At 44.4% G+C, this 71,928-nt stretch overlaps 1 protein-coding gene and 1 pseudogene across 1 annotated transcript; one reads left to right on the top strand and one right to left on the bottom strand.

The window, feature by feature from the left end:
* Positions 1-34,674: 34,674 nt before the first annotated feature.
* Positions 34,675-35,242, bottom strand: LOC101558762 (60S ribosomal protein L29-like; annotated as a pseudogene).
* A 9,522-nt stretch (positions 35,243-44,764) lies between these two features.
* Positions 44,765-64,431, top strand: LOC101558495 (glutathione S-transferase A2). Its single transcript, XM_004605858.2, has 7 exons — positions 44,765-44,855; positions 51,256-51,368; positions 58,489-58,540; positions 59,453-59,585; positions 62,073-62,214; positions 63,285-63,416; positions 64,163-64,431. The coding sequence occupies exons 2-7, from the start codon at positions 51,282-51,284 to the stop codon at positions 64,286-64,288; spliced, it is 672 nt and encodes a 223-aa protein (XP_004605915.1). The 5' UTR covers positions 44,765-44,855; positions 51,256-51,281; the 3' UTR covers positions 64,289-64,431.
* Positions 64,432-71,928: the final 7,497 nt, after the last annotated feature.

Here is a 71,928-nt window from a genome sequence, read left to right as displayed (position 1 = left end):
TGCAGTTCTAAGGCTTCTGGTCTGAGCACCGCAAAGAGGAGCAACTTGGTCACCTCGTCAATATGCGTCACCACCTGAGCAGTGTAGATTGTAGAAGTAAAATGTCTGCAAAAAAAATAAATGCATCATCATAGGATCATCATAGCATCATCAACAGCAACCCCTAATTAAATACAATATAAAACCATCTGTTGAGAGCAATTGTTTTTGTGTTGATTTGGTTGGGGGACCACTCCTGGCAGTGTTCACTCCTGGCCTAGAGCTCTGGGGTCACTCCTGATGAGGCTCCGAGGACAGTATGTGGTGTTGGGAATTGAACCAGGGAGGCTGCATGCAAGACAAGGGCCTTACTCCTGTACTATCTCTCAGGCCCTGAGCAACTTCTTGGATTGCTGTAGCTCCGTGGAAGAGCATTTGCCTTATATATATGTGAGGCTACAGGTTTGATTACCAGCTCTACCCTAAAATACATGACAAGTTCTAAGATAGCAAGGTCATTTATTTTTTTCTAACTTTTGAAAGTTTACATGGACTCTGAGAATGGCCTGAATTTTTTCAAGGTCATCTTCTTAAAGCATTTGCTAAGCCCCATGTGACAGCTGTGGTGGCGGGGGTGGGGGGGGGGGGGAGTCCAGAGACACATGTTTCACCTCTTGTGCTCTCCTTCAGGCTCCTGAACAATTGTCTTAAGCATGCCAATTGTGGGTCCTGGTCACAGCTTCTATAAAAAAATCAATGTTCTGTGTAAACACATAGGGACTAAACCTCTTTTGGGTAGTGGCTGACATTGGGCACTGTTCTTGCTGCTTGTATGAAGATCACGACCAGTGGGGAAGAATGGACAGTAATTTGGGGCCAGGATCTCTCCACATTAATAAATCCTCAGGGGACAGAGACGCACCAGGAAATACCATTTCTGACTCTGAAATAGAACTTGGACAATTAAACAACCCTGCTCCACTTAACGCTGCCTTCAAGACTGGCTTTTGCTTTGCAAAACAACTCCAAGTTACACTGTGGTTAAGATATAACCAATGATGGTGGGAGGGATACTGGTGGGGGAGGACATTGGTGGTGGAAAATGTGCACTGGTGGAGGGATGGGTGTTCTTGGATGACTGAAACTCAATCATGAAGGCTTTGTAACTGTATCTCATGGTAATTCAATAAATTTTTTTTAAAAAAGATAAAATTCATGAAGAAACCAGAGAGATAGTATAGCAGATAAGGTAATTGCCTGGTATATAACTGACCCTGGTTCAATCCCTGACACCCCCTGTAGTCCCTGAGTCCACCAGGAATGATCCTTGAGTGCAGAGCCAGAAGGGTAAGTGCTGAGCACAGCAAGGTATGGCCCTAAGCCCAAACGAAAACAAAAAAAATATAGCCAACAAAGCAGGCCAGGAACATAGCACAGGTGATGAGGTGTAGTAAGTCAAGCAAGGTCCCATCCAATCCCTCCCGGGCACTGGTAAGAACCTAGCAGCAATGCATCCTTTGTCCCTGCACTGAATCACCAGCCCAGTTGGCCTGGTAGAGCTGGCTGTGGCTCTACTAGGTTTCCTGAGTAACACTTGGGAAGTGCCCCAATGTAATACTATATATATATATATATATATATATATATATATATATATATATATAATGAAAATTTATTCAAAGATTTCCTTAGTTTTTTTTTTTTTCAGTGTTGTATTTGGGCCACATCAGGAGGTTCTGTGCTCAGGGATCAATTCTGGGGGTGCTCAGGGGACCACACGCAGTGCCAGGTATCAAAATGTGGTTGGCTACATACAAGGCAGGTGCCTTATCCCCAATACTATCTCTTTAGCTCCCCCAATTTGGGGAGTTTGAGTTTGGGGCCAGGTGCTCTGGGTTCCATTTGGTGCTGGGGATTGAAGCATGTGCTCCAACACTTACAGTCATCTTCCAGGCTCTTCAACAAGCCCCTTTCTTAGGGCTGACTATGTAAGGATGACATGGCTTGAAGCCATTAGACATTCTGCCGACTCTGGACTCCCTAGGGAGAGGAAAGCAGCGTCTGAGCAGGAGGTCTGAGGCTCTGCTTTTGGAAAAAGAAGCCTCTTTCCCCTGCCAGCTACGGAGCCCGATCCATTTTAGCTGCCCCCATTCTACATTTTTAACATTCCTGCACATTCCTGGGCACCCTGACAGTGGGGAAAGTTTGTCAACTCTGCCCCGGGCCTTGGACTCCCAGGGTTTTAAGAGATAACGGGCAATATCTGAGCAGATGGTGAAATAAATAAACCCGACAGACAGCCAAAATATACAGGATGTTGATCTTATTTTACAGCACAAAAGGTTCCAAATTAGCCAGAAGGCTCTAGAAAACAACTAGGAATTCCCACTTTTTTTTTTTTTTTAACAATCTCACTTGTTAGGAAATGCAAAGAATCCAATTTTTACTTAAAAGGACCTACACAATGGGGCTGGACCGATAGCACAGCGGGTAGGGTGCTTGCCTTGAAATGTTATTTTCTTGTGTCATTTTTTTAAATCGAGATGCTGTGATTTTACAATTATTGCTAATGCTGGTTTCTCATGCACATACACCCACCACCAAAGTACCCACCTCCCTCCCTTAGCCGGTTTGCCTCCCTCCCAACTCAATTGTGTACTAAATTCAGTCCTCCCCCCACCACCACCCCAACCGTCTTACTCTGGCCCTTTAACACTTTGTGAGGCCAGACTTTAAGGTTTGGTCAAACCCAGCTAGAGAATTAGCAGTGAGTGAGTCACCCAGCTCCTGGCACCCCAAGGAAGTCAGTGGATGAATAAGGTGGAGAGAGAGGCTTCTTTCTCAGGGAAACTCAGGTGTGATTCCCACTGGAGCTGAGGTCTGGACTTACAGGAACTGACGGTTTCCTTCCTTCCATTCCCTTGTTGTCATCATTGTCACTCTGTCTGAGGGCGACACACCCCCACCTGTTACAGGACAAGAACCAGAGTCTCAGGGCCACCTGGGCAGTATGGGGAGGTGTGGCGAGAAGAGAGTGTGTGTCTAACTAGCAAGGTAGGCGCTCGCCCCCTGTCATACCCCTGGGGCCACCAGAGAAACTCTTTTGTTTTGGTTTGGTTTGGGGGCTCAGCGCTGATGCTTGGCTCTGTGTTCAAGGATCCCTTCTGTTGGTGCTCAGGGACTAGATGCATTTCCGGGGATTGACCCGGTTTTGACTGTGTGCAAAGCAGGCACATTTCTTTCTCCAGCCCAGAAACAATTTGTTTTAATGTTTCTAAAATGTAAACTGATATCTTTTTGTTCACAGAAATTAATTCAAGGAGGTGAGAAAAATACACAGTGAAATTCAATCTTCCCTTCCCCAGATTATTTTTTCCAAACCGCCACTTCCTGGGCCCTGGTGCCTTGCCCTCCTTTGCACGGCTGAGTTGCCAGAGCACTGAGTCAGCCTTAAATGGGATCTACTTCATTGGTTTTAAAAACAAACTCTAGGGCCTGATGGCCTGCTAGCAAATTCTTGGGGTATCCTCAAAAACACCTGCCCCCAGACAGAGCTAACAAAAACTGCTTCCCTGCTATTTCCTTAGCAGGCCTTGCTTTCTATCCATTGCCTTTTTTTTTTTTTCTTTTTGGGTCATACCCAGCAATGCACAGGGGTTGCTCCTGGCTCTGCACTCAGGAATTACCCCTGGCATTGCTCAGGGGACCATATGGGACGCTGGGAATCGAACCTGGGTTGGCCGTGTGCAAGGCAAACGCCCCACCTGCTGTGCTATTGCTCCAGCCCACTGTCTGTTGTCTTTGTACCATCTTTCTTCCCTGTTGGGCTGGCTGGCTGAACACCAACTAGTTACCTAAACACACAGAGGTGACTGGAGGCCTACAGTTAGCCACAGACAGAGAGACCCTAGCAACAGCCAAGCCCCTTGCTCACTGGCAATCTTACCAAGCTGGGCAAGTGAGGTCGACCAGTTCAACATCATCCCGTGGAAGCAGAGGTCTGGGGATTTCTGCAGAGTTTGGCACGGAGCCCTTGTATCAGCCCTTGGTGCTCCATTTTTGTGTTCGTCATTCCAGCAAGTCAGAATTTCTTTTCTTTGTAACACTTCTGTTTCAGCTAAAGCCTTTCTTTTTGGGGAGCAGGTCAGGTCAGGGGAGGGGGTCTACTTCATCTACAAAGAGTTTCACCAGTGACCCCCATGAAGTTATGTTAGTAAAACATGCTACAGTTTCTTGACTCTTGGGACTAGAGAGAAAAGTGAAGACGGAGCCAGAGTAGGCTCTACGCACAGATAACAACTCTGTTGTTGCTTAGGGTTTGTTTGGGGGCCATGTCTTCCCGCAGTGCTCAGAACTCACTCCTGGATCTCTGCTCAGAGATCACTTCTGGCAAGTCTCAGCAGTCTATATGTGGGGCCCGGGATCAAACTTGGGTCAGCTGCATGCAAGGCAGGCCCCTTTACCCTGTAACTATCTCACTAATAGTATCTCCTCAATATATCTCACTCATATGATCTCCTCAAATGTCAATTATATAACTGTCACTGTATCACTGTCATCCTGTTGCTCATCCATTTGCTGGTGTGGGCATCGGTAACGTCTCCATTGTGAGACTTGTTACTGTTTTTGGCATATCGAATACATCACGGGTAGCTTGCTAGGCTCTGCTGTGCGGGCGAAATACTCTTGGTAGCTCCCTGGGCTCTCCGAGAGGGACAGAGGAATCGAACCTACATCGGTGGTGTGCAAGGCAAACGCCCTACCCGCTGTGCTATTGCTCCAGCTAATTATATATAGCAGAGTGAAAAAACACCAAAAAAAAGTAAAACAACAACCACGAAAGAGGGCAAAGGCAGAAATTTGCAGATTGTTGAGCACTTGAGCATGACTATTCTTCTCCATGTCCAGCAGAGGTTCTCCAACATCCGCCCTGGGAGGAGGTCAGGGTACCAGTCAAGACACTAATGACCTGAGCTCTCAGGGGGAGATTTCCTTTTGGGGTAACCACTGGGGTCTACAAACAGCACCAGGTCTTCTCTCTCACCAGTGTGTAGAAGGTTGGGGAAGTTGGTCTGGGTGGGGCTGATCCTGAGGTTATCATCTCGTGAGTCGAGCCAGCCTTGGCCATCACTCTTGGCTTCTGTGCTCCTCCCAGCATTCCACGTCTATTTTTCCTTTAGGGTTTGAGTGTTATGTCGGCATGAGCTGTGAATGAAACAGAGAGAGAGAGAGAGAGAGAGAGAGAGAAAGAAGAGAGAGAGAGAGAGAGAGAGATTGGGATACGGCAGTGAGTTTATTAGAGGCTCAGTGCTCAGGATCCCAACTCAAAAGAGAAAGAGACTTGGAGCCCTGTCTGCTGAGAGGGTCAATTTTTTTTTCTTCTTTAAGAGTGAACTACAAAAAGAAAAACAAATGTAGCATCTTTCCCAGCCTTCGGGTGCCCATCTCCCCCCAAAAATAGAAGAAACGTCTGTGTCAGTGTCTTTTTATTTTTTTTATTTTTATGCTTTTTGGGTCACACCTGGTGATGCACAGGTAAGTTACTCCTGGCTCTGCATTCAGGAATTACTCCTGGCAGTGCTCAGGGGACCATATGGGATGGTGGGAATAGAAACCTGGGTCAGCTGCGTGCAAGGCAAACACCCTACCCGCTCTGTACTATCGCTCTAGCCCCCTGTGTCAGTATCTCTTGCCTATTTGGTGTGACCTTCATGTGTGCCTTCCATGCACGCCCCTAAATCTGTCAGGCCTTCTGCTCTCCTGTTTGTCTGGCAGCCCTTATTCCAAGCTGATTAGGCTCCTACAAAGGAAAAACTTTTCCTCCCTTCCCTGGCTGACCTTGGGGTTGGTTTCAGTGTCTCACCTATCACTACATTCTCTTAGTTCTCATAACAGTTTCTTATTTGCAATTTTTATTTGCCATTGACATGAGTGTTGGGCGCCAGCTATGAGGAGCTTGCAATACTTCTGGCAATCATTTTCTTCTTGTAAAATGGCAGCTATCTCTGCTTTACCTCTAGATCCTGCATGTATGCTTTATTATGGTCAGACATGTATGACATACCATCTACCTTTTAGTCACTCTTTGAGCGTAGTGCGTTCTTTCTGAGAAGGACATACTCATATGGATGGATGTTGTGCAACCATCACCTTTATTCATCTCCAAAACACTGTCATCATCCTAACTGAAGCTGTGTGTTCCTGAGAAACTTAACTCTCTGCTCTTCCCTTTATGTCCCCATTACTGGCACTAAGATTCCATCTGGTCTCAGTAAATTTGCCTATTCTGGGTATACAGGAATGATGTCCTGTAGGATACATTCTTTTCTTGGTTTTATGGGTCACACCTGGCAATGCACAGGGGTTTACTCCCGGCTCTGCACTCAGGAATTATCCCTGGAGGTGCTCGGGGGGACTATATGGCCTGCCGTGTCCAGCGCTTATGACATAGCAGACCCTCAATAAATAGTCTTTCTATCCTTTCCTTTCCTTTCCTTTCCTTTCCTTTCCTTTCCTTTCCTTTCTTTCCTTTCCTTTCCTTTCCTTTCCTTTCCTTTCCTTTCCTTTCCTTTCCTTTCCTTTCCTTTCCTTTCCTTTCCTTTCCTTTCCTTTCCTTTCCTTTCCTTTCCTTTCCTTTCCTTTCCTTATCCTTTCCATTTTCCTTTCCTTTCCCTTTCCCTTTCCTTCCTTTCCTTCTCTTTTCTTTCTTTTCCTTCTTTTCTCTTCTTTCCTCCTTCCTTCTTTTCTTTCTTTCTCTTTCTTTCTCTCTTTCTCCCTTCCATCCTTCCTTCCTTCCTTCCTTCCTTCCTTCCTTCCTTCCTTCCTTCCTTCTTCCTTCCTTCCTTCCTTTCTTTCTTTCTTTTCTTTCTTTCTTTCTTTCTTTCTTTCTTTCTTTCTTTCTTTCTTTCTTTCTTTCTTTCTTTCTTTTCTTTCTTTCCTTCCTTCCTTTCTTCCTTCCTTCCTTCCTTTCTTCTCTTCTTTTCTTTCTTTCTTTCTTCTTTTCTTTCTTTCTTTCTATCTTTCTTCTTTCTTTCTTTCTTTCTTTCTTTCCCTCTCTCTCTCTCTTTCTTCTCTTTTCTTTCTTTCTTTCTTTCTTTTTTTTCTTTCTCTTATCCTTCCTTCCTTTCTTTCTCTCTCTCTTTCTTTCTTTCTTTTCTTTCTTTCTTTCTTTCTTTCTTTCTTTCTTTCTTTCTTTCTTTCTTTCTTTCTTTCCTTTCTTTCTTTCTTTCTTTCTTTCTTTCTCTTTCCCCTTCATTCCTTTCTCTCTCTTCCTTCCTTCCTTCCTTCCTTCCTTCTTTCTTTCTTTTTCTCTTTCTTCTTCTTCCTTCCTTCCTCCTCCCTCCCTCCCTCCCTCCCTCCCCTCCCTCTCCCTTCCTTCTCCTTCCTTCCTTCCTTCCTTCCTTCCTTCCTTCCTTCCTTCCTTCCTTCCTTCCTTCCTTCCTTCCTTCTTCTTTCTTCTCTTTCTTCTTTCTTTCTTTCTTTCTTTCTTTCTTTCTTTCTTTCTTTCTTTCTTTCTCCCTTTCTCTCTCTCTTTCCTTCTTCTTTCTTTTTGGATTTGGGCCACACCTGTTTATGCTCAGAGTTTATTCCTGGCTTTTGGTTCAGGGGATCACTCCTATCAGGGTTCGGGGACCATAATATGGTGCTGGGGATCAAACCCAAGTCAGCTGTGTCCAAGTCAAGTGCTGTGACCTTCATTTTTGGCCTTTTGTTTGAGAAGCCACACCCAGGAGCACTCAGAGATTACTTCCCGATCTGTGCTCAGGGGAGAATATGGAGCCAGGGATTAAACCCATGACAAGCATGTGTTCATCCCATTAAACTAACTCTCCAGTCCAATAAATCTGTTTCTCTCTCTCCCAGCCTAAGTCGAAAAAAGGATGAGTTGAGACTTTGGCTAATGACCCTAAGGGTGATATTAGCCTTTGAAGTTAGTCAGGTCTGAACAGAAGGGCTTCCCCTCCCTCCCTTTTTTGTCATACCCAGCAGTGCTCAAGGCTTGCTCCTGGCTTTGCTTCCTGGGGGCCACTCCTGGCAGCACTCTGGGGACCCTATATGGCGCTGGAAATGGAACTTGGGTTGGCCACGTGCAAGGCAGACGCCCTGTCTGTTGTACTGTTCGTCCAGCCCAAAGCAGGAGGTTTTAAACCTTAGTGCTAAGGCGTGTCTCTGCTGGCTGCGGGCAGGGGCCCTCTGCACGGGTGCAGCCGGGGCTTATTCCTTACCCGCTCTCTGGCACCAGCCACACAGTGAGTTCAGTTCTTCTGCCTGTAATTCAAAACAAACTAAACTTAATTTGTCTTTGTTTTTGTTTGTTTGTTTGTTTGTTTGTTGACCTCACTCGGTGGTGCTCAGGACTGACTCCTGGCTCTGTGTTACTCCTAACATACGGCATGCCAGGGTTAGCCACATGCAATAAGGCAAGTGCCCTATCTGCTGTATTATCACTGCAACCTGCACAGATTAAAGTTTTAGAAGTGATATAAGTGAGGTAGCAGGTTCTATCTTACTCCACACATATCTTTCTTTGCTTTTTTTTTTAAAAAAAAATAGATATTTATTTGTTTATTTATTTGCTTTTGGGGTCACACCCAGCAATGCTCAGGGGTTACTCCTGGCTCTGCACTCAGGAATTACTCATGGCAGTTGCTCAGGGGACCATATGGGATGCTGGGGATCAAACCCAGGTTGGGCATGTGCAAGGCAAACACTCTGGCCCTTTCTTTGCTCTTTTGGCCACACCTCAGCTGTGGCTCAGGACTTAGTTCTGGCTGACTCTGTACTCAGGGGATCACTCCTGGTAGTGCTTGGGGGACTAGATGAGGTGCTAGGAATTGAACCTGGGTCAAACACACGCAAGTCAAGCACCCTAGTTCATTGTACTATTGCTCCAGTCCCTAAACCATTGAATTTTCAAGGGAAAACTTTATATTTTATCAAACATTCCAGCTCTGTCCACGCATGTCTTCTAGCCTCTCTCTTGGTCTTTTCTCTGTCCCTCATCCTAAGAGAAACCCTCATGCTCTGAGTGTGGACGTAGAAGCAGGCCAAATTCTGGACAGAGGAGATCAAAAACAAAAGGCCCTTTGAGAGCGTCCCAAGGACGCCTCTCCTTGAGAAGAGTCAGCACAGCCCGTCTGGAAGGACTCTGGGAGGTCGTCATGCAGACGCTGAGAAGGATGACTAGGTGATCCTGTCACGAGGGACAGACGTCATCCTCCAAGGACCCACTGATACCAGCCCAAAGAGCCTTGAGACAAGGCTCTAAGTCTCACCCTGTTGAACTCACTTTCCCAGCCAGCCCAATATAGCACCTTAACCCCAAGCTGAGAGTGAACTTATTTGGGAAATGAGTTTGCTGGCTTTACAAGTTGCTAGCCCTTGAATAAAGCCCCCAAACTCTTCTGTCTCACATCAACCCTACTTTTGGAATTGACTTTGGGGTATTGAGCGCTTGAAGTTGGGTTCAGTGGAGCTGAAGACATAGTACAGCGGGTAAGACCACTGGCCTTGCATGTGGTGGACCTGGCTTTGATTCCCCGGCGCTGCATCTGGTTCCCTGAGCATGACCAGGAGTGACCCTTGAGCACAGAGCCAGGAGCAGGCCCTGAGCTTAGCCAGGTGTGCCCCTCCTCCCCACACCCCCCAAAAAGAACTTGGTCTCAGTAACAGTGGGGCTGCATGCAAGTGTGTGTGTGTGTGTGTGTGTGTGTGTGTGTGGTGTGTGTGTGTGTGTGTGTGTGTTAAAGCAGTGCTCAGGGCACCTGGAAGCCACTCCTGGAGATACTCAGCTGACAGAGGCAGAGCTCCAGCCCCAAGAATGCTGCTGTTCGGCAGTGTGGGGTCCACTAAAGCCCCATCCAGCAGAATTGGGGTGCCTCCAGGGCTATATTTAACCCTGCTGGGGGAAGAGGAGTCACCAGGAAATCAACTGGGGCTTGATGGGTAGCTCTGATCTGAACCTCCCTCCTAGCTCAGGTTCTTACAGCTGACAGACAGAAGCACTGAGGTGTTTCCTTCCTTCCCACACAAATGCCTGCAGGAACCCCACTGGCTAGTCCCACCCTTAACTGCAGAAAATGAAAACATGCTTTGCTGCTAGAAAAGTGAAATGGTTTTGTATGCTTTTTCCCCAAAAGGGAGTGACTAAAGGGACAGGGAGATTTGGCAGCAGTTAGGGCTTTTGTGTAATAGGTGCCAGGCCTGGTTCAACACCCAGTGGCCTACAGTTCCCCCAGCAATGTCAGGTGTGGCCCTAGAGGCCCCCAGCACTGCCCTGGTAATCCCAGGCATCACACGGCCGAACCAGCACTGTGTCCTCAGACACCTCCGTCAGACTTTAGAGCCCCCTGGACAAGATGGCAACATTTGCTATGTGGGAAGTGCTGATTCTGATGAAACTTCAGTTATCATCTGTCTATTTCTCAACCTGCAAGCTTTGTCTGTCTGTCTTGCCAGACAATCTGCTTGCCAGAGAGTCTGTCCCCAGAAACCCTACACCCAGGAAACAGAGAGCTGGAAGCTAAATTAGCCATGCTGCTCATGTGGGGAGGGCTGGAGCAGTAGGACAGCGGGTAGGGCGTTTGCCTTGCATGCAGTTGACCCGGGTTAGATTCTTCCGTCCCTCTCGGAGAGCCCAGCAAGCTACTGACAGTATCCTGCCTGCACGGCAGAACCAGGCAAGCTACCCGTGGCATATTCAATATGGCAAAAACAGCAACAAGTTTCACAATGGAGATGTTCCCACTTGAGCAAATCAATAAACAATGGGACAACAGTGCTACAGTGCTCATGTGGGGGGCATCCCCAGCCTCAGGGTGGGCACCCCTGAGCATTTAGGAGATTCAGCCCTTTCTCTGGCTCTCCTGAATTAGAACCTGCATTTTAGCAAAGTCTTCCAGGGATCTTGTGTCTGCATGCCCGTTCAACTGTTTGCCAGATGGCATTCCTCGGCTTTCCAAACCAACAAACTTGGGTGCCTAAGTGGAACCCAACCTCCCCGGCTACAAGAATATTCTTTGCTTTCAAGACCTGCTTGCAGTACCATGGTAGTCAGCAAACATGAAGGCAGCAGGACAACTTCAAGCCCTTTCTACAACTAAAGAAACCAGATACAATACACGGGAAACTTATGCAATGTTATAAACCAAAGTTGACTTTGGTGTTGGTGTGGTGGTTGGGTGTGGGGTGGGGGTGGGGCATGGGATTGAACCACTCCTAGTATTGCTCAGGTTTTAATCCTGCCTCTGCACTCAGGGATCACTCCTGGCAGGCTCAGGGTCAAGTCTGATCAAGGATCAAATCAGGTTGACCACATGCAAGGCAGGCATCCTATTCTTAGTACTACGTCTCCAACCCTAAATTATTTGTTATTTTTGTAAGTGGCACTCAGGAATAGAGTTACTAACTATGGTGAATACAAAGAATAGGAACTCCCTTTCCACACCCACACCCACCTTTTCCAGTTAAAATGTTGAACGTTGCATTTCGGTTGTGTGTTTCAGTGTGTGCGCACCTTCTTTTTCTCAACAGTCAAAATCCTAGAACCCCTGGCAGGCCTTCCCGGCAGCCTGCATCCCCACTACCTTAGGTCTGAGTCATTGCTTCTCTTGTCGCATGCCTGGGGCACTCAGGTTCTCCTCCTTAAGCTGTCTGGATGGAAAGCAAGAGACGAGCAATGGAAGGGAGATCGAATGGCTGCATTCACAACAGATTTTAAGGGAGATGAAAAGAAAGGAAGAGAAAGCAGGGAAGCTCCCAGATTATGTGAGAAATCTCGGTAAGCAAGATTCCAAAGAAAGGCAAAACCTTTTCCCCTTTCATGCCCTTTTAACAAGAGTGGGGGTTTGGGAGCGTGGTAGGTGAGCATTTGTCATTGAGTTTAAAGTAGGTAGGCCCAAGTGGGATGGGGAGAGGGTAGGATAGAGAGGGTAGGATAGAGAAGGGACACTATGGTAGTAGCAAATGGTCACTCTGGATAATAACTGCATGCTGAAAGGAGATCAAGGGATATACATGATAACCTTTCAGAATCTGTATTGCAAACCATAATGCAGAGAGAGAGAGATGCCATAGAGGCAGATGGATGTGGGGATTGTGGAAGGAGGAAAATTGGGGACACTGTGGTGATAAATATACACTGGTGAAGGGACAAGTGTTGGAACATTGTATGACTGAAACTCAATCATGAACAACTTGATAACTGTGTATTTCATGGTGATTTAATTAAAAATAATAATAAATATTCACACTATCCAAAAAATAAAAATAAAGTACACAGGCTCATAAAACAGGGATAGGAGTTGGGAGGTTTATCATTATCTGGTACCATCCATGTGAACTCTCCCCTTTGACCCTACCTCTTTTGGGGGTGGGAGCTTTGGGGCCAGCTGCCTCACCCACATAAGGCTGGGCGGGAATAGCATTGAGTTCCCAGGCATCTGCCAGGGGAGTGACTCAGCATGTCTTTTTGACCCTTTCCCTCCTCTGTCGAAGCAAGGCTATTGAACTCTCGGTGCCAGAGAAAAACATCAGGAATGGAACGCATCTGTTCCCACCCTCCCGAGCTGCCCTGGGTTCTCTCTCGAGAATGATCCTCTGCAGCCCCAGCAGTGCGGATGTCTTTGAACACACCCTTTTCTCCAACGCTGTCTGTAGAGAACTGACTCCAACCAACCCTTCCGGTATGAAACCAAGGCCAGACTCACATAACCTCTTTTCCTCGTCTGCTGTGAGTCCAGCTCTGATAGAAGCGGTTTCTAGGCTGCCAGTTTAGGGTAAGGTCCTTGAACCGAGGTGCTCAAGCAAAACATGACAATTAGATCTGTGTTGCTTGTTTGTGATCTGGTTAACATTGTTAACTTTAATTGGAAGTCCCTCCACGGCCACTGAATTTTTCACTTGGAGCCAAAATTCCAATTAAATCATCTTAGGATGTTTCACAGTCACACAGTCCAAAAAAAATACCAAAATATAAAAACAAGAACAAGCACTTTTCTCCACTTGCATTTCCACCTGTTTTCTTCTTCATTAGTATTAACTTAATATTATTAACTCACATTGCTGACACCACTAGAGGTCAGGAGAGGCCAGAGCTTGAGTCTAGCTCACCTGCTGGCAACTGAGCAAGAGAGGAAGTGGAATTTTTCTGCGTGGTATTTAAAAACATTTTTTTGGGGGGTGGGTGTCACACCTAGCAATGCACAGGGGTTAGTCCTGGCTCTGCACTCAGGAATCACCCCTGGCAGTGTTCAGAGGACCATATGGGATGCTGGGAATCAAACCCAGGTCGGCCGAGTGCAAGGCAAATGCCCTACCAACTATACTATTGCTCCAGCCCCTGATATTTTTTAAAGGCTAAAATTGATGTATTTAATTAATCTTGGTTTCCATGATTATGTATGTATGTTTGATATTAGTCAAATAACAAACAAGTTCAAGAAGTGCCTGTTTTCTGAAGGAAGGGCACTGTTGATAAAGCTCAGGGAGATTTTGTAGTCACATTTTGGGCAAGTCCAAGCTCCAGCTGTTAATGTACCTCTAAGAGTTGGGGGAGGGTGGGGGGAGAGGAGATGGTGACAGGATTCCAAGTAGGAAAACATGATTTTAAAATAATGAAAGGGGTTTTGATTTAAACGTTGCATAGGAGGGTGCCAGAGAGATAGTACAGCAGGTAGGGCATTTGCCTTGCAGGTGGCTGACACGGGTTTGATCCCTGGCATCCTACATGGCTACCCACACCCCCACACCTGCATCCCCAGCACCGCCAGGAATAATTCCTGAGTGCAGGGCCAGGAGAAGCCTCTGAGCATTGCCAAGTGTTGCCCTCAAAGAAACAAACAAACAAGCAAAGTATAAATAAAAGTTGCTCTGGCTTGCTTTCCCTTCAACAAGATCTTGGCCTTTTTCTTTCTTTTACAATTCTCTGTTTATTCTATTTTTGTTACATTAGATAGATATTTGCACCCACCGCTTCACATACCCTACTCCTCGTCAACTCCTTCCTTGTAAACTGGAATATTTTTCCCTCCCTGTGCCCTTCTTTGTTCCAGCGAAGGACAAGAGTTCCATGATGCCCCAAGAAGGAGATAACAGACAGTTCTCTTGTTGTCAGACAAAAAATAGGGGAGTTGGGGAGGGGGTGTATTGGGAGAAACACTGGACCCTTAACCAGTCTAGAGATAAAGGCATTTTGACACAAAGCCCCATCTTAGGAGCCCTGAAAACCGCTGGACTACAGAGATTTAGGCCCAGAGCATGGCTGGACTCCCTCTCCCCACCGCCCCCCCTTTCAGGTGCCACTGTTGGAATCCTTCCGTGCTAAGAATATCAGAGAAATCCATCAGCTCACTCCCTTGGCAGCCACTCAGCCAAGGTCCTTGGGGGTGGGGATGCAGTTTGTAAATTCTCTATATAAATAAACTTGGTAAAAGAAAAGGCACAGAATGACCCACATTTTATAATGAAAATTTATTATATGTATCTTTGGTTTTATGATTGAGTTATAGAGGAGATTTGCTCGTGGGTGGGAAGTTTTTAAAGATGCCTACCCTGTCTGCCCTGGCAATGAACTTCCTTGTTCCAAGCTAAGAAAATGCTGGTTTTAGGAATCTCTCTGTAGCCATGCTGATAAGATGCCAACATGCGCATGCCTCTGCATTTATTGAGCATGAAGCACAGTAACAATGAGTTTGCGGTAATGCCCTTTTATAAAAACAGGCTCTTGGGTTCATGGCTACTTCAATCAGTTTAATCAACAGCTGAATTATAGCAGTACTCCTACATAAACAAACAAACAAACGAACGAACAAACAAAAACACCAAAAACCAAAAACCAGGCTCTTGAACCCCTAAGCTTGGTCTAAAGCCTCAGGTGTTTGCCAAGTCTTGACCCACCAGTCTGATCAGTTGGTGTAACAAAGACCTCCTTGTTTGTCACCATGGATGGGGCTTGGTTAAGTGAACGACCAGGTTACAACACACATCCCCCTGGCCCCAGACATATATTTCCTTTCTTTTAATTTACAGCGTTTTTACCTGCATCTCCCCCTGAGGTGTGTACTTTCATCTTGGGAATACACTATATATACACTATATATATATGTACATATATACATATATATACATATATATATATACTTGCTTTTTCTATACTGGAGAAGCCTGTTTTCTTCCTCCCCCCATAAATTTATTTTATTGACTACTCATCTACTCCTAGATTTTTTTTCTTAGTTTTTGGGTCACACCAGGTGATGCTCAGGGGTTCCTCCTGGCTCTGTACTCAGGGATCACTCCTGGTGGTGCTCAAGGGACCATATGGGATGCAGAGGATCAAACCCGGGCCTGCCATGTGCAAGGCAAACACCCTACACTCTGTTCTATCACTCCACCCCCTACTCCTAGATTTTTTTTCTGTGACGGAAGGTGATGGACTTGGAAAGCCCACATAGGATTTAGGATTGACTTTTTTTTTTCCTGCAAAGAGCAATCCCTTACTCGAGCCTGGATTCCACGGCTCTCTGAGAAATCGGGTAGCAGGGCAGGGTAACAGGACCTAGGTGTGGTTTGAAGACCGTCTCCCGGAGCTGGTGAGACACAAGGGCCAAATGGTGCAAGCTCAAATCAGCCCAAACTTCCCCTGGGTGCCTGCAATGAGTAGAGAGGGGAAAGGCTTTATTGAGGTCACCACCTGACAAAAGGCACCCAGGAAATACTACTACTTATGGTGGGAGACTTGTCTCCCACCCACAAGACCCTTAATCTAAAGCCGCCGGGACTTCAACTTCTCATTAGTGATGAGTTTTAAATGTCTTCTTTTCAAAGTTGAACCACATAGTGGAAAGGTGGAAAGTATGAAGCAAATGGTCTCATAGGTCAGTCTGTTAAAAAGTAGCTGCCACAGTTGGTTATTTGTAATATGTGAAAGCAAGTTTGATTTTTAAACTTAACAGGCAGGAGTGACCAAATCAGGTCAATTGCTTCCTTTTGACTTGACATCTATATGTATGTGTTTCTAAAAACGTGGCAACACACCACATTTGATGGGGTTCAAATAGCAGGCCAACAAATTATAGAGGGAAGTATATATATGCATATATACATATTTTCAGATATATATACCAAAGCTCACATCACCCAAACTTTAACATGTTAGTGATATCCTATAGAATTAAAATAAAACAATCTTCACACTGTTTCCTATATAAACACTTTTTTGTAAGCATGTTCAGCAGTTCTTCATAACAGACAATACAAAATATATTATTTTGGTTGTGTTTTGTGACAGGGCTTGGGGTTTGGGATGGAAACATCCTAAATTTGGTTGTGGGAAGGTGTAATGGTGGTGGGATTTGTGTTTTAATATTAAATGTAATCAAATATTGTGAATTAACTTATAAAATAAAAAATAAATGAAAAGTGTGGCAATGAAAAAAGATGAAGAAATGTTGGCAGGAAGTCTTCTTCATGATAATTTTCTGGATTTCTTTTTCTTTCAGACTCCCAATTTTTGGCAAACGATCAAACTTGGAAATCTGATATTCCAGCAACTACTTGTCATATTTCAGGCCTGTTGAATATTGATCGCAAATACTCATAACTTTCTGAATGAATCTAAAATTTCTTATAGAAAATACTGCGATTCCCCAATAAATTAGAAAGTCTTTGAATTAGGAAAATTGTCTGCCATAGAGACAGGGGGAGAGGTGAGGGCGGGGGAGTGGATACTGGGGACATTGGTGGTGGAAAATGTATACTGGTAGAGGAATGGGTGTTTGGTCATTGTATGACTGAAACTCAAACGTGAAAGTCTTTGTAACTGTATCTCATGGTGATTCAATTTGAAAAAAAAGGATGGGTGGGAAAGAAAGTCTGAACTGACCTAGAGCCACATGGATTGCATTGCTCAGTTATTTATTGTTGTATTTCAGCACATAGTAGTTATACCTGCGATTTTAGGTAAAAATTATGTTTTTAACCTTTCAATGCATAACTGTCACACAGTAGAATTCTTGTCATGCTAGATTAAACATAAATAGAAGGAAAGTATCGGAGGGGCACTGAATTGTAGCACTGTCGTAGCACTGTCGTTCTGCTGTTTATCGATTTGCTTGAGTGGGCACCAGTAACATCTCCACTGTGAGACTTGTGACTGTTTTTTGGCATATTGAATACACCACGGGGTAGCTTGCCAGGTTCTGCTGCGTGAACAGGATACTCTCTCTTGGTAACTTGCCGGGCTCTCTGAGAGGGATGGAGGAATCTAACCCAGGTCGGCTGCGTGCAAGGCAAACATCCTACCCTCTGTGCTATTGCTGCAGTTCAGAGGGGACTCCAGTATTGGAGGGGACACTGAGACAATGGTAGGGGGAAGCAGACACTCTGACAGAGTGTGTGGTGTTGGAATGTTGTATGCTGAAACCCTAGCATGAAAATATTGTCAACCATGCTACCACCAAAGCCAAAAAAGGTAAACAGAGCAGCAATGGGCTTCCCAGTGGCACATGAATGCTCAGTTGTTTTCTCTTACACTGCCAGCTGAGCTGGAGAGAGCCCAGCATTCTCGACACATGCCCATTGTCAGTATATTTCTAAAAGTTTGTTAGTACCAGTCAATGGTGCTGTTGTTCAACCCAATGAAGAGCTAGAGGCACAAGGAGAGGTGGTGGCAGGCAAGGATGTCAGATTAAGTCATGCGATACGGTAGGATCCACATATTTGTCATGAATTTCTATGATAGCAATTTGTGCAGTTCATGAGTTCATGAGCTGACAGTATACTGAGATATCCAGTGTTGCTCATTTTAGTTTATTTCTTTCTTTCTCTCTCTTCCTTTTTTCTTCCTTTCTTTCTTTTTTCTTCCTGTCCTACTTTCTTTCGCTCTTTCTTTCATTCACTTTTTCTTTCTTTCTGAGCCACATTCAAGGGTTTCAGGGTTGTCTCACAGCTCTTCATTCAAGGATCACTCCTAGTGGGTGCTGGGGATTCAGCCTGGGTCAACTCTGTGCAAAAGAAACACCCTACCCTCTGTATTATCTCTTCATTCCATTTTGGTTTCTGAAGTCACCTCATGAATGAAAGTCAAGTGACTTCCTCCTGAGAATAAGATACAACAGGTTGTAATTCCCTGTGTCCTAATACCTATCTTGCCGCCACTGGATGTATGGGTAAAAAAATCCTTTTAAAATCAATTGAGCTGTTTCTACAGTGATGATGAACAGTGATCATCAATTGATGCCCATGGAATATTAAGCCCCCATCTATAGAATTGTCATGCCTGTGCGTAACAATGAGTTGGGACCTTATAAATCATAAAGCAATTCTTAAAAGCTTCAAATGGTTGGGAATTTTGAGTGCCCTAGCTGCATCTGAAAATGAGGCGCTGTGGCAGAGACAAAGTAAACACATCTCAACCGAGTGGCACTGAGGACAGCATATCAGATCAAGAAAACCGAGCGGCACACCACAGAGACTGGCCCACACCCCAAAAAACCAAAGCAACCGGTGTTGGCGTGGATGCGGGGAGAAAGGGACTCTTCTTCACTGCTGGTGGGAATGCCGACTGGTTCAGCCCTTTTGGAAAACAATATGGACGATTCTCAAAAAGTTAGAAATTGAGCTTCCATTTGACCCAGCAATACCACTCCTGGGAATATATCCCGGAGAGGCAAAAAGGTATAGTAGAGATGGCATCTGTATTTCTATGTTCATTGCAGCACTGTTTACAATAGCCAGAATCTGGAAAAAACCAGAGTGCCCCAAAACAGATGACTGGTTAAAGAAACTCTGGTACATCTACACAATGGAATACTATGTAGCTGTCAGGAAACATGAAGTCATGAAATTTGCATATAAGTGGATCAACATGGAAAGTATCATGTTGAGTGAAATGAGTCAGAAAGAAAGAGACAGACATAGGAAGATTGCACTCATATGTGGAATGTAATGTAGCTGAGAAGTACAAGTTGGCAACGATGCAACTTCTGGCAGATATCTCTCTGGACTTAGTTACTAAAATACTAAAGTACAGAAACCCAAAACTGAGAGGCCGCTAAGTGTGGTCACTCGACCTCATACCTCTTCATCCTTAGCAATGGAAATCAAATTATCTAATGCTTCCTTTTCAGCAGGTCTGACTTTAGGGGAGAGACTCTCCAAACAATAATAGTGAGTTTTGTTGAAATATTGTATGCAATCAAAGTGAAAGTAAAGTGAAATTTATTAGTTACACAGGCGGGGGGCCTAAGGGTGGGGGGGCTAGGGGCGTGGGGGGGTTAGGGTATGGGGGTGCGGGGTGGAGCTATACTGGGATTCTTGGTGGTGGAATATGTGCACTGGTGAAGGGATGGGTATTCGAGCATTGTATAACTGAGATTTAAACCTGAAAACTTTGTAACTTTCCACATGGTGACTCAATAAAAAATTTAAAAAAAAACAATAAAATAAAATAAAATATAAAAAAAAAGAAAGAAAACCGAGAGAGCAGAGCAAAATTTTTGGACACAAAAGGCTAAATGTTGTAAATCTAATCTTTCTCAAAAGTAATATTTCGACTCTGAAGCAAAATCAGTATCAAATATGTTAAAAAGCTTTTAAATATTTGCTAAAGTGTGAGAAAGAAATGATTTGTGTCCATTTTGACTCTTCAGATTGAGGGATGAAGGTTGGGTTATGTTCAGTGGTGCTCAGGGGCTACTCCTAGCTCTGCATTCAGGGGACTATGTGGTGCCAAAAAACTGAATAACCGAAAAGTCTGCCAACTGCAAGGCAAGCAGCCAATACTACCTATGTGCTTATTCTCTTGTATTATATCTCCAGGCCTGGGGACTATTCAATCTTACTATATATTAATGAATATTTTGCATATTCTGATTTTGTACTAAAAATAGTTTAGTAATAAGTGACTTTCAAGTAAATCTTCCACAATTGTGTGATGGTGGCATTTAGGATCATGCCTGGCAGTCTTTATTATGGGCAGCTCCTGGCTCTGTGCTCAGTGGTCAACTCCTGGCAGATCTCAGAAAACCATATGTGATGCTGGAATCAAATCAGTTTCAGCCACAATGAAGACAAATGCCTTTAACCCTTATACTATCTCTCCAGTCCCACCAGCAAATTAAAACAAAACAAAACAAAAAATCCTTCACACAATGGTCACACTTCACTTGAAAAAAATCGCTTAAAATCTGCTCTGTTTTTTGTAGTGAAACACAGAATTCCAATTCAGATTCTGCTGAATCACTGTTAAATTTCAAATTATGAACTCATTTAACCCAATGCAGACTTAGGCATCAGCTGCTTTACACCGACATTTTACAGACATAAAAATGCTGACTCTGGAGGTGGTTAAGATAACAGCACAATTGAGAGCACTAAGTTACACAGTGATAAAGTCAAGAGCAAAAGCCAAGGTCTTTCAACTTCTGATACCATCTGGACACATGAACCAGTGTGACCCATTGGCCGGCTCCAAAATCAGGTGCCTCCGCTCTGCGGTTTATGGGTCCTCCTGCCTGAGGGAGCTTGTTGAGATGTAAATTATATTTTTCCAATATAGTTTAAACTTATTTTTAAAGCAGTTTTGTTGAAGCACTGGATTTACAATATTGCTAGTCATATTTTTCATGAATACATAGGATGTGAATTTTTTGTGAATTTTAATTATAGTAAAACATTCATACCAAATTTTACCATCTTAACCATTTTTTTGGTTGTTTTGGAGCCATATTCAAAAGAGATCTCAGGGGATCATACGGTATTGAGGACCAAACCCAGGGCTTCTGCATGCAACGCAAGAGCTCCAATCCATTGAGCCACCTCCCAGAACCATTTTAACTATTGGGGGCGGGGGGGCGCACATCTTGAAGTGCTCAGGGTAATCCTTGGATATCATTCCTGGAGCTAGCCATATTCAGTGTCGGGAACTGAAACAGGCTCAGCTGCATGCAAAACACATGTCCTACCTGCTACACTATCTCTCTAGCACCTCTCTTTAAAAAAATTTTTTTTTAAATTAGTGAATCACTGGGCTGGAGCGAAAGCACAGCGATTGGGCGTTCACATTTCACGCAGCCAACCCGTGTTCGATTCCTCCGCCATCCCCACCCCGTTACCGTTCCCCCTCCCCCACCCCACCTCTGTGGCAGGTCGTTCCCTTTTGCTCTTTCTCTCCTTTTGGGTGTTGTGGTTTGCAATAGAGGTATTGAGTGGCCATCATGTTCAGTCTATAGTCTGCCCTCAGGGTGCATCTACACCTTTTTTTTTAAGAGTGCAGTTCAGTTGCATTAGATAATTCACATCACCACCATTCATTTCCAGAACTCTTTGCATTGCAGAATAGGAAATTCTGAACCTGTTAAACACCACCCACCTTCCCACACCCTTCTCCCCTAAAATACGGGGATGACATGATTCTTCTTCCTGTCCATTTGAATCTGATTATTAGGTACTTTACCTCAATGGAGATGTTCAAGTTATCGTCTAGTGTCTGGCTTATGTCACACACATGGAACAGAATTTTCTTCCTTTTTGAGGCTAATCTTCTAGCCTCAAATATGTATCTACTACATATTTGTTTGCCCACATACTGCAATAATCCTTTGGGTGCTCCACCTTTCAATGAGTGCAAAGAATGTGGCTACTGAAGAAGAAAGGTGTATGTGGGAGGGCCCTGGGTGGTACATCTCAGGTGAGTTTCATAGAGCCAACTGGAGTCCATCAAGGACCCACTTAGGGATTATTCAGAAGCCCCTCCTTGGCAACCACCTAACCATGAACCCCTAGGGGGGGACAACCTGGAAAATCCCTATTAAGACTTGCTTTGGAGAAGCAAGGTTACACTCTCCATCTTGTCTCGGGGTTGCTCTCTACTCTGGGTGTACCTCCTTTTTTCTTTACCTTTATGGGGTGCATCTCATCCCTGGGACTGTATCCAAATTTGGGGTGTGCAATTCTTTTACTTCAAAACCTTCCTTCTCTTTCTTCTGAGAAGCCAATGTTCATTCTGGAAAGGGTTCTCCCCACCCCCTCTTTCTATCTCTCTCCTCCCTTTTTCTTGAATAAAATTCCTTTGCTTCACTCTTTCTTTTTGAGAGGACATAATCCAAGATGGAGTCACCTGGCCTGAGCTCATACTGTTGGTCCAGAAATCCTCTTACAAGAGTCGTCGTCATCATCATCATCATCATCATCATCATCATCATCATCATCATCATCATCCTGTTGATTGTCTAATTTCTCGAGCTGTCTCAGTAATGTCTCCCTTCATCCTAGCCCTGAGATTTTAGAAGCCTCTCTTTACACGTCCTTTCCAATGGTGCCTCATTGGAGGCTCTTTCAGGGTTAGAGGAATGAGACCCAGCATTGTTACTGGTTTTGGCATATGAATACGCTATGGGGAGTTTTCAAGGCTCTCTCATGTGGGCAGGAAACTCTCGGTAGCTTGCCAGGTTCTCCCAAAGGGAAAACTAGGCTAAAAGATGTCAAGACTACAAGAGTCAAAAGACATAAATCCAGAGTCTCTAACTACCCCTCTCCTGATGGCAGTACCTTTCCAAGATACCTTCGTGCACAATGGAACTTCATCTTGTTCCCAGGTATCTGACCATTAGAAGAAATGCCTGGTCATGGATCATTAAGTTCCATCATGATCCTTTCTTATTACTTGCCCACTTTTTTACATACATAAGACTTCAAACTCTTTAGTAGGGACAGAAAGAGTCTCTGATCTCTGCCCTCTTCTTCCCTTTGAAGAGTAAAACTTTCTGTTTCACAACTGACTCCATGCCTTTCGTTATTTACCTTCCCAACCTAAAAGTCCTCTTGAAATTCTTTTCTGCATAAATACACGGTGAGCCTGGGATGCCTGGGTGGAGGTTAGGACTTGAATGTTCACACGAAGTAGAAGCTCTTGTGGGCTCTCATACGCCCTGCTCTCTTCAGGTAGTACTGGGTGGGCGCAGGCAGAAAGTGGACTAATGCCCTCCTCCCTTATCCCGCATCTTCCTCTGCTCCCACTACCAACACCATGAAAATGAATTCACAGGAATGTCTTTAAGATCCTGTTGTGAGTCCTTTGGAATACATGCACAGAAGTGGAATGACTGGGTAGAAATTTCGGCAAATGCTTGGGCCCTACTTGAGACGAAGCCAGGCTCTCTCCTCAAGAGGGGCCAGGAATCTGGCCGCTCACAGTCCTTCAGATGTTTCTGGTTCTGCAAGACCAATGTTGGAGCAAACTCCTCTCTGGACAACTTGATTGGGGAAGTGAGGACGGTGGTGGGCCTCGGGCAGGAACCTAGCAGGTGGCCCCACTTTAGTTCCTTGGACGAACAGGCATGGCTGTTGACTCTGATAGGAGGAATGATTAAGTTGGTAGATTTCTGTTTAATTTGTTTGTTTTAGGGCCACATCCAGCAGTTCTCAGAGTTTACTCCTGACTTTGCGCTCTGGAATCACTCCTGGCAGGCCCCAGGGTCCAGTGGAATGCCAGGGGTCAAACTTGGACTGGTGATGTGCCAGGCAAATGCCCTAATCACTCAGGCCCGCAAGTTGAGGAGATTTCCTAGAGCCTATTTTTAAGTCAGTCTTCATTCTAGAGGAATCGAATTCACTTGAAAATAAAAGACTGATAGTGAACAGGTGGGATCTTAGAAACAAATGAGAGAGACCGATAATATACAAGAGGCCCTCTCCATCTCCCCTCCCCAAAGACTTCCTGATATTTCTATAGTATTGCAAACCAATACAATAGTGTTTAAGAAATGAGATTGTGTATTAGGAAAAGGGAGAGGGAAATTAAGTAAACATAAGCTAATAAAGCTGCAGAATTGCAAATGCAAAGATGCCTGTGTGCTAATGGATCAAAATGCTGAGCCCAAGTTGTGGATGTGAGCGACACTCAGATCCTGACCAGTCGACAGCTTCTCCCCAGCTCCAGCTCACTGCTGACACATCTGTCCGGGCCACTTCCCCTAATTTTCCTCAGCTTTTACGAAAGAAGCTTAATAGCTGCCTCTTTATAGGATCTCTCCAACCCCAGCCATACTTACCATTGGTTCAATGTTTTGTTTTTTTTTTTAAATGCTGGACAAAGGCCTGAGAGATAATTCAATAGTCTGAACACATGCTTTGCATGTGGGAGCCAAGATTCAACCCTGGTACTACACAGTCCCTTGAGTATAGCCAAGAGTGACTCCCAAGTACTGCGCCTGGAGTAGCCCCCACAGCACTGATGTGCCTGAAACAAACAGGATAGAGAGATAGTACATGGCTAAGGCACTTGTCTGCCTTGCACATAGATGACCCAGCTTCAGTCCCCTGCAACAGCTGTGGTTTTCTGAGCCTCACCAGAAGTGGTCCCAATCCCAGAGTGCCAGTGGGCATGACCCCCAACACTCCCTCCCACAAAAAAAAAAAAAGGTAGTGATACATGTCTTCATTTCACTAATGTTGCTGAGCGTCAGTGACCTGTAGTCCCCCTGGCTGAGTACAGAGTATTCTACAGTCCACGTGGGACATTCTCTGGAATAGACCACATGCTGGGACATAAAACAGGTGTCCAGAATCTTCTCGGACCTTGATGTTTTTCAGTTGGAAATAAGGCACACATAGAAAGATGGGGGAAAACTCAAACTGTTGGAAGTAAACAACAGACAACAGAACAAAAAGTGGGTCAGAAAAGAATTGAAAAAAGAAATCAACGGCGGGGGCGGGGGGAGGGGGAGAGGTACTGGGGACATTGGTGGTGGAGAATGTGCACTAGTGGAGGGATGGGGAGGGAGGTGGCTCAATTATTGTATGGCTGAAACACAAACATGATAGTTTTGTGACTGTAGCTCACCATAATTCAATAAAAAGAAAAGAAATCAAAAGATTCCGGGAAACAAATGAGAATGAAGAAATGAGGTACCAGAATATATGAGACACAGCAGATGCTTCTACGGGAGGGAAGCTCAGCAGTGCAGGCATTCATCGGGAAAGAAGAGGAAGTCCAATAAAGAAACTCACCTCCTATCTTAAGTTAGGAGACCTAGAGGCCGTGGTCGAGGGATGCTTCTACTCTGGTGGGTGTGGTATAGCAACATTGGGTTTCCAAAACATTAATATTCACACTATTGTAGATCATGGAGCCAAAATAGCAATTTTTTAAAAGAGAAAAGAAAAAAAACCCACTTTCTAGAAGTTGTCTTCTCTTCTACTTTCTCATCTACCCACATCCCAAAAAGACTTTGAAACTGGAGCAGTCATGCAAAGCCCGGTGGAGAAGGCAAGGGGCAAGTTGCTCAGGGTAACTTCTGAGAACCAGATACAAGAGCAGCGTCGAAGGAGAAACTTAATTTGTGTTTCTGTGTTATGCATGGTCTAAGAATAAAAGCTGCGGCATCTTCAGGCTAGAGCTGTACTGGTGCATTTGTAATACATCTTTTACAAATGGCAGGTTTCCGTGGGGTCAGTGGGGTCTCAACACTCACTGTGGAGTGAACCACCCCAGGAATCCAGCTGAGGAAGAGATGGGCAACAGTGCGGCGGAGGGGGCGGTTCACAACAATTTCTCAGAATGGCTCCCTGAGGTCAAAGCCTGCTCCAAATTCAGGTTATCAGTGTGTCAAAGTGCCAGCTGGACTGGGCTCTCAGTTTTCTCAGTGCCATTCCTGAGCCGCTATGATAAAATAAAGTCAGAAAGATTCCATTTTCTCCTGCCACCAATCTGCAGTGCATTCAAAGCCATGAGGTAGAAGATGGAAGGATAAAAACAAATAAAACATCATACAATACACCCCAAGGAAAGTTTTTTCAAATTTATATTTTGGGGGTGAGCACAACTGGAGGTGCTTAGGGTGTACTCCTGACTCTCCGCTTAGAGACCACTTCTTAAGTGTCTTAGGGGATCATATGTGGTGCTGGGGATCAAACCCACATCAGCTTCATGCAAGGCAAGTGCCCTACCTACTCCCCTATCTCTCCAGTCCCACACCCCCAATAATTTTAAGTGCATTACAAATGGAACTCTGAGAGGGACAGAGGAACCAAATGCAGGTCGGCCGTGTGCAAGGAAAATGCCCTACCCACTGTGCTATCGTTCCAGTATCCCACCTGCATGGCAGAATCTGGCAAGCTACCCGTGATGTATTAGATATGCCAAAAAACAGTAATAAGTCTCACAGTGGAGATGTTACTGGTGCCCGCCCAAGCAAATTGATGAACAACGGAATGACGGTGCATTCAGTACAAATGGAACACTTCCATTCAGTACAAATGGAACACTTCCAGACTCCTTATTAAGTAGATTTTATATGACTAGAACTAATTGTATCTTTCCCACTTTTCTTTCAGTGTTTTTGAGTTATTTTAATTTTGTTTGGGGGCCATGCACGACTGTGCTCAGGGATCACTACTGGAGATGCTTGGGGACCATACACGGTGCTGGGAATTGAACTCAGGTCAGCTGTGCGGAAGGCAAACAAGCACCTTACCTACGGTACTATCTCTCTAGCTCCTTGTTTGCTTTTCTTATCCGCTTGCACGTCTCTTCAACTAGCTCTTCCTACTGGAAAGCTGGTCACCCATGTGATTCCCATGGAGTTTGACATACATTGGCTTTTCATTAGCTTATTCAGATGCGCTACTTGTGATTGAGGACTGAAGTAGACTGACAGGTGTGTGTGGTGGGAAGGTGGAAGAGTTTGTTAATGAATTTCAAAAATTCATAAAGCCAAGCCAGAAAGATAGTGCAAAGGTTAAATGTGTTTGTCTTGACCAACCCCAGTTCTATACAGTCCCCTGTGCAATGTCAGGAATGATCCCTGAGTACTGAGCCAGGAGTAAGCACAGCATGTGGCCAAGAGAGAGAGACAGACAGACAGAGACAGAGACAAAGACAGAGACAGAATAACAAAATCATAAAACCAAGCTGTGATCAGAAAAGGAGTTTCTGTCACCATCTGCCCCCAGCTCCAGAGCCAGATCTTGAGCCCAATCCCCAAGGTTGTATCTCCTTTGGACTTAATTCCCCAGAAGCAAAGAGCTGATAAGACCGTGAGTGATGTTGGTCCAGCAAAGGCTGGACCCCCTTATGAGAGTTAATGCATCCATAGGAACAAAACACCCAGCCTTGGTACCTACTAAGACTAATTGGAGCCCATGGAACCCACAGTTCGTTCCCTTGGCAATCCCAGAGCGAGAGACCCTTATCTGCACAAGAAGTCAGTCCCCAGCAAGAGCAGCTTGGGAAAGGCCTCTACCAACTCAGCTTTGCAGAAACTAGCCCGGAGCATTCCATCCTGGGGTTGCTCACACCCCCTGCTCTGGTGTGCCACTTGTTCCCTTTATGACACACTTCACCTGCATCTAACTGGGGTTTTGTGTGTATGTGTTGGGGGGGGTACACAATTCTTTTTAGTTGTCTTGACAGGGTCCTCTTGATACAGAAATAATGAGGGATGAGGCAACAGGCAGGGAAAAATTAAGGGAAAAAGATTTGCCCTTGAGAATAAAGGAAAAGCAGAAATGTTCTAGGGCCAAACCTAAAAGCAACCAAAGCGATAACCATCTTGAATATCCTTATCGACTCACTTTAACAATCTCAGTACCTTTAAAATCCTCCAGGTCTTTTCACATCCTGCAGGCCTCAGACTTAAGAACAAGGTGAAATATTTTGCCCCTCACCTCCCTGGCTGCAGAAGTATAAAAAGAGGAAACAGCCCTTACTCCTCCTTGGCAGCCCTCTCTGACTTGCCTTCCTGTTTCCTCTTTCCCTCTTCTAAACACATCAGCTTGGGTCAACCAACTCCTCTCCTGCTTCCAATCTTCAGTCCCCAAAAGACTGGAAGGAGACAAAGAACCTGCCAGCGACAACGCTCTCTCCTTGCTCTTATTTCCTAAATAAAACAATTTGGCCTTGCGGTGTTCCCTTGACATTATTTCCTGAGCGCTCAAGGAGTCAGAGATTGCTCAAGGAGTCAGCACTCGTACCAGCGTAGGGCAGGACGTCAGTGTGTGCTCCTTGCAGAAGCCTGTGTTCTTTTTTTTTTTTTTTAATAAATTTTATTGAATCACCATGTGGAGGGTTACATAGTTCTCAGGATTATGTCAGTTATACAATACTCAAACACCCTTCCCTTCACCAGTGCCAATATTCCATCACCAACCACCCCAGTATACCTGCCGCCTCCTCCCACCTCCCCAGTCCCCACCCTTGTACTTGATAAGTTTCACTTCGTTTACGCTTTATCTCGATTACATTCCATGTTTCAACACATAACTCACTATTGTTGCTGGGGTTTCCCCCAAAAAAGAAAAAGACAGTCCTATTGCCAAGGAAGCATTTGATAGTTCTCCGTTGCTAAGAATATAGAGATATTAAGTCCCGCTGTTTGTTACATAACTTTTCTTTTTTCTCCCCTTGCCCCGCGCCACCGAGTTCACGCCTGTTTAGTAATCACCACGCTGCCTGACAAAGGGAAAAAAACCGAAAAAGATGGTTATTTCCCGTCATCAGCCAGCGTGGGGCTCTGGCTTAGTTGATAGTCTGGTAGAATGTCTGCCAGCAGTTTCTGGAACCAAAGGTATTGCGCTGGTATCGGCTCCGGCTCGAGATTCCACCAGCGTCCCGCTGTTCCATGTACATAATTTTTCCCCTTATATCCCATTCCCACGCCACCAGGTCTGTGTTTGCTTAATGGACATCACACTATGGTTGACGCCACGCCGCGTTTCTTCCCGAGAAAGAAGGATATTTCTTCTCAGCCGGCGTGGGGATATGGCTTAGTTCAGTCTAGAGAGATGGCTACCACTTTGATTGCCTTCAATATTTCAGCAAAAGACGATCTCCCACAATAGTCCGACCCGTTAAAAAGGAACCATTACATATTGCTGATGCTTAGATGACATTAGGTTGCGCGGCCCTGGCCGAGCGGATTTGGGTTTCTGTATAAAGTCCAGGGAAAGTACAACCAGAAATAACATCGCTACAAACTTTTACCCTTTTATGGTGCTCCTAAGATGGAGAAACCTAGAGAGAGCTGGCTCGGCATCTCCATTTTGCACTCAGAAAGCCGTGGACCCTGTGCTGTGCTCAGGAGGAAGGGGTTGAGAGAGAGAGGTTAAAAGAATTGGGGAATGCCCGGTTCCCACTGTCGCAGCCCGCCGTGGGGTCTCCGTTCCTGTGCCAGAATTAGTTCAGTGGGCTGCTTGGAGTCCAAGGGCGCTCTTTTGGCTCTTCCATCATGTTCGATCCGCAGCAGCGCCAAAAGGGACAGAAGCCTGTGTTCTTTTGGAAGTCATGATGGCCTCTTTAAGCACTGCACCAGCAGGCTGGTGGCGGGGGAGGGGGTGGGGGTGGGGTCAAATGCTAGGGTAGGTGGTTCCCCAGGTACTCACAAGCAGTTCATGTGGTTTGCTTTTTCCCACCTTCTCCTTTGGTTCCTTTTCTCCTTCTCCACCTCTTTCACTCTTTTTTGGTCTTCCTCCTCCTTTCCCTCTTTTACTTTCTTTCTTCTGTCCTTCTGCTTCACTTCTTCCTCTTTAACCTCTCTTCCTCTCCTTTCCTCTTCACTTCCTCCTCCCTCTTCATCTCTTTCCTTTCCTGTTCTTTCTCATTCACTTCTTTTCTTCTCCTGCCTCTTCTGCTCTTCCTTTTTCTTCTTTTTCCCTTCCTCCAGCTTCTTTCCCTTCATCTCTTACTTATCTCCTCCTCCTTTTTTCCCCTCTTGCAAACCTCTCATTCCTCTTCCTTTTTTTTTTTCCTTTTTGGGTGACACCCAGTGATGCAACAGGGTTACTCCTGGCTCTGCAATCTGAAATTACTCCTGGCGGTGCTCAGGGGACCATATAGGATGCTGGGAATCGAACTCGGCTGCGTGCAAGGCAAATGCCCTACCTGCTGTGCTATCACTCCAGCCCCTCCTCTTTCTTTTTGTTCATGGTGTTGGGGACCAAAGGGTGGGCAGATTAGCTAATAAAGAAAAAGCTTGAAATTACAGAATAATAGGCCAGTGCTTTTCTATTTACTCCTTAAGGAATCCGAAAGACAGCAATGTCTTTCTCGCAAGTTATCATGTACCTAATGTAACAGAATTTATAGTCCTTCTTCTACTAGTCGAGTTAAATATTTTCATGGGCTAACCCGTCAAAGCACTCTAGCATTTTTTTCCTTTCTGCTTAGTCATTATGTTTCTGCTTATAGGTCCCTCCTTCAGTTTTAATAACTCTGTCCAAGAACAATGTGGGATTTATAATCAGGCTTATTTACTTTAGTACTGTGATCCCAGCTTCACGATTTCATTATACCCCCTCCCCCGCTGTATTATAATGATGTGCTCTGAAAAGGAAATGTTCAAAACCAGGCATGACCTTGTACTTTTTCAGCTTGTTGTAGCAAAGGGAGTGTGGAGCGAATTGAACTTTAAGCAGGAGGTGTTAGGAGCCATGGTCTGGGTGCAAAGACGAACAAGTGCCCGGCTTTCTGGGAACCCACAGTTTAATGATGGTGAAACATGGAAACTGGAATCTCTGCAGACTCAAAATAATAATAATAATAATAATAATAATAATAAGTAACAAAACAGAAGAGGAGGAAATTAGGCTGAATATCAGGAAAGTTAGGGCCTAAAATAGACTTTATCACAAAACATCTGACGGGCTAGTCACATTCTCTGGAGTGCTGCAGATTTATTACATACTTGGAATACCTAAAGGGGATTACAGGCTCGTCAGATGCCTTCTATATTTCTGTCCTGCGTAGTGGAAGACAGGATTACTTTTTTAAAAAAAATTTTATTAGTGAATCACCATGCGGTACAGTTACAGATTTGCAAACTTTCGTGCTTGCATTTCAGTCATACAGTGGTCGAGTGCCCATCCCTCCACCGGTGCCCATTTTCTACCATCAATGGTCCCAGCATCCCTCCCACCACCCCCACCCTGTCCCCTCCACCCCACCCCGCCTCTGTGGCAGGGCATTCCCTTTTGCTCTCTCTCTCCTTTTGGGTGTTGTGGTTTGTAATAGAGGTATTGAGTGGCCATCATGTTCGGTCTATAGTCTACTCTCAGCCCACATCTCCCATCTTGAACGGGTCCTCCTAGCACCCTTTACTTGGTGGTCCCTTCTCTATCTGAGCTGCCTTTTCCCCCAGCATGTGAGGCCAGCTTTTAAGCTGTGGGGTAATCCTCCTGGCACTTATCTCTACAACACAGGATTACTTTTAAATTGGAAGGCATATAAGGTTACCAAGTAGGATACAATATAATCAGAGGCAGGAGTAGCTGGAATAATTGCCAAGATAAGAAAAATGAAGGGCCAGGGAGATAAGAAAAATGAAGGGCCAGGGAGTAGCTCAATGGGGCTGAGCACATGCTTTGAAGTCAGGGTCCAAGTTCAATCCCCAGCACTGCGTGGGCCCTCAAGCACACACAGCTGGGTGTGACCTTAAAAAAAAAAAAACCAACAAGACAGGTCTGATATGGAATTAGCCAGAGTCTTGTACAGGAAAGTCTCAGAATCACAGTGAGTCCCTAGAGAAAGTCACACTAGCTTGAACATGTGAGGGACAAACAAATCATAGGAAAACAGGGCAATAAGGGACGGAGAGTTAGTCTAGGAGGGAGGCGCTAGCCTTGCATGCAGCTGACCCAGATTTAAAGCCCTGCCCTGCAGATGGTCTTCTAAGCACAGAACTGGGAGTTGCCCCTGAGCACCATGAGGTGTGGCCCCCAAATCCACACAACCTTGTGGCTCCCCAGAAAAAAAGCAGAATAAACTCAGGGAAGGAGTGTTGAAAGAGTGACACAACACAGCCCTTCACAAGATGGGGCAGATCTGTAGGGAAACTTGAGGGCGGAGAAGTCATAGCCAATTGGGTGTGGGGTAGGGGTCACCCTGGGTGCCAGGTAGGGCCCACCCTCAGCTTTCTCAGCCCCACAGCCTTCTCAACAGGCTCGTGTTGCTGAGCTCAGAGGCTCATGACTGCTGGGGTGAGGCCAAGGAAAGGGAGCCAGGGCCCAGCCCTTTGGGCAGTTGCCATTTTCTTCTGGCTATTTTTGAGGCACTTGAGGGTGTTGCCACGGCAAATCCCTTTCAAGTTTTCCAGCAGCCACGGAGGTCTGATTGCTCCAAGCTGCTCAATGAGTTGGAGCGGAGGAAGGAAGGGTGCGTTACTTAGAGGAGCTTCAGCGGTCAGTAAGAGCCCTGAGTTTGATCCTTAGTAGCACGTGGCCCTCTGAGCACTGCTGGGTGTGGCTCCCATGGGAACAAAGTTATTTACCTTTGCTAAAGATAACTCACTTGGATATTTACTTTATATTGCTGCTGGAGAAGCTAGTCGGAACCTATCCTACTGATTTCACACGCCATCAATGAGTCACAAACCATTGCTTACAAAAGCATTGATAGAGTAAAAGCTCCAAAAATTTGATTTCAAATAAAAGTGTTTGTATTTTTGGTTCATCCTTCATTTTAGACTAGTGGTTGCTCTCTAAAGACATCAAAATCCCTCAGTTTGATTAATTTTTAATTATTTTTTGTAGCACTGTAGCACTGTCGTCCCTTTGTTCATTGATTTGCTCGAGCAGGCACCAGTAATGTCTCCATTATGAGACTTGTTGTTACTGTTTTTGGCATATTGAATATGCCACTGGTAGCTTGCCAGGCTCTGCCGTGTGAATGGGATACTCTCTCTCTGTAGCTTGACCGGCTCTCTTAGAGGGATGGAGGAATTGAACCCAGGTCAGCTGCATGCAAGGCAAACGCCCTACCCTCTGTGCTATTGCTCTAGTCCACTAGAACAGTAACATACTGAAAACTTCCCTTTTCCAGATTATAAAATACAATTACCCAGCAGTGGCCAAAAAAAAAAATAGAGAATCCCATGAGGGAAAAGAAGGAATGTGCATCTTCTATGGGAGAATTTTGCAGGGCTTGGGGGCCAGGCAAGATGGTCTGAGCCAGTTAGTACATCTGAACAGCTGTGTCCTGGTGGCCAGAGAGCAGAAGGCCCAGCATCTCCTCCCTGTGGGAAGGTCCTCAGTCTTCAAGGTCCCCTCTTATGTTCCCAGGGCCTTCATGGGTAGGATGCAGGCTGCTCTGTGCATAGCCTCGGAGTGAAGATGATCTAAGAGTGGGTTAGTAGTGCCACCTGTGAGCATGGAAAGGTGAGAGGTGAGAGAATGGGCCAGGCTTCCCCTGGGACCAGTCCTTCATGGGACTCCTTCAACCCTAGCAGGAAGAAGGCCAACACGTGACAGTCCTCTGTGAATGTGCATCCTGAGGTGCTCTTTATTCCTGTGGTCTCTCATCCAGGTCCAGCGATACTGAAAGGCTGCTGGCCTGGTCAGGAAACCCACAGTTTACTGCTTCAGTGGACAAGGCTGCATGGAGTCCATCTGCTGACTCCTGGCCACCGCTGGATAAAGATGCATGAAATCCACTCGCTGGGCTCCTGGCCACAGCTGGAGTGGAGGTGGGTTCTGAGTGAGGTTGTCTGAATTTGAATCTAAAATAATCTCTATCAGAACCCTTTCTCATCTGAGCAAGGATACTAAATGCTCTGTGAATGATTTGTCTAAAATAAAATTAATCTGTTTGGTTGAGGAGCTAGTTCAAAAGACTGAATTGGGCGTTTCCTATGTGGGAGCCCTGGGTATGATCCCAGGACCACTGGGTGTGGACCTAAAGACAAAGCAATAATAATCTGTAGGTGAAGAAAATGGGACTTTTTGAGCAAAAGAAAATATAAACAGTTCTACTTGGATTTGAAGTTTATCAAACTGTGAACATCATTTTCTGGCACAACAATGAAAAAGTTGGTTACTGTGGAATATTTTTTGGCTTTGTTTTGTGTTGTTTGAGGGAAACACCTGGCTGTGCTCAGGGATTACTCATGGCTCTGTGCTCAGAGATCACTCTTGGTGGTACTCAGGGGACCAAATGTGGTGCTAAGGATCCAACCAGTGTCAGCCATATGCAAGGCAAGTGCCTGAAGCCCAGACCATCTCTCTAACCCAAATATGGAATATTTGATGGTACAAAAATGTGATTGTTAGTACTCAATTTTGATTTGAGGAGAATTAATGTGGTAATTTTCAGAATAGATCTAAATTATATTAGTACTTAAAGTATTGAAGAATTAGGTATATATTAGGATATACCTTTTTTTTGGCTTTTTTTTTTTTTTTTTTGCTAACCCAGTGATACTCAGGGGTTGCTCCTGTCTCTGCACTCAGGAATCACTCCTGGCGGTGCTGGGAGACCATATGTGATGCCGGGGATTGAACCCGGATATTAGGGTAAACTCCAGTTTTTACAAGAGCACATGAGTTCGTGGGCATAGAGATAAATGAGATTGGCTTCTGTGAATTATACTGAAGCTGGGTGAAAGGTGGAGGGAGAATCATTCTACTTTTGGACATACTAGAAATATCCATAATAAAATGATAAGAAAATAGATGATATTAGATTGTCAGTGTAATTAAGGTTAAGCTGTAACTAGAACCATGGGGTGCAAGTTGAGCAAACTGCCTGTTCAGGGTATCATGGGTATTCAGGGTTCAGTTGAGTTCCTTGGCTTTTAATTATATATTTTTAATTTTTTGTAGATAAGTATATCCTATTTTATTTTTTTATTTTTAAAATTTTCTTTCCTGCTCTCAGATTTATTTGTACAAACAGCACAGGAGGACCCAGACTGGAGACAGCCCAGCGATCGCACCAGTCCTTCCACGCTCACACTGACAGCAGCCTCTTAGGGGGCCTTGGCAGGGGCCTGGGCACCTTTGGAAGCTTGAGCTGGTGCTGGAGCTGCAGCCGTCTGGGTCTTACTCTGGGGCTTGGCTTTAGCCTTCATTCGAGCCTTGGCTTTAGCCTTCATTTGAACCTTGGTTTTAGCCTTGATTGGATCCTTGGTTTCAACCTTGGTTTTTGGCCGGCAAAGCCTGAGACCCTTGGCAATGTGGGCATGAGCATTTTTCCCAAGCCTGGGGTGAGCAATATACACAAGTCGACTGAGCTTGCGACTGTTCTTCTTTGTGATCACGGGCCTAGCCTGCTTGGGCTTCACCAGGGCCTTGATGGCCTCGGCACGGGCGCTCATGGCCTTAGCATTATTGGCCTGCATCTTCTTCAGGCCCTTCTTGTTGTGCTTCTTGGCAAATCGCATGTTCCTTAGGAATTTGGGGTCTACCCCTTCAAGAGACTCATATCGCCGTGACCGAGATTTTGTAATGACATTTCTGTGCCATTTTCGAGACTGGTTTGGTTCTTGGACTTGGCCATGTCTGCACCACGACGGCGGCTCCCCAAGCGCTGGAACCAGAAGAGTATCCTATTTTATTTATTTATTTTTAGTTATATTACTTTTTTTAAAACATTTTAAATTGAATCACTGTGAGATAAAATAAACTCTTACAAAGCTGTTCATGATTTGGTTTCAGTCATACAGTATTTCAACACCCATCCATCCACCAGCGTACATTTCCCAGCACCAGTGTCCCCCGGTTCCCTCCCATCACCCCCTATTCCGCACCTCCTGCTTGCCTTTATGACCGGCGCTTTTCTTCTCTCTTCTCTGTCTGTCTGTCTGTCTGTCTGTCTCTCTCTCTCTCTCTCTCTCTCCCTATAGAGTCCCTTTAAGTGTCAGGTTTGTGGTCAGACCTAGGAACATGTGGCTAAAGGATATATTGAGCCCTTCCTCAGCAGAGGGGTGAGTTTGGGGTGGCATAGAGAGACCCTAGGTTTCCCCTCTTCAAATGGCTTTATGGAAGAAGGCAGTGAGGCTTCCATCTCCCAGAACTTCTGGCTGGGGCCTTTGTGTTCTCTGTGCCTAAGGCTGATCCCCGCACAGAAGCCATCCCCACCCTTTACCCCAGCCACTACAACCGCCACCGTTCCCAATGGAAGTCTTGTGGTGCCACTGTATAAATCATTCACGATCCTTGCTCTCTGGATAACCCAATCCTATAGGATCAGGCATCCACAATAAAGTCTTTCCTGAAGAGAGCTAGAAACGGACGTCTTCCCAGTATTGTACCACAAAGAATCACTTAAAATCTAGAATGGAGTGGAGTGATGTAAATCAGTCAGGTTCCCTGATGGCCGCATGTTAAACTCTCACTGGTCCAAGGGAACTGCCCAGGCTGCAGGACACATGATGTCCTGCACTGATTTGAAGGGGAGGGGCAAGCTCTCCAGACTTGCTAGAACTCCAAAAACCACCTAGTCCCTTTTCCCCATGGCATCCTCTCCCATTCACAGACCGGTAATAACAAAACTACAAACAGGCAGAGGGTTCCTGAGCCTGCAAAAGAGGGTACATGCTACTGTGGCTCTTCTGTTGTCAAGTTTTTTGTTTGTTTTGAAGCCATACCTGGCAATGCTAAGGAATTCTCCTGGCTTTGCACTCAGGGATCATTCCTGGTGGTGTTCAGACCATTGGGATGCCAAACACAAGTTAGCCTCATGCAAGGCAAATGCCCTACCTGCTGTACTGTCATTCTGCCCCCTATTTTTCCCTTTTCCTCTTCTTCTTTTTTTTTTTTGGATCATGCTTGGTGGTGCTCATAATTACTCTTGGTTCTGTAATCTGGGATCACTCCTGGCAAGGCTCAGGGTACCATATGGAGTGCTAGTGATTAAATCCAGGCTGACCACATGCAAGATGCTTGATACTACTCTCTGGCTTCCCTGTGCTCTTTTCTTGATGGGTATAATCTTATTTTTTAAATGGCCATAAGTACATCCTTCTGTCTGTTAAACATCCTGCCTAATTCAGAAACTTATATTTTCCATACCAGGGATCAAGCAGGAGCCATTCAAGATTAACTATTCTGGAGCTGGAGCAATGGTATTGCCGGTAGAATGTTTGCCTTGCATGTGGCAAACCCACTTTTGATTCCAAGCATCCCATATGGTCCCCTGAGGATCGCCATGAGTAATTACTGAGTGCAGAGCCTGGAGTAACACCTGAGCAACTCTTGGGTGTGACCCAAAAAGGCAAAAAAAAAGTTAAATATTCTTTTAGGGGGGTGTGGAGGCACTCTCCATAAAAAAGTAAATTTCTTTTGGGCACACCCACCAAAAGGACTAGTTAGCCTTGAATGGGAGACACCCGGCAGTTCTTAGGGCTACTCCCACATCTGTTCTCAGGTGCTCAGGGGACCATAGAGTGGGTGGGAACTAACCTGGGGTGATGACACGAAGAGCCTTAAGCCCTGTGCTATTTCTCTGGCCCTCAAGTTTAAATATTCTATGTTGCTGTGGCATGAAATAATAACACACTTAACTGTTTCTGCTTTCCAGTTTGAAGAGACATTTATAGACACTCCAAAGGCTTGGAAAAGCTAAAAGTGGTTAGAGCACATTCTGGAGAACAGCAAATTCCCCTCAAGTGAGTATCTAGTCAAATGAATCTATTTTGATTCTATAATGAGGATTTCACACTTGACTCTGCCTGCATTGTCTGTGGTGGAGGATGGGGGTGGGAGAGCGGGAGTGGGTCCATGGACAGGGTAGGGCCTTGGGAGCAGGTCACTGAAGGCCAGGAACAAAGAGAACTCTCTGAGTATTTGCTCAGGGACATCTTGGTGCACTGGCAAATTCCTTTCTGTGTTATCCTGCTTTTTTGTGTCAAGAGTGAGCTGTATCAGTTGAGAATACTACATAGCCTGTTTATCCAAGGACATTCAGCTCATTCACAGATAAAAGAGCAAAGTTATCTGCAAAGAAAAATGGACTAAAAATTACAAATAACCTACCATCTATACAATTGAGAAATAAAGCGAGAGATGAAATAATAGGTTGAAAATAAATGGAATATTGATAAGTAAAAGGAGTTCTATAGGAAAGAAAAAAACAAAAACATTAAAATGTTACCAGCAATTTGCATCTCCTATTTTAAGTCACTTTGGCATTTTTAAAATTCTAAACAAATATGATTCATGCAATTTCATTCTACTTTTTCTTTCTTTTTTCAAAAGATGGGAGTTTGGTGTTCCAACGAATGAGTTGAAATTTATGGAATGAAGTTGGTAGAAATCAGAGCCTTTCTCAACTACATTCCCAACAAATCCAACCTCTGTGGAAAAGACATAAAGGATAAAGCCCTGCACAGTATTTTTTTTATGTTGTTTCATCAACAATTTACAGGAACAATTTAGTTCTTCCCTTGAGTGAGTGGGTATGGGACAAAGTTATCAACAGTAGAACCCATTGTTGATACATACAACAACAGTGTATTACTTGAGGTCCAGGATGGCAGAGAGTCATACTGGATTATAATTCTGGATTATAATTCTCTTTATGGTGTTTCAAGAGAAGTCTAATCAGTGGGATTATAAAGAGGATGAAGTCTCAGACAGTAATAGAGGTTCCAAACAAGGTGAAAAGTGAGGCTAATGAAACAGTAAAATGTGGAAACGCAACTCCAAATGCTCAGGGCTTTAGCAGCTAAATACTCATCAACATGCAAAGACAACAGAGAAAGGATCTAAATGTCTAACACATGACACTGGTGCTGCATTTATGTTAATTAAGAAGTCACATCCAAGTTGAGCCACCAGTGGCATGTGTTGGTGTCAATGTGCTAGAAGATGGATAGGGAGCGAAGGATCCAGGAACTGATTCTCAAGTTCCAGACATTAAAAAAACAATCATTGTATTACTGTATCACTGTCACTATCATCCCATTATTCTTCAATTTGCTCAAGCGGACACCAGTAACAACCTCCATTTATCCCAGCCCTGAGATTTTAGCAGCCTCTCTTTACCCGTCCTTCCCAATGGTGCCGCACTGGAGACTCTTTCAGGGTCAGGGAGGGGAATGATAACAAAGCCTAACTCACCATCAGAGAACTGGATATGCACAGAGCTTCTCAGCATGATTTAGCAGAGGCCGAGACTCCCTTAAACATTTTCATAGAGGAATAAAGCATCCTTTTTTATTCAGCACAGCCATATATGAGAAAGGTTCCTTCCTAAATCAAAGAGGATCTGTGACTGAAACTTCATAAGGAAAGTTGGCAGTTACTCAAGTTAAACATACAGCTGCCTCACAGGACTCAGCAATGCACTACTACGTATCTACCTAAGAGATTAGAAAATGCATCCACATAAAAATTATACACATATATTCATGGAAGCATTATTCATTTTATTCAAGAAGCTGAAACAATAGACATGCCTCTTGGCTGATGAAAGGATGAATAAGGGGTTTATAGCCACACAATGAAATATTAGTTAGCAGTGAAGAAGGGATAAATTACTGATACATGTTGAAACATAAGAAACCCCAGAGCATTTTACTCAATGAAATAACCAGACACAAAAATTTGCCTATGATTTAGTTGGCGTTAAATACCCAGTCATTCAAATCTGTAGATATAGAACACTTCAGAACTTGTCTGAATCTTGAAAGGAAATAAATGTAAAGTGCTGTTCAAGGGAATAAGTTTTTTTTCTTTTAAGGTGAGAATGTTGTAGAAATAGAATATGGTTATAGTTTCATAATATAATAAAACCTACTGTGAATAGCACATATTAAAATGTGACAATTATGGTATGAGAATATGCCTCAATAAGGCTGGTCCTTTTATTGGTATTATAAAAAAATCATCTTGGAGTAAAAAGGGGGGAGGTCCTTTATGATAAGCACAAGTTAGAACTATATAAAGAATTGTCTGGGGCTGAGGGGAGAACTCAGCTGTGAGGTATGTGTGTGAAACAGTTCTGACCCCTGTACCACATGGGCCTCAGCACTGCTGGGGAAGACTCTGAAGGCTCCCCTAAACACAGGCCAAATTTGCTCCTTATTCTTGGACTGAGTATTGAACATTGTTGGTGTTACCCTGATCTTTAGCTTTCTGAACATTGCTTGGGAGATGATGCCCTCAAAAAAAAATCATTATATCATTTTAGGGTTTCTTTAAGATGGAGTCTTTTACTGAGTTGTTTTTTTTTTTTTTTTTACTTCTTTTGGGTCACACCCAACAATGCTCAGGAGTTATTCCTGGCTCTACACTCAAGAGTTACTCCTCGTGATTCTTGGAGGATCATATGGGATGCCGGGGATTAAACCCACGGCCACCCACACAGTAGGCAAGGCAAATGCCCTACCTACTGTACTATCACTCCTGCCCCTTTTACTGAGTTTTTAAATGATTTATTTGTTTGGGGTTTTTACTTTGGAGAGGGGTTTCACCTGATGGTGTTCAGGACTTACTTCTGGCTCTGTGCTCAGGCATCAATTTTGGCAGGGTTTTGGGCATTCTACAATGCTGGGGATTCAAGGTAGGGTTGGCCTCATGCAAGGAAGCATCCAACCCACTGTACTAGCATTTTGGTCCTGTAACAAAAATTGTAGCATTCGTCTATAGCAATACTCATTTTAGAATGAAGTATTAAGTAAAGCTCATAAGTGAAAATATGGCACCTGAAAATGCGTCCCGTGGAGGTAAGTCACTTGAAATTTATGACTTTTCATGTTTGCAAAATATAAAATTGAAGAGGAAATATCTGATGGTCTGAACCATCTTGTCGGTCAGTACAGAGCATCAGAAGCTGTGGTAGACTTTACAGAAATGATCATGAATTGTCCAGTCTTTCCACCTGATCAGTAGGACACCAAGATCACTTTCATCAAGAAGGAATTGACCATACATTCCTTCCTTGCCTATGGAAAGGTGAGTGGCTGGGCTCTGAGGTGGAGGCTGAGAAGGGAGCAGGGTAAAAGCTCGGATGCCTGGATTTTCTGAGGGCGTTAACCTTCACTTCCAGTAAAACTCCCTGAATCTTCCCCAGTGTGGTCCCTGAGTCCCAAGACATTTTATACCAATCACCCTTGAGGAAGAATTGTACTTGTTGTATTTGAAGTTAAATTTTTTGGTCAAGTTCCATTTACTTGGAGGCAATTGAGAATTCTTTAGTGGGCCCGGCAGAGAGTCTCTTGCCTGCATGCCTGTCTGTCTTCCCCGGGGCCCCTCGAAGGGGATGGGCTCCAGCTTCCCTCCCTGCCCCGAGCAGAACTCCCGGCGGCCGAAGACCATCGGAACCTAGCCACAGCCATGCTCAAGGCCCCTCTCCACGCGTTCAGACAGGCCTCACGCATGAAGGTACCGGCAGAGGAACCCAGGTTTGTGTAATCCCATCAACGGCCAACATCCAGAGACTTAAAAGCAAGCTCCCTTATAAGAAACCTTATAACCTACTTTTCTCTCTGGGAGAAACTCGCAAGCTACTGAGAGCTTCCTGCCCACATGGGATAGCCTCGAAAGCTTCCCATGGTGTATCTATATGTCAAAGCCAGTAACCAGCTGAATCTCATTCCCCTGACCCTGAAAGAGCCTCCAATGCGGCATCGTTGGGGAGGCTGAGAAGAGAGAGGCTTCTAAGATCTGAGGGATAGGACAAATGTAGAAGTTACTGAGACCGCTTGAGCCACTCGACGATCAATGGGATTTTGTGATTCGTGATTAGAGGGCCCTGGGCATAGTTAGCAGTGGGGCAGTGGATGGCTGAGTCACTAGATCATTCCAGAGTGTAGAGATGGGGACACATCACATAACACCCTGCAGCAGAGAACCTGCAGGATTCTCTACAGTGGGCTACGAGTTTGCTAGAATCAAGAATTTCCTGCAGCCAGGGAAAGGACTCAGACCAGCTTCCCACTAGCTGATCAGAGTCAGTGTTTGGGGGAGTGATGTATGTCCTAAAAGGGTATAAGGCTGTGAGATGGAGGGGTGAAAATCTGACAAAGAGAGGATAAGAAAGAAGAGTGTCTACAGAATTAGGACTGTCAGAATTTATGGAAAGTCATAAAAACTGAAGAAGTAAGGTGTCATGACTATGTATGTAGGGCACACTTTAATCTTTTTCCTTGAAGGTAGTACAAGTTTTCAAGACCAAAGTAAACTAAAAGCTAAATAAAAATCCCAAACCAAAACATGATTGCAAGCCATGAGGAATTTTACATATTATTCATGGTGAAAAAACACCATCATTCATATGCAGCATTTGATCAGTCTTTAGCAATTTTAGAAAAATATTAATGACTTGATGTGGGCTCTTATTGAATATAATGAGGACGTATAACTTTCTGATCCTTTGTGGCTCTGAGAGCTTGGACACATCCATGACAAGCTTTGGTCACGCTGTGTGGTCTTCTGAACTCAAAAAGCTGCCACACCACGAATGTGGGGAAAAAGGGACTCTCTTTCATTGTTGGTTTGAATGCTGACTGGTCCAGCCTTTTTGGAAAACAATAAAGGCATTCCTTAAAAAACTAGAGATTTAGCTTCCATAAGATTCTGCAATATCACTTCTGAAAATATATCCTGAGGGTGCATAAAAACAAGTAGAAATGACATCTGCACCTGTATGTTCATAGCAGTACTGTTCATAATAGGCAAAATCTGAAAACAACCTGAGTTCCTGAGAACAGACGACTGGTTAAAGAAACTTTGGTACATCTACACAATGGAATACTATGCAGCTGTTAGGAAAGGTGAAGTCATGAAATTTGCTTATAAGTGGATGGTCATGGAGAGTATCATGCTAAATGAAATGAGTCAGAATGAGAGGGACAGAAATAGGATGACTGCAAAAATCATTTGTGGAATATGAAATAACATATTAGATGGACACCCAAGGACAGTAGACACAAGAGCCAGGAATATTGCTCCATGGTTGGCAGCCTGCCTCATGAGCTGGGGGAGAAGGCAGCTGGAATAGAGAAGGGATCACTAAGTCAATGATGGTTAGAGGGATCGTTTGGGATGGGAGATGTGTGCTGAAAGTAGAAAAAGGACCAAATGTGATAGCCTCTCAGTGTCTATATTGCAAGTTATAATGCCCCCAAATAGAGAGAGTATGGTGGAAATTATCTGCCATAGAGCCAGGGGGGGGGGGTTGGGGTGTCGGCAGAGGGGAGGGATACTGGGGACATTGGTGGAGAAAAATGTTCACTGGTGGAGGGATGGGTGTTCGATCATTGTATAACTGAACCTCAACATGAAAGCTTTGTAATTGCACATGATAAAAAAAAAAAGCTGCCCCAGAATGTGAATAGACAGTTCTGACAAGGTAGGCGTCCTTTGTAGTTACTTCCTTTGCCGTATCATGATTTACACTCTCTACACCCACGGTCTGCAAAGGCACATGATTCATATCTTTCATTGTTGGTGCCATGTGCTTTCTCTATATGATTCATGATTTCCAAATTGCTGGATATTTGAATAAACATATTTTAGATAGAAATTTCATGCATTCAGAAAGGCTGAAAGAAATAGGCAATGAGAACTATGTGTGTTGACTACGAAAATAGCTAAATAAGCATTTTACTGATTTACTCATTTTAATATGTCACATGCCTCCCTCCCATAATCCTTTTCTCAACCAAAAATGTTATTTATTTTAGATCACTTACACAGTGGTAGAAATCTTTTGTACTTCCCCCTGCTCCCCTTCCCCTGACCGACATTTTATTTTATTTTACTTTTTGTTTTTGGACACACCCAGTGATGCTCAGAAATTACTCCTGACTCTGCACTCAGAAATGACTCGTGACAGTGCTCAGGGAATCACATAGGTTGTCTGGGATTGAACTCAGGTCGGCCACGTGCAAGACAAATGCCCGACCCACTGTATTATCTCTCAGGTCCTTCCATCAACATTTCAACCAGCAGATCATTACTTGGTGTAACTGAGGATTCAGTTAAAACTAGAAATAATTACTCCCCTCCCCACAGGACTTCTCAGCAGGTCAAGAGAGAGAGAGAAAGAGAGAGAGAGAGCAGCCTCAGGAGAAATGGAGATTCTGAATGATCCTCTCAGGACTGGAGAGACTGTAGGAAGGGAAGATGAGAGACAGCAGAGAGGAAAAACAGCAGAGAGGAGAGATTGCAGAGAGAAGGAGAGGCAGCAGAGAGGAGAGCTTGTCCCACCATATCTGGCTGCCAAGCCTCTGTTGTGGTCACCCAGTCCTGCAACATCCAGGCCATGAGCTTGGGGCCACGCCAGTGCCGGCTCCCCAGTCCTGTCCTGGTCAGGGTGCAGGCAGGGGGGCCTGGGCTTCCGGTGAGAGCAGAGCCTCCAGGACTGGGGCCTCAGGGGGCCCAAGGCTGAGGCCAAGCTGCCTAGGGAGGCAGCTGATCCAGGCTGCCCCAAGTGGTCCCTTGAGCCCCACCAGGAAAGATCTCTGTGTGCAGAGCCAGGACTAAGCCCTGAGCACAGCTGGATGTGGTCCAAAGACAAAGAAATGAACAAAAAACCCAAATGGTCAAAGGCAACAGACCTTGAGAACCATCTACAGAACTGAGCTTCCTGTGGTTGACTAGGGCTGGGGACTGGAGGATACATTTATTAACCTCATTATAAATCAGGATGCCTTATAAAAAAGAAGAAGAAGCCTCAAATTAATTTTCTTCCGAAAGCCATCCCTGGAGCTAGAGGTATGGAAAAGTGGGGAAGGTGCTTGCCCTGCATGTAGCTAACCCAGCCATGAGTAATCACTGAGCACAGAGCTAGGAATAAGCCCTGAGCACAGCCATGCATGACCCCACCCCCAATAAAAATATCAATCAATAACAAAATTAATTAAATTACAAAGGAGGTAAAAGTCATCCCTTACTGAATCACATGGTCCATTTATTCCCTGTAATCTTTTAATAGCAGTGTTGGATAAGGAATATATTACCATTCCCCAGTAGTTTAGAGATAAGAGGGCAGCTTGTTTTTGCTTCTAACATGAACCTCTTGGTGACATAACGCTGTGGGTGTGGCTTTCCCTGAATAGACACTGCCCCTTTTAGAGTGGAGTTGCTCAATGATAAAACAGCATATAAAAGAACAAGGCGTTGTGTTGAGTGACTGACCGAAGAAGAAGAAAGATCTTTGGTTGGTAAGTATTCAGTGTTTATATTTTATAAATTGACAAACTCAGTCCTAGGAAGGTTGCTTTGAAATGTCTTCAGTGCAAAAAGCAAAGGTCTCACACTGTCCTTCTGTATGTACTTAGATGACCTTTTAGAAATAATTTATTCAGTTGCAGTTGCAACTTTCTTTGCAGAAATGTAAAAAAATTTGGAAAAAGAAGACATGAAATTTTAGCACAAGAAAAATGAATCAGAAGAACAGAAAGAGATGATGTCATCTCAAACAATCTGAGGATATGACCTATTTGAGAGAGTATGTGTTTATGCTGAACTAGTTTTGTCTACAGAGGTAGTCAACATGCGTTTGCTCATTGTTGTGCTATAATGTACATAATATGAAAAATCGAAATTTATATTTATTACAATTGAAATAATAGGTCTAACTGTTAGAAGAAATAGATTCTAATTCAGTCTTTGGATAATTAGCTGAACTGCTAAGTCCTGTTCTTTCTTGTTCAACCAGTTGCTGGCAAACTTAGACACTGAATGCAATAGGATTTCTCAGCCTTGGCAGGGAACCACTTTCAGATTTAGCGATATATATATATATGTATATATTTTTGGCAAAGACCTACTCTAGAAATTCTCCCTTTTTTTCTCCCTCATAGTTTAAAAATATTTATACATAAGTGCATATTTAATGAGTGTCAAGGAATGTATTTGCCAGTAGAGTTAGCCTACCTTACCTTAAATTTGCAAACTCCATAACTATAATTTATCTACAGCAACTATTTACTGCTTTTATAAGAAATCATTACTTCAAAAGTTACAAAATTAAAAATGAATACTATCACTTTTTTTCTTTTTCATTTTGCTCTGTGTTTGTACAAAGAACATAGTGTATCAACTAGTTATCTAATAATACGTCTGTCATCTGTCGGGATAACATAGTTGTTACAAAGAATGGATCATGTAAGGAGTAGTTAGTAAACTTTCTGGCACTGAGGAAAGCCCAGCCTCAGGCATCTGAGGCACCATCTGATAGAGTAGCACCTACCTCCTAGGTTTAACAACCAAACATGCCTCTAGACCTCCAGGGGCAGAAAGAGCCCAATCACCCACAAAACTAAATCACCAGTGCACTGTATTAGCAGAAGCGTTTATCCTTCTCAAAAGCAAGAAACGCTTCAGACAGAATGAGCATGTCATTCCAATCAGACTCTGAGATTGAGAATGCACAGTTATTAGGGTGTGTATGGCAGAGTGAAGAGGAAGATTCCCTATGGGTGAGTCTGAGAGGCTCAGAGCTCCTCTGGGCATCATGGATCACGGGGGGGGGGGGGTTGCGGGGGAGGACCTCTGAGGGAAGAAAGAGAAAGGGTGATAAGGGAACGCATTTGGTAGGTGCTACAGAGAGCAATATGGGGGCCAGGAGGGGTGCTCCAGGTGTGGAGGGCACAGGTACCCTCTGACAGACAGGTCTGAGCTCAGAGACGGTCAAGCCACCTACAGGATGTGTCCCAGGGGAGAGCATCCCACATCTTCTTAGAGCCTGGCAGCCTTCTAACCTGGTTCAACAGCTCGCCTCGGGGTCATGCATGATGCTGGGGCTGGAAATAATGGATGGCCATGTCAGCTGTGCAAACCTGCCTCTCTGACGTCAGAAAGAAGCATTGGGTCTGCACTCTCAGGATGGACCTATGCAATGGGACCCATGTGGGAACAGTGGATCTGGAGGGCCTTCATCAGGGGATGAGTGGCAGTTGGGGCGAGACAGAGAACAGAGGAAAGAATTTGAAATGCCCCATCCAGAAGCCAGAGTTCGAGATTGACTGAGATCTTTGGGTTGCCGCAAGGCTGTGTGCAATGAAGTGCCAGATTCCTAAACCTTTGCCCAAAATGTATTTTAATACAGAATAACTAATATTTACTCACCATCTAAGTATACCTAATATTTTCTTACCATCTAAGTATCAAGTCATTATTTGACGCGTGTGTGTGTTTTAATAAATAGGTATAGAATTCCTACTGGAGTACAATGTCTTGATAGCTACTTGCTAGGGACAGAAAACAGATAAGTGAAGGATTGTGTGGTTACAGAGAGAAAGGGTTAAATAGAAAACAAAGACTCATGTGTTGTCTAATATCAGCATCTCAGTCATGCTCCAGAATCTGAGAACAGGAAGAAGCAGAAACTTGCTGATTCCCATGTATGACATTCATGTACATGATCTCATCTAACCTTTCTCAAGAGCCCTGAAAAGCAGATACAGCATGTGGAGCTTAGAAAAAAGAATTGATGTGCAGAAAGAATCACCCAAGTTTATGACTCTCCCAAAGGAAGAAGTTGGAATTTGTCTCCAGGTTTCTGTTTTCTCTCCCTAGTAATACTGCTAAGTTAGGGCCAGAGTCATAACTTTATGTTTACTCATTATATTATCAATTAATCTTATCAAGAAATATGATTTTACTTCCTTATTGAGAGAAATTCAGAAACACTAAGTCTTCAATCTATGCAAAGTTTTCTCTTGCTTATTTTTTGTTTGATTTGGGGGACACACCCAGCAGTGCTCAGGGCTTACTCCTGGCTCTATGCTCAGGGATCATTTCTCAAAAGCTCAGGGGACCATATGAGGTACCAGAAATTAAACTTAGGTAGGCTCCATGCAAAGCAAGTGTCCTGCCAGCTGTACATTTTTTCTGACCCCCAACACAAACATTTTTTAGGATGTCAGTTTTTCATTTGGTCAAATTACTGTAAACTAGCTTGTAGAAAAGAATTAGAGGTGAATTAGAGGTTTCTCTGTTTATTCCCTTTCAGGAGAATAAACACAAGTCTCAGAAAGAGTGTGTAAGTGTTACCGAGTGGAGTAAAATACTCCAGACCAGAAATCAGAAGTTTAAATTAATTCAGCACTCACCAAACCCCTGAACTTCAGGATGCTACATAACTATTTAAACTTCATTCCTTGGTCTTTAAAATAGGGTATCAGATGCTTTTCTCCTGGGATTGTGGAGGGTAGACCCACATGCTAGAAACTGAGAGTTAGGAATGCTCTGTGTGACCCAAGACCATCCAATTTCTCAAGTCCAATTTTCTGTTGGCTAGGCAAAGTTTTATGGTTACCTTTCCCCCAGTCTGGGTTGGGCCTCGGGAAGCATTCCATACAGAGATGAAGAAAGTTGTTTATCAGGTTTTGATAAAGTGTTGTGTAAGAGCAAAGTAAATTAATTTCTGTTGTAAGTTAACCCTCAGTCAATAGAAAGAAGAGCCTACGGTGAGTATTTGCCTCAGCTCAATGAATCAATAAAAAACGCACTTCACGGGTTAGCTTTAAGTCTCCTTTTCATTCTGCTGAGTCATGGTGCCTCTGTTTTCCATGCTCAGAAAATACATTATTGAATTTATTTTGGATACTTTGGAGGTAGAGGTGATGTGTCAATTTTCTTTTGAGAAGGTATGAGAAAGCATCCTCTCCCCCCCCAAAAAAACAATACAGTGATATAAGTCCATGTTGCTTCCTCCTCTCTCTATATTTGTGTGTCACTTTATATATATATACATATATATATGTATATGCATATACATGTCATGAAAGAATAAAAGAAAAAGAAAATACATTCAACAAAATCTCAATGACTAGAAAGGTGAGTTGATTAGATATCGTTCCAAAAGATTCTCAACTTTTTAAAGGCTAAACTGTGGAATCCTACATTGAAGTAGTAGATACTGGAAACAGTTGTTGCCTAAAATTTAAGTTGCACACACTTTGATTTGTTTGTTTGTTGTTTGTTCTGGTTTTGGGCCACACTTGGCTGTGCTCAGGGGATCATATGGGGTGCCAGAGATTGAACCCTGGTCTGACATGTGCAAGGCAAGTTCTGTCCTATTGCTCCAGCCCCAGAGTTACACCCACTTCTCCAGAGATATATCCACTGGGTAAAAAAAGAAGTATAGATGGTTTCTAGTTTAGGTTGCGGGTTTTGTTCCTCCCTTCCCCCTCCCCTCACACACAGTGGGCAGGAAGGAAGGAAGGAAGGAAGGAAGGAAGGAAGGAAGGAAGGAAGGAAGGAAGGAAGGAAGGAAGGAAGGAAGGAAGGAAGGAAGGAAGGAAGGAAGGAAGGAAGAGAAAAAAGAAAGAAACTAAAGTACCCACCTCCCGCCCAACCCATTCTTTGTGAACTTGTTGGGCTGCTGGTACATCTGTGTGGAGGGCAGAGTCTTGATGTGGGTACTTGGCATGCTTTACAAATACAACCCCGCCATAAGTAAACTTGAAAGTCAACATTAAAGATCCTTTTAATATAATAATAAGAAAAATAAGAGAGTTTCCTAAAGAGTTCAGGATTTGTGTAAAAGATGCAACTGCTGCTACTTCAACCCCAGCTTTAGACTCCTGCTTTCCTGAGTACTGTATGATTCCGTTCACACCCACACAAATTAGATCATAGTTGAAGCCATTGAGTTACAGCTGTGAGCACTTACCACACAGTCCAGGGAAAACAAATGGTTTTCAAACTTAGATAATCAACAGTATCTCATGCACAGACACGCACACCATACATTCAACAGCTTGAGAATTGAAACCAAATACAATTAGGTAAGAATGAATATCTTTGCTGAGACAGACCATAAACAAATCTTCATTATATTCCACAAAAAAGTTCATGCAGCAACATCTTCTTTTTTCTGGATCGTAAAATATATCCAGTAGGAATAATGTAGATTTTTTAAAAAGTTTATTGAATATCCATGACACAGACCATTACAAAGTTGTTCATGATTGGGTTTTGGTCATACAATGATCCAACACCCATCCTTCCTGTACCATAGCACTGTCCTCCCATTGTTCATCGATTTGCTCGAGCGGGCACCAGTAACATCTCCATTGTGAGACTTCTTGTTACTGTTTTTGGCATATCAAATACGCCACAGGTAGCTTGCCAGGCTCTGCCATGCAGGCAGGATACTCTTGGTAGCTTGCTGGGCTCTCTGAGAGGGGCAGAGAAATCGAACCCGAGTCAGCCGCATGCAAGGCAAACGCCCTACCCACCGTGCTATCACTCCAGTCCATAGTAGCAAATAATTTTTGTTACCCATCCTTCCACCAGTGTATATTTCCTACTACCAATGTCCCCCATTTCCCTCCCACCACCCCCAACACCACTCCCCCCAGCCTGCCTCTATGGCAGGCACTTTTCTTCTTTCTCTCTCTCTACTTTTGTGCATTATGGCTTGAAAAACAGGTAATAATGTAGGCTTTTTTTCCCGGTGAGAAGGCAAGGGAGATGGCTTAAAGGACTGGAACCCATACTTTACACACAAGAATCCCCTCCTTTAATCCCTGGTACCGCATGGTCACACTGTACCCATAGGCGAGACCTTATTGATGCTCTCTCTCCCATAACCTGAATAGCCCTCACTGTTGGTAAAGTATTGAACTGTCTGGCCAGGTTGGCAGAGAAATGCCGGGACTGGCTCCAGGACTCCCAAGAATCGCTTGTGAGAACCCACACTCACCTTATACCTGCCAACTGAAACTGATTAAACGTCCTTTGTCTGTGAACGAAGTTAGTATGGACTTGTTCTTTAAGCCCTTGAACACATGTGTTGCTTGGTTGCTTCTGTGTTTCTTCGCTTATTTCCACTCTGGACAAGCCTGTGTTCTCTCTTGAACATATGCTACTCCCCTTCTCTCCCACACATCAAAGTAAATTTTGGATTTTTAGAGCAAGAGTTCATTGCGTCTTGGCCCTAAATTCAGCTTTTGAACTAATATGCATAGTATCAAGGAACCCCAGACTGAGCCTGCTTCCTTCTCCTTCTCGTTGTCATTGAAGGGCTTGAGTTTCGAGCACCCCTCACAGTTTCGCAGGACTTGCCACCTGGGTGGGTTCTGGCTTGCCCATCTTCTGTTCTATACAGTCTGCATTTCCATGGCTGATGAACTGGAATGTTTCACAGGAATATCATTTTATCTTCAAGACTCAAATTCATTAACCAAAATAGGGCAATAGCAACTCATTCAACTCATAGCAACTGTCATGAGGTTTAAAGCTATAACCTAATCAAAAGATCATCTTTATTAAGTGTTTTTTCCATAAGTATTAGCTGCATAACCTTTCCTCTTCCCTTTTTCACTCACACATGCATCCTTACCTTCAACTCTCACTTATTAGCCTACCCAGATATATTTCACCCCACAAAGACAGCAGAATGATTTGGGGGGAATTTCCCAGAATTGATTTCTAACTAACATATGGAACAAGGAAAACATTTCAGCTACTCTCCCAACTCCATTATAAAGAAGGTATATCTACTTTTGTAATATTCAAGTTGCCGAATTTTTGTTGATGCCAAAAAGTGCAGTTTTACTTCTGTGACTTCATTCATCCACCCACCGATACATCCATCCTTTTATTCAGCCTCAGAGAAACCAGCAGACTCCATCATGGCAGGGAAGCCCAAGCTTCACTACTTCAATGGACGAGGCCGAATGGAGTGTATCCGGTGGCTCCTGGCTGCAGCTGGAGTGGAGGTAAGTTCTGAGTTAGGTCCTCTGAAGTTGCTCTAAAATGAACTACATTAAACAATTTTTTTCACCTAAGCTAAGAGATTTTTCTTGCTAAAGAGTCTTGTCAAGAGCTGTGCTTTTAACAATTCATCAGCTGTGGAGCTAGAGAGATAATATGGTGGTTAAGGTGGTTGTCTTCCAACCCAGGTCCAATCCGTGCCACCCATATATGGTCTCCCAGAGCCCACCCAGAGTGATCACTGAGCCTAGAGCCAGGATACACCTGAGCACAGCCAGATGCAGCCCCAAACCACACTTGATCTTAGCCAAAAGGCCAAGAAGTGATTGCAGCCCCACACCAAATAAATAAAAAGTCATCAGCTACAGCTAAGATTGGACATAATTAGCTCATTAATATTCCTCCTCTTTTAAGAGCAAAAATAATTAAACTAAATTTTATGAAACTAACCAAATATGGGTCACACTTCAATTTTAATGTAAGTAAAATGAAATCTCATGGTATTTATGCAACAATTTGGAAGAAAAATGATAGATGTTAAACAATTACTATTAATATTAAGGTGTGATAATATGTTGGGATTACTATTTTTTAACTTTTTAATTGAATCACTGTGAGATAGACCCTCACGAAGCTGTTCATGATTGGATTCCAGTCATCCAGTGTTCCAACACCCATCCCTCCACCAGTGTGCATTTCCCAGCACCAGTGTCCCCAGGTTCCCTCCCATCACTGCCATCTCCCCCACCCCTCGCCTGCCTCTAGGCAGGTACTTTTCTTCTCTCTCCCCATCCCCCCCTCTATCTCTCTCTCTCCTTTTGCGTATTGTGGCTTGCAATATTGATACTGAAAGGTTATCAAGAATATTCCTTACCTACTTTCATCCTCAGATCTTGTTCACTGTGATCATTCCCGGCTATTATTGTCATAGCGGTCTCTTTTCTATCTTACCTACCCTCAGTCCCCCCTACACTTGTGGTTAGTTCCAATGATTGGCCAGCCCTCCAAGCCCCTGTTTACCCTGGCCATGGATATTATTCTTCATATATATGCATATATATGTATATATATGTATACACACACATACATGTATGTATGTATTTTATATACCACGAATGAATACAGTCATTCTATATCTGTGTGGATATTATTTTTAAAATGGCCCTTGTTTTGAGAACACACTGAAATATTAATGATCATTAATGTACATTATATTTAGTTTTAGCTCAGTTATATTTTTTATTTAAATATATATAAAGTTAATTTTATATATAAACTTTATATTTTAAAAGTTTATTTTATTAAAACACCATTATTTACAAAGTTATTCATAGTTGGGCTTTATTTTTTCCACTTCATTTACACGCCATGGTTTACAAAGCTGTTCCTTTGTTAGAGGCATTCAATATTCCAACACCTATCCCGCCACTACAGTGACTGTCCCTCCACCATTGTCCCCATTTACCCAACCATCCCTCAAGCCTGCCTCCATAGCAGGCCCCAAATAATTTATTTTACATTGCTTGTTACCACAAAATGTCTAATGGAATTATTAAAAAAAATACTTCAGTAAAAGAAAATTTGTGAAAATTGTTGTATCTCACCACGGGGACATCAAGTCCTTGTCCGAGGGTTTACTAAGATGCTGTTGCTAGTTGAGGCTTCTATATTAATTTTTTTTTTTTTGCTTTTTGGGTCACACCCAGCAATGCACAGGGGTCACTCCTGGCTCATGCACTCAGGAATCACCCCTGGTGGTGCTCAGGGGACCATATGGGATGCTGGGATTTGAACCCGGGTCAGCCGTGTACAAGGCAAACGCCCTACCCGCTGTGCTATCACTCCAGCCCCCTATATTAATGTTTTTGTTAGTAAAGATTAAATTTCCATCCATTCTGGTGTGCGCTTACTGGGATGTTGGTTTTGCAGAATCTGGAGATGTTTCATGGCCTGAGCTCCAGAAAAATCCAGAATATTTACCTGGGCAGGGAGCTTATATGGTCGTGGTAGTGGAATGTGGGTGTGACCACTGGGGCTTCCGGAAGTATGAGGTAGAGGGGAGGTAGGGTGGAGGGGGACGGAGGTTGCCCATCACAATTCCAAGAAAGCTGGGAGTTTTCAGCCCCCAAATCCTGGTGTACCTGAAATTTTCGGTAGCCTGGTGTCTCTGTGGAGCTCAGTCATGAGGTGGTGGCGTCTGAGCTGTAGGCATGGTGGCAGTTGCTGGAATGTGAGTGCGGCCACCGAGGCTTCAGCAGGGCAGGAACTTGGCCTGTCCCTCTCCTGAGATCATAGTTGCATTTTAGACAATATTTAGACAATATTCCAGCACTGACTCCAGCACCAGTGCCAACTTCCTTTCACCAGTGTTCCCAGGTTCCCTCTCCTATTCACCCCCACATTCCAGCCTGCCACTTTGACCTTTTTAAGGCACCTTTTTAACTTTGGGCCTCAGTTTTAGTGTTGCTGACTCTGTCATTTGGATATTTAGTTCAATCATTCTTTAACACCTTTGATGTACCTGAATCCCCTTGACCTTTGCCCCATGTTGCTTCCCATCTGTGTTTTCTCCTCCTCTCCACTTGGTATTCATTCCAACTATCAGACGGGGGCAAGTGGGTGAGTATATAGATAGTATAAGATTGACTTATTAGAAATTACTATAAAATTTGGATAATTGGTAGGAGGATCGTGATGCATCCTAGATATTTCATAATGAAAAGGAAAAATAGAAATAAATATAAATATTTCCAAATGTTTTAAAATAAGTGCAATTAGGTGGGAGGAGGGCCCACTGAGGATGGGAGATGTGGGCTGGAAGTAGACTATAGACCAAACATGATGGCCACTCAATACCTCTATTGCAAACCACAACACCTAAAAGGAGAGAGAGAGAGAGAGAGAGAGAGACAGAGAGAGACAGAGAGAGCAAAAGGGAATGCCCTGCCACAGAGGTGGTGTGGGATGGAGGGGACAGGGTGGGGGTGGTGGGAGGGATGCTGGGATCATCGGTGGTGGAAAATGGGCACTGGTGGAGGGATGGGTACTCGACCATTGTATGACTGAAATGCAAGCACAAAAGTTTGTAAGTCTGTAACTATACCTTATGGTGATTCACTAATAAAAAATTAGAAAATAATAATAAATGAAATAAATGTAATTAGAATTGAAGCATAATAAGAGGCATGGGGAGAAATAGCTTATCACAAATTGCCTGTTGAGATTAGAGTGCATTCACTCTCTAATCCCTCTATGTGGCAGATTCTGTACTGAAATTTAGGAAGATATGGATGAAGAAGACAGGTAGTCATCCTCGGGCAATTTATATTTGAATGAGGATGTAGACAAGGAAGTAGGGATTAAAAAAGAGGAAATTAGGCAACTGAAAGATATAAGCAAAAGTTTTTGTGTGAAGATGCCACAGTCTCAATGGAAAAGCATGATTTTCTGTAGGTCTGTGTTGAGAGCTGTCCTCTCGTGGTGCAAAGAAAAACACTTTTCAGTCTAGACAGTGGGACCCAGAACCAGTTTGAGGGTTTTCCTAGGAAAGTCAAGTGAGTTTGTCCCTCAGAAGAGAGCAGCGGAAGAGGATTTCAGATGAGCTGGTGTCCTGTGAAGGAGGCACCCAGCATCCCCTCTTCATTGCCATAATCACAGGCTTATCATCTTGGGATTATAACTCTGGTTGCAACAGGAATCCACCAATATTAACCTGGTGCTTTCTCAACTTCATGATGCAACAACCAAAAGCATCCACATCGTACCACTTTGGTTACTCTCTCTCTAAAAACCAACAACCTGTTTATGCAACCAGATTTCAGTGTTGGCCCTAAACACATTGGGGTCTCTGGGCAACATGACCTCAGCACTAGAGGGAAGTTTGGCAGTGCGGCGAGCATCCTAGATTCTTCTGTACTGCAGTGTGTCTGAGAGGGGTCAGCAGTGACTGGCCAGAGGAACTAGGAGGAGACTCCTGGGTCCTCTCAGTGCTAAGGCTAAGAATCACAGTCCCATCCATTCCCATTCCTGTCTCACAAGCAACATCATCACATTCTCCAACTCCACCCCATCTCATCCACCCTCCAGGATGGCTATATGTTTCTGTTGAAGACACTTAACAAATTTGTACACCCGGGCATCACTATCTGGTTGTCTCATTCTGTGATATCGTGGATCCACAGTGCTATGTATGTCCCACTATTAGCACATTAAAAAAAAACCCAAATTCCCAAAATGTTCATTATCAAACACTCCTTTGAACCCTAAGTGCAAAATCCCTCTCTATGCGCTACTTGGTTTATTTGGAAAGACTGTGTAGTATGTACATTAAAACACAAAAATATTCTATTTAAAAACACCTTCTGCTTTCACTTTATAGATGAGCACATAAAGTCTTCAAGTTGATAATTGACTATGCCCAGATCACACAACTTTTATGAAGCTGAGCCAAACTGGAACCAAATGTGGTCAATACCAGAACCCGTTTCCTTGATAAGTGTCTCTGGTAGATTCTGCCTATTATGTAAACCACATCATTACATAATCACTGGTTTTCTGATTTATCTTAAACCACATAACCACTTACAACTTTGATTTAGAGAACCTCGCTACTGACAGTCACCTGATCAAAGGTTCTTACACCAGAGAAAGGCATAATATTCACCAAAGTTTTAAACAGCTAATATAGATACTGGATAGAAGACATTTCCACCTACATTTGATTGCTTTGAAGTAAGATAAAAGGTGGGTATAATGTGCATAACTGAAGCTGCTAATGGAGTCAGGGAAGAGGAGAATTACAGGGGTCCTGACTAGCTGTAGTAGAACAACGTTGTGACTTTTGTAGTGGGTATACTAGTATTTTTTTTAAGAGATGTTAAATTGTACACCTATAATATATACAATCCTCTAAACCATTAGATCGATAAACAAAGTGTTTTTTTCTTTTTGGGTCACACCCGGCAATGCTCAGGGGTTACTCCTGCCTCTGCACTCAGGAATTCCTCTTGGTGGTGCTTCCCGGGTTGGCAAATGCCCTACTTGCTGTGCTATTGCTCCAGCCCCTACACAAAGATTTTTTTAAGAGTGAAAAATTGCTCTAAAAAATTAAATGGTTGTATGATGATACAGAATTTTCAAAATATCCTAATAACACCTTTTACTTTCTAGTAGTTAATGTTAATATGGTACTATTCAAACGTTTTATATATCTGACTGATTTAATATTTACTCCAATTGTTATGTCCCGGGAAGGGAGTTTCGCTCACACATTGACCAGACCAGACGCGAGGCTGCAAATGCAAGGCCCCTTTATCTCTAGCTCGAGCTAGGGTCCAAGTCTCATCCAACACAGTGGAGTCTTGACAAGGACCCTGCCTCCGAATTCTAATAGGGTTTGGCTACATAATAGCATTTTTTTCTAGGAAATGGCAATATGTTTCCAGTTCTGGTCTCTGTCCAGTCCTGTGACTTCAGGGGCCAGCATTATGTTTCCAGTTCTTGGTCCCTGTCCGGTCCTGTGACTTCACTCCCTTGGCCCTCTCTACTCGGCTGGGCGACACTGCCCATGACCCATACTCCGATAGGCTGTTGCCATGGGTGGTTTATCTGCCCAGGATGATATTGTTTTCTGAGAAGTTGGGAATTTCTGATGGGGGAAACTGGAACTTAGGCCTGCTGAGTTTTGGTCTTAAAGTGGATCCAGTCATAGCTCCACTTCAGCCTCACACAATCTATAACTAGAGGCATCAATGTTACCCATTTTAAATTTCTTAAATTTATTTATTACTATTTCAGGGTATTTGGGCCACATCTGACTATACTCAGAGATTATTCATGTCATGCTCAGGGGATCATGCAGTGCTGGGGATTGAACCATGGTTGGTCACATGCAAGGCAAGGACCTTGTCCACTGTACTATCTCTTTAGTCCCTATATACATTTTTTACATGAGGATTCACAGTTGTGCCATTGAAGAGAGGACATATAGTAGTGTCTTCAGGGCAAGAATACATTGTATGGAAAAATGATGTCAAATTCCAGGCTAAATCATAATTATTTGTCTAAATAAAGGTGAAACATTAATTTTTTTCTTTTCTTTCCTGAAATTGAGAGTCTAACATAGGTTGCCCCTTGTTTTCAAAGAGAAAATTCTGGTTTTCTTATTTGTCTTTGGGATACACCCCCCAGTGATGCTCAGGAGTTGCTCCTGGTTCTGCACTCAGAAATTACTCCTATGATGGTGCTCAGATGGCCATATGGGATGCCACAGACTCAACCTGGGTGGGCTGTGTGCAAGGCAAGCTCCTTACTTGCCGTACTATCTCTCCAGTCCCAGGATAATTCTGATTTTAAAAAATGCAGTCTCTTAAACGATTAGCACCCTTTAGTGTCATGCTTAGTGGGGTCCCCATGGGATGGAATGCTATAAGTTACAATGGACCCCTCTCTGGGAGCAGTACCTTAGTAAGTCAGTGCCCCTGTGGTATTCCCCTGCTTCTGGATGCACGATGTCCTGGCATGACTTCATGTGGAAAGCTAGGCCTTCCTGAATATCAGAATTCCACACCTAGGAAACTTCTAGTTCCTTCCCTCTATATGCTCTACTTCTTTCTAAGAGGTAGAAATGATCAAAGGTGAAATGATAATCAACCTACAAAAAAAAGCAGGTTACTTGCTGCAGTCATTTTCTCTTAATGTGTTTAAGCTAATTTTCTAAATGTCCATGATGACTTTCTTCTGTGGGGCTGGAGCAATAGCACAGCGGTTGGGCGTTCACCTTCCACGCGGCCGACCCAAGTTCGATTCCTCTGCCCCTCTCGGAGAGCCCGGCAAGCTACCGAGAGTATCGAGCCCACGCGGCAGAGCCTGGCAAGCTACCCGTGCGTATTGGATATGCCAAAAACAGTAACAATAAGTCTCTCAGTGAGAGATGTTACTGGTGCCCGCTCGAACAAATCGATGAGCAACGGGATGACAGTGACAGTGACTTTCCTCTGTGTACCTACCAAACTCAGAAATAGTCTCTTCCACATCAGAGACCAAATAGCAGCCATTCGAGTTTCATTGTTCTATAACGCTATGACATAAAATAACCAGAACTCGTTTACTGTTTCTGCTTTTCAGTTTGACGAGAAGTTTATCGAAAGTCCAGGAGACTTGCAAAAGTTAAAAACTGGTAAGACCGAGTATCTAAATTCCCCGCAAAGAGAGTATCTAACAGAAGTCAGTTGATGATTTAATACCCAGCCTTGCCTGAATTGCCTTTGGCAGGAGATGGGGGTGGTGAAGAGGGAGAAAGTGGATCAATGTCTGGGGTGGGGCTCTGGGAGCAGGTCACCAAGGACCAGGAGAGCAGCAAGGTCTTGGAGTATTGCTTCAGGGCATCCTGATTCTTGGGGAATTCCTCTCTACTTTTTCCTGCTCTTCTGCCTTGAGAGTGAAGATCCCACAAGGTCCTCCCAGCTCGCAAAGAGCAGAGCAGAAAGAGAGACAGATCTTGCCCTGGTTTCTTTACTCTTATGGGGTTGACAAAGCAGGATTTTAAGAATATTGTAGGTGGGTATAGGAGATGGTGAATTTGGTGGAAAACTTGCGGAACCTGTGACCAGCAGCCATGGAATCAGGAAATCAGAGCTGGTCCTGCACACAGGAGCCAATGGTGGGATTTGAAAAGTCAAAAAAACACCCAGTTTGAAACTTCTCTTAGAATTGGGTTTAATGCCGTGAGTCTCATGAGACTGACATTAGGAACTTCCTAATAGAAGTGGTTGCTAGCTGGTAGCCCCTGGGCAGCTTCTTGCATCTTCTTTCTAAAATAGCCTTGAAGAGACGTCAAGCACAAAACAATGCAGGGACTTGAGAGGTATGGGAAATAAAGAGGAAAAACAAAATACCAGCTGAAAAAGTAAAAGTTGAATTGATAAGAAGAATTATAGCTAAAAACAAAGGACTATTTCCATGGTAACAGACTCTGGTACTATATCTTTGATTCCTTTTATAGGGTCACTCATTAAGAAAAAAAACACTTATGTTTTCAAGATAAAAGAGCCATAACACTTCATTCATTTTTCTTCTCCTCTTTCCAAAGATGGGAGTTTGATATTCGAGCAAGTGCCAATGGTTGAAATTGATGGAATGAAGTTGGTACAGACCAGAGCCATTCTCAACTACATTGCCAACAAATACAACCTCTATGGGAAAGACGCAAAGGAGAGAGCCCTGTACAGTACTTTTGTTTGTTTTTGGGGTGTGTGTGTGGGGGTGGTGGGGGTGCTCTGCCCTTGACCTACATGTCCAGTCTGATTGTATTAGCAACCAATAGGAATGACTTAAGTCCTTCCTAAACAGATCCACAGCAGGGCATCATGATCAACAGAAAAACCAAACAGCAGGTTTTGGTAGTGTAGACTGAGAGTAGATAGAGCAAGGAGCCATGATAATGAAAGGTTGGTCTGAAATAAGTACAGAGAGCTCACATAAGAGGACACAGAGCAAGGATAAGACCATGGCAGGGCTTTTAATAATGGATAAACTCCAAAGCCAGGAGAATGGTGGGTCAGGACTCGGAAGCAATGTTGTGTGTCCAAATGAAAAAGCTGGAGAAAAGAAAGGACAAAGGAGGTAATTTTCAAGTACCAGAATTGCAAGACTGATGACCAGGATCCTAATTTACTACCAAGCAATATGGGCTCGTTACTTGATAAGGGTTAGTAGAGGCTGGCAAAATTTCTGAATTAACTTGAGCATTGTGATCCAGAACTAAGCACTCAGATTTAGTGGATGAAACTGTTTCTGGGACTCTTTTCTGTGGTTGATGGAACCTACCACACAATCAAAATATAAATCATTTTAATTCCTTATGGAATATGAATATTCACTCACAATGTTAATCACACAGCTATGATATGACTAGTATTGCCACTTTATAAAGTTTTTTAATGAGATGTGTATAAGGCACAAACCCAAGAAATTGAAAAACAGCAACAAGTATTGAGAAGATGCAGCAACACAAATATCAATCAACTAATAAATGGTACTCTCTCCATAAATTGGAAAATTATTTCCCATTTAAAATGAATGAATACTGAAGTATGAATCTTTGAAGTATGCTTTTGTTTGGTTTTGACCCACACTTAGCATTGCTCAGGGCCTACTCCTGGCTCTGTGCTCAGGGATCACTCTTGGTGGTGATCTTGGGGGGATCATATGCAACAGTGGGGATTGGATTGAGGTTAGCTGAATGCAAGCCAAGCACCATAACCCCTTAATTGTTTCTTTAAATGCTGTATATGCTTTCCAAAATTATTGCATATTGTATGTTGGTGTAAAATGTCCAACATTTTTGTTCTACAGAAATGGGGTTATTTAGTGGTGGCCAGGGGCTAGATAGAGAGACACTGTGGAATGCCCACAAGTCCACCAGCAGTTCAGGAGGCTGTGATAAAAATGACCTGGGAGAGTTTGTGGTGACGGCATAGAATTGTGACTTAACTTTCACAAAATCAATTACTTTGAAAGAATAAAATCAAGATGGGGGGGGATTTAAAAAAAACTTGCTAATAGGATTATCAATACAGCTTTTATTTAAATATTTTAAAACACAGCTTGTAAGTTTTCTAACCTGTGTGAAACAACAACCCCCCCCCAAAAAAAAAAATCTGGGGCTGATGCAATAGTACAGCGGGTACGGTGTTTGCCTTGCACATGGCTGACCTGGGTTCGATTCCCAGTATCCCCTATGGTCCTTTGAGCCCTGCCAGGGGTGAGTGAAGAGCCAGGAGTAACCCCTGTGCATTGCCTGGTGTGGCCCATAAAGCAAAAAAGAAAAAAAGAAAGAAAGAAATCTATAATAGGTACCAGCTAGAAAGGACTTAAGAGGATATTATTCCAGGGATTATTCTACATGAAAACTTGAAATGCGTATATACGCAGAGTTGGTAGCCGTATTTGTAGGCATTTGTGGGAGCACGATCTATGGGGAATAATTGAGGAATCGCTAATATTGGGCATGATAGAACAGGTTGAGAGAAAGAGGGGGACAGGCCAGAGATCACTGTGCAGGGGCTGTGTTTGTCAATGACACAAGGACAGGACTTTGTCCATGGCCGTCACGCTGTATGCACAGCCCAGGGGAGAGGGTGAACCCTAGTGGATTCCCAGCAGAGATTCGGGCTGTAACTCACACACCTCAGATACAACCCTGCCCTTTCCTGCTTATGTGACAGCAGGGATCAAACCCAGGGCCTGCCCTACTGCCGAGCTACATCCAAGACGCCCCTATCACTTTATTTGATCATAGTTCACAACATTTTAGACATCTATCTGCTCCGATAGCTCATTCTAGAAATAAGTGTTAAAATCAATTAAGAACTGTAACTGAATGCTTGACCTCTAAACAGGTGGTACCCAGGGCTGGGAGAGGGTTTGCATATACTCCTTGTTTGCACAGGGCGCCAGCACCTCATCAGTGGACCTGAGTATTGAACTGCTGGGTCTGTATGGCCAGACCTGGGGTGACTGGAAGAGGCTGCTTGCACCCAGGCATTGCTGGCGAGCATCACCCCGCCCAATAAATCAACTTTATAAAGCACTCCATGAAGAGGGAATTGCTTTGTCACCACCTGGGGTCAGGTGTTCACTTATATTTTTTTTAATTATAAATCTGGGGCAGGTGATATTGGACAATTTCGTCTTTGTTTGTCTTTCAGGATTGATATGTACAGCGAAGGTGTGTTTGACCTGGGTGAACTGATTTTGACTTTGGTATTATGTCCACCTGGCGAGAAAGCTGCCAAGATCGCCATGATCAAAGAGAAAGCCGCCAATCGTTACTTGCCTGCGTTTGAGAAGGTGAGTGGGCTGCAGGGACGGGGTGGGCCAAGAACAGCATGCCTGGGCAACACAAAGGAAGCAGCAGACATCAACCCCAGCTCGGGACAAAACAGCTGCTCCTCATAAGCTGATGTCAGTTCCAAACATGATGACCTCTCAGTATCTGCATTGCAAACCATAATGCCCCAAAGTAGAGAGAGTATGGGGAATATTGTCTGCCATGGAGGCAGGGGGAGGGTGGGAAAGGGGGGTATACCGGAGATATTGGTGGTGAGGAATGTGCACTGGTGGAGGGATGGGTGTTTGATCATTGTGTGACTGTAACTCAGACATGAACGTTTGTAACTATAGCTCATGGTGAATCAATAAAATTTTTCAAAATTTTTTTTAAAAAGCTGATGTCAGTGAAGACTAAGTACCCAGGTCCCAGGGAGATGTGAGTCAAAATTGTTGCAAGTGCTTCAGAGAGAGAAAGAGAGGGAGAGAGAAAGAGAAGGAGTGAGGTGAGAGAGAGAGAGTGAGATGGGGGAGACAGTGAGCAGAGAGAGAGGGAGAAAGAGAGGAGAGGACAGTAAAACGAGGGAAGAGAGGAGAGAGAAAGAAGAAAGAGGAGAGAGGAGAGAGAGGGGACGGGAGAGAAAGCAAGAGCAAGAGAGAGAGAGAGAGAAAGAGGAGAAATGGAGACTGAATGGTCCTCTCAGGACTGGAGAGACTGCACGAAGGAGGGAAGGGGAGAGGAGAGACAGCAGAGAGAAGGAGAGACGGCAGAGAGGAGAAACAGCAGAGAGGAGAGATGGCAGAGAAGAGAGACGGCAGAGAGGAGAGCCTTGTCCCTCCATATCCGGCTGCTGAGACCGTGTGGACACCCAGCCCTGTAACGTCCAGGCCCTGAGCTTGCGGCCACGCCAGTTTAGGCTCCCCAGTCCTGGGCAGGGGGCAGGCAGGGGGAGGCCTGGGCTTCCGCTGAGGGCAGAGCTTCCAGGACTGGGGCCTTGGGGGCCAGGGCGGAGGCTGCAGTCAGGCGGGACAGACCCGGGGGGCCTGGGCTGTCAGTCCCGGCTCACAGCCTGAACCCTCGCCCTCCCCAGGTGCTGAAGAGCCACGGACAAGACTACATGGTGGGCAACGCCCTGAGCAGGCTGGACATCCACCTGGTGGAACTGCTCTACTACGTGGAGGAGCTGGAGCCCAGCATGCTGGCCAACTTCCCTCTGCTGAAGGTGCCTCTGCCCCACACCCCGGGGCGCCCCCAACCCCACGGCACAGCCCGCTGCTGACATCTGATCCCCGCTCCCTGTCCGGGCCTGCAGCCCTCCAGAGTTTGCTCCCGACTCTAGTCCCAAGCTGGAAAACAATCTCCTTCTGTTGAGGAAGTTTGGAGTGGCAGCTGCCCTGGGGGTCGGGCAGGGAGGTGCGGGGCGGGTCTCTGCCTCTCTCCCCCATCGTGTCCTCCCTCTGGATTCATTTCCTGGGCGGAAATGAATCACCCCAAGGCCTGTTCCTCCTGGATGGGGGCATTCTTTGCTCCCGGGTCACTCAAGGACAAGCCTTCAGGTTTTCTTTGATTTTTTTTTTTTTTTTTTGTCTTTTGTCTAAACTTTGGTTGCAGTCTGGCCTTTCTGCATCAGCATTTTTTGCTTGGTAGAGAGTCTGCAGATGCATGACTGTGCCTTGCATTGTGCAAGAGTGATGAATCTGCAGAATTTTTGTGTAATCCCGAGCAACAGGGAAGACGAGAGCTGGCTGAAGTTGGCCACAAACTTGTCCTTTCGGGGGAATGGCACTGGGTGACATTTCCTTCCTCTCCTCCTCTGCTTTCTCCCACTGTGTGTGTGTGTGTGTGTGTGTGTGTGTGTGTGTGTGTGTGTGTGTGTGTGTGTGTGTGTGTGTGTGTGTGTGTGTGTGCGCGTGCGCGTGCTCAGCCGGGCCCCAGTCCGCTCTCTCAGTCTGTCCTTGCGCCTCGCAGGCCTTCAAAAGCAGGATCAGCAGCCTTCCCAACGTGAAGAAGTTCCTGCAGCCAGGCAGCCAGAGGAAGCCCCCCATCACCGAGGAGCAGCTAGAGGAAGCAAAGAAGATTTTCGGTATTAAATAAAGCAAGCGTGATCCTTCCGCCCATCACCATCATCCCGCATTTTCTAACACTTCCTTAACCCAAATGTGAATGTTGTTTGCTACGAGACCCGTCAGCGAGGTCAACGTCTTTGTGTCTTCAATAAAGAGTGACATTTCTCTGAGCGACACTCCTCTCGTTTCACTCCTTCCTGGCTTCAATAAGGAAATCACGTTTTCAACTCCTTTCCTCTTGTCTGTTTCATGGAACGGAAATCACCTAAAAGGGGGACGACAGCTATGCCATCTTTTTCTTTGTTTGCAGGACGGTCGCCGTAACTTCTGTCCTGGAGCTTATTGGGAAGTCAAGGTTAGAGGCTCCTGCCTCTCACTTCGGGTTCCCCGGAGCCCGGAGCTGCCTTGCTGAGTGAGGCACAGCCTCGCTCTAGTTTCTTTTCTGTCATTTTTAAAGATACACAGGCTTTCCTGTGCAGTTTTCTCTAGTTGTTATGTCTGTTTTCCTTGTTGGAGTTGTAGGAAGTGGGAATAATGAAGAACAAACAGTGCCAGCTGGGCTCTAGGAGACCCTGTTGTCCCCCAGCTGGGAACTTCCTGCATATTATCTCTCTGTAGCTTCCTGTTACAGGAACGGTGTGTGTGTGTGTGTGTGTGTGTGTCTGGGGGGCCTTCCTGGTCAGGAGTCTGCCCCGCCCCCCCTCCACAACTTTACTGAATGTGCCCCAGCCAGGCCATTCACATACAGACTCTGTGTATGCATGATATAGAAATGATACAATGGAAGCCATATATAAGGCAAGCGCCCCACCGCCATGCAGCTGTCCCGTGTATGAGGTCATGGTTCCGAAGGCCTGAGTTGAGAGTGACATCTCCTCCAGCTAATACTAAGCCAGTACTCAGCACAGTCCCCAGGCCCCCAGGCTCTGACACATTGGTTCTCTCCTCCGGGGGTGAATCTCCTCGGTTTGGGGGTGGGGGGGTGGAGGGGAGCCCATGCTGGCTTCTTCCTTCTAAGCAGTGATTTTCCGGAAATGGCAAGTTGGTTATCCCTGCATTTCTTCCATTCCTTTGGGGACTGTTCTGCCTGCAAGAATGCTCCCCCACACCCCTGAGGCCTTTGGGGCCTCTGCCCTCCTGCCTGGACACATTTGCAGGCCACGGAGCCTCACCCAGCTCCTGTAGGTGTTGCCAGCAAGGGAGTCTGGGCTCCCCCTGTCCAGCCTGGCAAACTGCCCCTCTGCCTCAGGCTGGAGAGAGAAATACAGCGAGTGAGGCACTTCCTTTGCATGCTGCTGACCCTGGTTTGATCCGAAGCACTGCCCACGGTTCCCCAAGCGCTGTCAGGAGTGATTGAGCAGAGTCAAAATCAAGCCCAAAGCACTGCCACGGATGGTCCAACCTCACCCAAATAAATCACTGTCACTGTCATCCCGTTGCTCATCGACTCGCTCAAGCGGGCACCAGCAATGTCTCCATTGTGAGATTTGTTGTTACTGTTTTGGGCATATTAAATACGCCACGGGTAGCTTGCCAGGCTTTGCTGTGAGGGTGAGATACTCTCGGTAGCTTGCTAGGCTCTCTGAGAGGGACGGAGGAATCGAACCCAGATCGGCCGTGTGCAAGGCAAACACCCTACCCACTGTACTATCGCTCCAGTCCCACCCAAATAAATAAATAAATAAACAAACAAACAAATAAATAAATAAATAAAAGTTATATATGACTGTAGCCTCTGTCACCCCTCCCCCGCCACTTTCCTATGAGTCCTGGATGAGGACAGGACCTCAGCATCCCGAGCCAGCTGCAAGTGGCAGAGCCCTGACTGAGCCCAGCGCCGGGCACCGCAGACGATCTAAGGGCAGAGGCCCGCACTGTGAGTTTCCCCCCCGCAGCTCTGGCGTTCCCACCTGCCTGACCTCTGGTTCAACCTCCATTTCTCCCAAGTCTGCTGACTCATAGTGCCCTAAAGCAGCGTGCAGGCCTAGTACCAACTGTAAAGAAATTCTCCGACCACGGAGCAAGGAAGAATGCTGCAAAGCCCAGTGCCGACCTGTCGTGGGATGGCAGAAAAAGGGGCCACGGTCTCATAAAGAGGTTCCCGGCCTTCTTGACATCCACATACTCGCTGTTGTTTGTTTTGTTTGGGGGTCACACCAGGCAGTGCTGAGGGCTTACTCCTGGCTCTGTGCTTAGGGATCACCCCTGGCTGGTCTTGGGGGACCCTAGGGGCACTGGGGATTGAGTCTTGGTCAGTGACATGCCAAGCAAGCACCTCACTCTCTGTCCTATCTCTCCAGCCCATGCACAACATTTTTGATAGCTAGAGTGATATGCTATCTATTATTTTCTTGAAAGTAATTCCTTGGTCGTGGGTGGGGATGGGGAGGGCAGTAGGAAGGAGTAAGTATCAGTTTCTTGTAATTGTTATATCAAAGCATTATAAACTATGATGTTTGAATAACAGGAAGTAAATTTCTCACAGTCTGGATGACTGGAGTTTAAAGGCGAGGAGTGCTCTGGGGTGCCCCTGCCCTGGGCACAAGGGGACGTTTGTCTTGCAGCTTCTGGAGGCTCTCTGACTTCCTTGCTCCCCTCTTCAGCCACCTCATCTACCCCTGCCTCCCTCTTCACATCATACAGCCTCTATGTGTGTGTGCGCCTTGTTTTTGATAGGTCTTGAATTTTCTTGTTTTGGGGTCATCCTGAGGATTGACCCTGAGGTCTTCTACATGGGTGGCATCTGTCTTAACAGTGAGTCACACCCCTGGCCCCTTGGACCTTCTCCTTTGTTATAATAACTCTGATTATTGAATATATGTCTGCCTAAATGATACCGTATTCTTATCTCAAGCTCCCTAACTCAATGACATCTTAAAGGTAATTAAGTAAGCTTAGAGGCATTTGAACGTGGATTCATTTTTTTAGTAGGTCACCCTATTACTGTCTGCAAAACTACTAGAAAAATAGATTGTTGTCAATTGTAGCACTGTAGCACTGTCATCCCGTTAATCATCCATTTACTCGAGCGGGCGCCAGTAGCTTCTCCATTTGTCCCAGCCTTGAGATTTTTGCTTTTTTTTTGGGGGGGGGGTCACACCTGGCTCTGTACAGGGGTTACTCCTGGCTCTGCACTCAGGAATTATCCCTGGCGGTGCTCAGGGGACCATATGGGATGCTGGGAATCGAACCCAGGTCTGCCGCACGCAAGGCAAACCCCCCACCCGCTGTGCCATCGCTCCAGCCCCCAGCCTTGAGATTTTAGCATTGTAAACTTTATGCCTTCAGGGGGATTGCCCCAGAGCTGGAAGCCTGCTTCATGAGCGGAGGGGAGAAGGCAGATGGAATAGAGAAGGGATCACTAAGAAAATGATGGCTGGAGGAATCAGTCGGGATGGGAAATGTGTGCCCAAAGTAGATAATGGACCAAACATGATGACCTCTCGGTGTCTGTGTTGCAAGCCATAATGCCCAAAAGTAGAGAGAGAGTATGGGGAATATTTTCTGCCATGGAGGCAGGGGGAGGGTGGGAAAGGGGGAGTATACCGGGGATATTGGTGGTGGGGAATGTGCACTGGTGGAGGGATGGGTGTTTGATCATTGTGAGATTGTAACCCAAACATGAAAGCTTGAAACTATCTCACAGCGATTCAATAAAATTTTAAAAATTTAAAAAATAATAAAAACAATGAATATATTTTCCAACAAAACAAACAAACAAAAACTTCATGCCCTCTCTCTGTGGATGTGGCACGCCAGCTGGATGTCCTTGGGCATAATGGTAGCGCTCTTGGTGCGGATGGTGCAAAAGTTGGATACCCTTGGTAGCTTGCCGGGCTCTCCGGGGGGGGGGGGGATGGAGGCATCTTTTGGGGCGATCTCTAATCATCCCTCCAGGTGTTCCCAGTCTACCAAATGTAAGCTCCTGATGACCGGCTTGCTGTAGCAATTTACTCGCTGACAACACGCATCTGCTTGCGTCTCCGGGCAGCGCCTGGGGCATCTGCGGCCTCAGGTAGATCTCCTTGAGGTGGATGGAGTGTGCCCGGAGGTCGTTAAATAGCTGGCAGAGCAAGACCCCATCGCATAGGGTCTGTGTCAGTGTTCCAAGTCATTCAGTGATTGGCAGACAGTGTCCTGCAGCGGATAAGCCATTGCACACGCTCCTGTCACTGTTTCATGCTCGATGGGTTGTCAATTACTGGGATCAATTATGAGCACTTAACTGAAAGCAAGATGGAGGCCCTATAGGCCCTTCACCGAAACTCAAACATACAAAAGGCGGGGGAGGGAAATAGTAGCACATAGTAGAGAGAGCAAGTGTAAAGATCCAGGATCTAGCAAGACTGACTTCAATGTGGCAGTCAAGAAAAGTCTCAAATAAAAAAAAAGGAAAGTCTCAAATAGGCTTACCAGGGTTAACAGAGAAAAGACAGGAAATGCACATGTCAGACAAGCAAGAAACACTTTTTCCCTGCTTAAGGATGCCCATATCATGCTAAGAACACATATATAGTAAAGTAATTCCTTGTGTGTCTAAAATTCACATTTAACTGACTGCAAACATTTATGACAAGTTCCCAGAGATCCACTTGCCCTGTACTAATATTAGCACCTGCTAAGCTCACAGGAGGGCATTTTTATCTGTCGTAGTTCTTGCATTCAATTTGAGAGCATCTCACTGTAAGTTTCTTCTAAATGTCATCTCTTAGCGAAGCACATAGTCCATCCTCTTTATGTAATCTTTTAACGGCCAGCCTTGAAAATTAACGTATTACACAGTGTTTCAGTGATAAAGAACTGACTTGTCATTTTCTGTCTCATCTAAAACATGAACTCTGTCACCCATAAAGATCGTGAAGGAGACATTTCCCTAACTGGACTCTCCCTGTATCAGAGAAAAGGGGTTACTCAACTGTAAGCCAGATTACAAATTGCATAAGGAAGTGGCATTCTGTCTCTGAGCCAAAAAGCATTCAGACTTTAACCAGGCATATACTCAAATACACTGTCTCGCATCTAGCTCACTATAAAAATACTTTAAAATTAAAAAAAAATTAAATGTGTGCTTAGCACCAGAGAAAATATCCACTGTTCTTGATGCTTTTATATGAAAACTTCAGTAGAGGCTGGAGCGATAGTACAGTGGGTAGGGCATTTGTTTTGCACGTAGCTGACTTGGGTTCAATCCCCAGCATTCCATATAGTCCCCCCAGCACCACCAGGAGTAATTCCTGAGTGCAGAGCCAGGAGTAATTCCTGAGCATCATTGAGTGTGACCCAAAAAGCAAAATACAAACAAAACAAAAAGACAAAAAAAAACCAAACTTCAGTAGTTTATGCAGTTGCCATTGAGAACATGTCTATTGATATGTCAATAACATTTTTTATAAAATGGGGACAAAAGGATTTATATGTGAGAGAGTTGAAGGATATGAAGCAAGCAAGATGATACCATTTAAGGGGCTGGAGCCATAGTAAAGTGTGGAGGGTACTTGCCTTGGAAGCAACAGACTGGGGTTTGATACATGGCCCCCTGTATGGTTCCCCCAAGCACCGCTAGGTAGTGCAGAGCCTGAAGAAATCCCTGAACATTGCCAGGTGTGACCCTCCCCACCTTCAAAAAAGGATGACATCATTTAAGAAAATCTGAAAATATGATCAGAGCAAGAAGTAGAGGGGGTGTTTATGATAAAGTTCTTTCTTTCTGTGGGAGGAGTCAACACCGAAAGTTGTGAATTGTAATGCTAGAATACCATGCACTCTGAATATTTAAAATTTGATGTATTTTAAATGACTAGTCTGAAAGTAGTGAGTGGTCGCAAGGTCAACCTCAAGTCAACCAGCAGCAAACTATAACAGGAGTGAATTTGTCAAAATTTCAGTAGAAGTGATACCACCGTCCAGCTGCAGCAAAGGTTCAAGACCCCTGAAGGTGGGCTGGTGGCGTTGATGAAAGAACAAACTTTTTCAGGTGTTGAAGGAGATCTCTGATTTATCCCATTTTGTGCCTATATTTATATTCATTTTCTACTTATGCATCTAACTTAGCACTACAGTACAAAAGGAGATTAGGCAAGACACTTTCTGTCTCACTTGTTGTGGTTGCACAGAGTTAAAAATAAGTTGCTCAAGGAGCTGGAGCGATAATACAGTGGGTCGAGGGTTTGCCTTGCATGTGGCCAACCGGGATTTGATTCCCAGCATCCCATATGGTCCCCTGAGCACCACCAGGAGTAATTCCTGAGTGCACAGCCAGGAGTAACCCCTGTGCATTGCTGAGTGTGACCTCCCCCCAAAAAATCAAGATAAATAAATAAATAAGTTGCTTGAGCATAGCATGCAGGGTTCACAAATACAACTCATAAATTATGTCAAATTAGCACAAAGGGTGAATTGGACATTGATTTATATCTGACTATATTTTCAATAAAATTTTGCTTTTAAAGGCTTTCAGGATATCTGGGGCCCTTCATTCTTCTCGTTAAACTGTAACCAACTCTTTCCCCACCAATGATTCCAGGTTCTAATTTGCCCTAAAGATCAACCTTCTGTTTTATATTTAACAAACACCACAATGGCCTGCTGCGCCCTATTTTTTGTCAAAGGTTCAATGTGTCATATATTTAGTCATTCTGGTGGGCACTACACACCTCCTAATTCGGGCCTGTAGAGGGCTTTTTAGTTTCTATTTTGTCTTTCACTTTCTGGTTGCCCATTGTTAGGTGTTCGTGTAAATGTTGATTCACCTTTCTATAAACCATTCATAGGTTTCCTCACAGACACATCTAGTTTCTATCCTGTCATACAGTTTGCAAGGGCTGAGTCTCCAATCATCATTTTTTCTAGAACTCCTAGGACTAAATATACAGATCACCCACAATGCACATATGTAAGTATACTGATGCCAAGAATTGGGAGGGGTGGGGCAATAGGTTGTTGTTTTGCTTCAAAAAGAAACGTTCCTTGAATGTCCTTCCACCATGCATTGATCTTGTCATACTGCAGGGCTGGTAGACATGGCATCTCCCCCTTTTTTTTATTTTTTAACTTGAGGGTCTGCAGTTCAGTCTGAAGGGAGCCCAGAGAGCGGGTTACTGAAGAGGACTGGAAATAAATAAATGATTAGGCGAACAATGGCTATGATAACAGAAATGTGAGTTACACTTGGAAGCCAATTAATGGGGTTAACATACTTAAATAAACCAGAGCTAATCTCTTCAGTAAGAGCTTATACGGTGGAAGGGCCAACTGACTTGTACTTAAATATTTAAATTTTGCCTGGAGGGCCTTAAAATCTGGAGCAAATTCTGTATTTCTCCATAGGCCAAGGAGATGAGATCGAACCTTTTCCCATGGACACGGAATTATTATACAAAAGTGGAGTAACACATATGGATTTATAATTAGCAATGAACTGTGTAGTAACCTGTGTTTTTAAATTGGTTAATTCATCCCCTAGTGCTATAACTGTGTCCTCTGTAACACTATATCACTGTCATCCCGTTGTCCATTGATTTGCTCGAGCGGGTGCCAGTAACATCTTCATTCGTCCCTGTTGCGTGCTAGTGTAACCGGATGGCATATTGAGCTCTTTCAGGATCAGGGGAATGAGGACTGTCATTGTTACTGTTTTTGGCACATCGAGTACACCACGGGTAGCTTGCC

This window comes from Sorex araneus, chromosome 4 (assembly GCF_027595985.1).
Source record: "Sorex araneus isolate mSorAra2 chromosome 4, mSorAra2.pri, whole genome shotgun sequence".
NCBI classification, from domain to species: Eukaryota; Metazoa; Chordata; class Mammalia; order Eulipotyphla; family Soricidae; genus Sorex; species Sorex araneus.
The sequence above is the reverse complement of the archived record's forward strand: the minus strand, read 5'-3'. Positions and strand labels throughout refer to the sequence as shown.

Bases quoted from the DNA above. Each gene is read 5' to 3' on its own strand.
- LOC101558495 (XM_004605858.2), top strand. From the start codon at position 51,282: ATGGCAGGGAAGCCCAAGCTTCACTACTTCAATGGACGAGGCCGAATG. The intron at 62,215-63,284 runs GTGAGTGGGCTG...CGCCCTCCCCAG, and splicing joins ACTTGCCTGCGTTTGAGAAG to GTGCTGAAGAGCCACGGACA. The intron at 63,417-64,162 runs GTGCCTCTGCCC...TGCGCCTCGCAG, and splicing joins CCAACTTCCCTCTGCTGAAG to GCCTTCAAAAGCAGGATCAG.